Source organism: Pelmatolapia mariae, linkage group LG12 (genome assembly GCF_036321145.2).
Source record: "Pelmatolapia mariae isolate MD_Pm_ZW linkage group LG12, Pm_UMD_F_2, whole genome shotgun sequence".
In the NCBI taxonomy this organism is placed as follows: Eukaryota; Metazoa; Chordata; class Actinopteri; order Cichliformes; family Cichlidae; genus Pelmatolapia; species Pelmatolapia mariae.
In genome coordinates this window covers 20542066-20614154 of record NC_086237.1, presented here as the reverse complement: position 1 = coordinate 20614154, position 72089 = coordinate 20542066, and the positions used below count along the sequence as shown (strand labels likewise).

General features: G+C 40.1%; 2 protein-coding genes across 4 annotated transcripts; one reads left to right on the top strand and one right to left on the bottom strand.

Moving 5' to 3' along the window:
* Positions 1-27502: 27502 nt before the first annotated feature.
* LOC134638422 (ras GTPase-activating protein 1-like) lies at positions 27503-59145 on the top strand. Of its 2 annotated transcripts, none has more exons than XM_063489030.1 (26): positions 27503-28744; positions 42935-43087; positions 45444-45579; positions 46479-46549; positions 48140-48257; positions 48553-48584; positions 48826-48878; positions 48987-49137; positions 49296-49374; positions 49813-49936; positions 50042-50198; positions 50342-50429; positions 51211-51291; positions 51655-51812; positions 53228-53304; positions 53419-53591; positions 53689-53848; positions 54035-54177; positions 54315-54430; positions 54525-54611; positions 54710-54777; positions 54873-54961; positions 55046-55123; positions 55453-55587; positions 55681-55760; positions 57485-59145. In XM_063489030.1, exons 1-26 carry the CDS (start codon positions 28209-28211, stop codon positions 57531-57533), a joined length of 3192 nt encoding a protein of 1063 aa, XP_063345100.1. In that variant the 5' UTR covers positions 27503-28208; the 3' UTR covers positions 57534-59145. The 2 variants fall into 2 exon arrangements, with proteins under 2 accessions (XP_063345100.1, XP_063345101.1); XM_063489031.1 differs by lacking the exon at positions 27503-28744 and adding an exon at positions 36285-36703 and having other exon boundaries at positions 57485-59143.
* On the bottom strand, positions 55767-62388 carry ccnh (cyclin H). 2 transcript variants are annotated; one of them, XM_063489032.1, is made up of 10 exons: positions 62224-62388; positions 62000-62151; positions 61776-61898; positions 61618-61691; positions 60331-60544; positions 60059-60222; positions 59622-59692; positions 59257-59362; positions 57042-57105; positions 55767-56957 (listed from the first exon to the last, which is right to left on the bottom strand). In XM_063489032.1, the coding sequence occupies exons 2-10, from the start codon at positions 62114-62116 to the stop codon at positions 56931-56933; spliced, it is 960 nt and encodes a 319-aa protein (XP_063345102.1). In that variant the 5' UTR covers positions 62117-62151; positions 62224-62388; the 3' UTR covers positions 55767-56930. The 2 variants fall into 2 exon arrangements, with proteins under 2 accessions (XP_063345102.1, XP_063345103.1); XM_063489033.1 differs by having other exon boundaries at positions 62000-62147.
* Positions 62389-72089: the final 9701 nt, after the last annotated feature.

The window sequence follows — 72089 nt, the reverse complement described above, 5'->3', positions numbered from 1 at the left end:
TAAATAAAATGAGCAAGTGGATTTCATTTTTTGTCCCTCAATTTTCTTTTCTCCTGAAAGTTATTATGTCGTGTTTTAGTTTATTTAGCAGAAACAAGAACCTACTAATTTAAACCTATTTGATGTTCCCAAACACCTTATTTCTCTCACTGATACTTCACAGAACATAATCTATGTTGTTTACCTTGTCAGATCGCCGAAGAATGTTATTATGGCTGTAAAGCAGTATGCGGCATCTGCATGAATATGTATAATAGTCTGTTTGCTTATTGACTTTAACAAACCCCTCTCATATTTGCCAGGGCTGGGTTGGTTGGGGTCCATGTGATCTACACAGAGAGGAAAAACTAACAGCGAAAGATATCTTTCGCTCGAATGAAGCCTCTCTGGAGATTTCTGCTGCGATGGAACTGCGTAAATGTAATGCGGGAATAAGGTCTGACAATGTGAGACTAGTGGAAACAGAGAGCGAGATGGATGGCGGGGAAAAAAGGCGGGTTCTGTTGATCACTTGTTGTTGTTTTCGCTGCTATGACTCTCTTTTCTCCCGCTGACAGAGAGAAAATATTTGAACCTTTCTTCTTTTTCTTTTTTTTTTCTTCCTCAGCCAGAAACTGCGTCTGTTGCTCTCCAGTGGTCTCCTTCTCTTTTTACTCTCACTGGAAACATTCAACCCAAGGCATTTTCACACAGCGAGAGGCATCTGCCACCACCAACCTACATATTCGCACGCACATTTGCTCACATACAAACCTCTGAAACAGATGAACAAACATAGTTCGAGTGCATCCACAAAAAACGCCAGCAAAAATATGTAAACATTATTTGCATAATCACACACATGCCTCCGTGAATCCAAACACACTTTGGGACTGAAGTCTGGGATATTCGTACTTAGCGTGCAATTAAACTCAATTTTTCGAGACTCCTTTTGTATGCTCCATATATTTATGCTACTTACAATTGCATTAAATAACTAGACTAAATGGAGCTGCTATACATCCAGCAGGTCTCTACCTGAAATGGTGCCACATATGCAGACTATAGCAATGCCTGTATTATAGCTCCAAAGCAGCAATAGATAAAATACCTGAAAGTACAGACAGATTGACCAAAGAAGGCAGAGAAATTCTAATGAACGTAGAGAGCAGAACTGAGCAAAGAATCAGCACAGGTATAGGAACCATACAGTATATTTAGGATTGTTTCCCACAGGGAACAAATACCAGCCTGAAGTCTGAGAGTCAGCACTTTTTTTTCAGTTTTTTTGCAGCTCTGTTTACCATATTTGCAAGATTTCTCAGGTAGCTCTGCAGTGGTCTCCCAGGATAGAGATGCAAAGGTGTGGAGTTAAGAGAAGAAGTACAGCTGCGCACTACTGTAGTGCTCCTGGGTAGCCTTACAGCTCCCCCACATGGAGAAAAACGAACCACTGAGCTGTGACATATAATAAATAACAGGAGATGTAAAATACTTGTCAGTGCCAAGGTTAGGGTATGCTGCGTGATGAGGAACTTGCTTGACTGTCATCGACATATAATCTAAACAACTTTTTTTTTCTGTGCCTCTGTCCAACAATTGCCACTCGTTCATATTAACGCTGATTGACTCTAGGCACATTAAACTTTTAGGTAACTCGTGAATCACTGAGCTGCACAGAGTCCATACAAACACAATTCGATAGCACCACATAGCTCTTGCGAGTGCATTCGTTCAGAGGGCAGGATGCAACTATAATTGTTGCCTTTGAACGCAGGAACAGAGCACAAACAGAGACACAATACAACTGACTAAGCCAAGACTGTGCTGTGCAGGGGGAAATCTGAATGAAAGAGGTTTGTGTCTCCCAGAGGCACGGAGCGAGGACTGGGGCAGAGGAAGGCACGGGGCGCACAGAATGGTTTATTTTTCCGCAGACCAGTCTCCTCCAGGATGTTCTTTGGACACCACCACAGATGTTTTGGATGTAACGAAAAGGCACAATTGGGGCTGGCCTGAGTTCAGTTTCGGTCTGTGAATGGCGCCTTTCAAAGGTTCTGCTGAACCACATGGTGCCCAGGACCTCGGCCACAAAGCCTCATTAGAGTTACTCGATATTGCAACCATAAAGAGGCTCAAATAAGTCTGTTATTTATTTATTTATTAAGTTTGTTTACTTTTCTCTTGATCCTGAAGAGGCATAAATATTTGTAGTACAAATTAGATGATGGTTTGAACGTGCCTCTGCATGACATCTAATCCCTCCAGTACTCTGAGTGTGAAATACCTCGGCAGACAGAAATGTTTCTGCACATCCTTCAGAGCTGCTGTCAGTGATGAGGCGTTTAAAGTTTAAAGCTGGTGAAGTGCTAACTTTATTTTTACAGCAGTTACTCGGAGTTATACAACTTTAATTACCTTTTACTTTTCTACTGGATACAGACCGCTCAGAGTTTTGTAGGCTCTTCCTCTCGTTAGATATCACAGCTTTTACCCGTGCAGGCTTTATAATGTGAGTGACATTCCCGCTTTCTCTTTGCAATTATGAATGCACAATCGGAACCTGATGTAATCGTTACCTGCTGAATTTAGATTTAGCACGTGCACGTGGAGGTCAACACAAATAAAAAGCTTTCCCTTGGCGCCGCGGCCCCTTTGCACCGACAGAAGAGGCCACGATATCCAATTAATAAAGGAGGTTAAAGTTGACTTTCCACTGGCTGGTCCAATCTCAGCAGGTGCCCTGGTTAATTTGGTGAACAAAGTCATGGCGGGGGTGGGTGGCCACTTAGGACAAAGCGAGTCGGAGGAGAATGGATGGATGAGAGGAAGCAGGATAAAGACTGAGGGAAAGATTGCGGCCCCCTGACAGCTCAGCACGCATTGCAAATGAGGAAGCTGACTGAACAAAAAAAAACATCTGCTGAATGTGTAATGGGAGCGATCAGACCGGTTCAGGAGAAAACTGCGTGCTACATCAAACACCAAAACAAAACTTTTGCGACAACCAGAACTAGATAAGTCCACTTTTTTTTTTTTACTGCCTCAGTGGAATGACTCTTTGTGTATCAAGTCTGCATGTAAATGTCACATTTCATAGACTGGCCTGGTGTTTGTTACACAGCAAAATACTGTTAGGAGCTTTTTGGGTTTTTTTTTTTTTTACATCTCTGCTTAGTCCAGAGTCGTAGTACATGATCAGAAAAGCTTTTCTGATGTGACATGTAGCTGTTTCTTTTTCAGAGACCTCCCCTCCTCAGTTCCCACGTGGATATGCAATCAGAAGCATCGTTCACTTGACTCTTCCCGGGAAGCCAGTGACTCTTCTCTCTGCAAAAGGAATCCTGTGAGCTCAAAAACAAAAAGATGGACAGCTGTTGCCACAATACACACACCCCCTGTGACAAGCCGCCACGGACGAAGCTTATGAGTATATCTGCTTTTTCCCTAAATTCACATACAAGCACTGTTGGCAGCTTTTCCTCAGCAGGCTGAGAAGCATTCCTGTCTGCCGTCTTTGTTTTTCTCCTCCCCCTCCATCTCTCACCCCTGCACCTCCCCGTCTCCGTCACATCTTCCACGCTTTGGTTTATGAATCCAAACTGACGGCAGGCAGACTTCTTTTCAAACTTTGAGAACAGTGACTCTGAATAGAACATGTAGCCCTTCGGCTCCTGGGGGCTCCAACACTCCTGAGCTTTCTTGAGTGGTGCATTTCAGAAGTGGAAAAAAAAAACACATATTCAAAATAAAGAAAGTGACAAAGCAAAATATATATATATATATGAATTTCTTTTCTCCAAAGAATTCAAGAAAAGGTAATCCTAGAAAGCGCAGGTAATAAAGGGATTCGTGAAACTTGGGGGTAGTATTTGTTTAATGAAAAAAAAAAAGAAATCTCAGAGAACTTTGGCCACACATTACTAGGATTTCACAGCTGTTTCATCATTTCCAATGGAGATCTAGCTTATCATTACAAGCTCTTGAAGAAGGCACTCTCAGCAGTATTATCTTGATGCAATGTCATCAAATCATAGAGTGCCCTTATTCTGAATAAATGTTTTCATCTAGCCTTGAAAAGCTTCCCCTATGGCTACAGCATAATATTTCATTACTTTGGTGTAATTTTCACTGGAATAAATTGAACAAAGTAATTTGATGCAGCCATGGTCTTTTAAAGTTTGAGATTGAATTTCACCTACCTTCAAAGTCTGCTAACACAATTAAGCTTAGTTCTTTGACTTTAAATGTGATTCTGTTCCAGAGTCTCTTTGTTCTGAACGTCTTTTCTTAGAAGTTAATTGCATTTTTGGGGGGTGTTGTTCAGCAGTATAAAATGGCCATTTATGATGCCTCACTTATATCTCTTAAACCAGGCTACCCTGTTGTTGAGTACAACACTTAAGGTAAAATTTCTATGTACCGTTTTTTGTTTTGTTTTGTTTTTGATCTGTAGAATTTGGGTTTTATAAATCTATGTATGTGTTTGTGTGTGAGAGAGTTTGGGAAATACTTGGTGATGAATGAAGAAAGTGTGAAAGAGAATAGGAAGAGGTGAATGAGGAAACGCTAAGTATTAGAAAGGCCAACTATGAAGTGGATGAATAGTGGAATGGTAGCTGATCCAGATGACACACCTGAGGAAGTATGGAGAGGATGTAGGAGAAAGGGCAGTAGACTTATTAACCAGATTGTTTAACACAATCATGGAGAGTGAGTTGATTCTGAGGAATGGAGAAATGTTCTAATCCTGCATTTCAAGAACATGGGTGATGTTGGTGTAAAGTTGATGAGCCATGTCATGAAGCCACGAAGTTGCTGAAGCTAGGTTAAGAAGAGAGGTGATGATCAGCAAGCAGCAGTATGGCTTCATGCTAAGAAAGAGCACTACAGATGTAATCTTTGCTTTGAGAGTGTTGATGGTGCATTGAAAGAGTCACACTGCGGCTCTAAAGAAAGCATATGACACGGTGCCAAGAGAAAAAATTTACTGCACACCTGGTGAGGTGTGCAGTAGGAGTGACAGATAAATTCAAGGTGTGGGTGGGATTACGTCTGCCCTGAGTCTGTTCTTGTTTGTGATGATGATGGACAGGTTGGGAGATCAGGTCAGGCAGGAGTCTCTGTGGACGATGATGTTTGCAGATGACACTGTGATCTGTAGTGATAGTTGGAAGCAGGTGGAAGAGAGCCTGGAGAGCTGGAGATTTGCTCTAGAGAGAACAGGAATGAAAGTCAGTAGAAGCAAGACAGAATACATGTGGACAGGTGTAACAGTAAGGATGCAAGGAGCAGAGGTAGCCAAGTGGGATGCAGTTAAATATCTGGATTCAGCCATCCAAAGCAATGGACAGTGCACAAGAAGTTGAAGAAGAGAATGCATGCAGGGTGGAGTGGATGGAGAGGAGTGTCATGAGTGATTTGTGACAGAAGGATAGCAGCAAGAGTGAAAGGGAAGGTAGTGAGAATTGCTATCATGTATGGAGTTTGGAGACTGTAGCACTGAAAAAAGACAGGAGGTGGAGATGAAGATGTTAAGATAGTAAGAATAAGAAAAAAACAGGAACTTTTCTGTCATTTCCTTGTTTATCTAGTACTGAACTACTTTGGTATAATATGAGTGGCATTGTCTTTAACAATAGAAAAAGCTGTAAAACATTTCAAAATACACCCGATGAATCCAAGGTCCACTACTGACAATGTGTCCCAAATTTAAAATGATAATCTAGATCAGATCTCTAATCCCTAAACCTAACCAAAGAAGGAAAATGGCAGATTAGCCTGGGTAAAAGACCAAAAGTTGAAGCACACAATGATGTGTGCTGCTGGCAAAGGTTCTGGGCTGCCTTTCCTCATAACAGCCTCATAACAATCCCTCAAGAGTCTCTCCATCTAAAGCAATGTATTACCAGGGACTGTAACATCTAGTCCTTTTTACTGAGTCAGTGGCATTGTGGGCGGAGTTTTTAACAATAGAAAAAGCTGTAAAACATTTGAAAATACAGTTAAAAGTTCAAAATCTATGTACTGCTTCACATTTTCCAAAGCCTTCTAGCAGGCCAGATTGGAGTCTTTGCCGGGTCGATTCTGGCCTCTGGACATTATGTTTGACATCCCTGGTTTAGTTATACAGAGGAGTGATAGTGGATATATTGGACAAAGGATGCCAGGCAGGAAGAAAAGAAGAAGACCTGAGGTGGTTCATGGATGTATGGATAGGGTGAGATGGAAGCAAATAGTCTGCAATGCTGACCCTTAAAGGGAGCAGAGTGAAGACAAAGAAGAAGTTCTCGCTAAATTTCAAATGAAACCCACTTTTAATGGTTGAAAACTTCAGTGGTTCATTAACTTGCTTTCCTTTAAGATCCCAGGAAGGTCTGTTAAAGCTAAGTGAATGACCTGCCTTACAGAACAAAAAAATGGTCCAATTAAACTCTGCCCTCCATCACTGTATTTAACCTCAGTAATGACTTACTTATGCAGAAGAGGTTTGATTCTTATTCCATTTTTTTCATGGGCACATTAATGGGAGACCACAGGTTCGCTCTCCACAAAAGGTTTGGTCTTAACCTGAGGTCATCACATTAAGGCAATTGCAGTCTGCAAACATTAAGAGTTAAATATTTGTTAAACACATTATAATCACTGTCATTGTCAAGTGGCCAACTATAGCCCAGCAGGTAGAGTGGGTGGTTTGATCTCCACTTCCTTCAGTCAACGTGTTGAAATGTCATTGCCCTTAATACATTATTTGTGGGTGTCTGTGATAGAAAAAAGTGCAGCATCACAGCGAGTAGGTGAATGAATTTGAGCCCCTTCTTAATGTATGCATAACATAATTGTGCATCCTTTTAAGTCATGCTCTGAAGCATAATCACGGATAAAGGTCCATGCACAGCTTGTGACAGCAAGTGGCTCTTTAGCTTAGGGTGATGAAGAGGATGAACACAGGAACAAAAAAAAAAGAAAACAATGGGTAGTCAGTTACATGTTGTAGCTAAGTGTCCAGCCAATTGGCGCTTGCAAGCCCAGCGTCCCTGTAGCCTCCTCTGCAGCCATCTGTGAGTAATGCTCTGAGAATAAGCAACGGGGAGCTGGGGAACTCTGGAAATGCTGAATCAAATCAGCACGACCAGCTGTAAAAGAAGAAAAGTAAGATGTAGAGCCCTGGGAGTAAAAGAAATAGAAAAGTAAGTAAAAGAGAAGACTTGCCTTTTTTTACACAGTGAGAAAGTAATGCTTAAATATCAATATTGCAAGTAGAAACATGACACTAGTCACAATTGTTGTAATTTTATAGCAAATATTTTCACAATTCAGATTTCTCCCTCCCCCCTCCACAATACAATGTAAATGCCAGTGGATTTGCAAATCTAGAGACTTGCAAAAGAAGGTTTTAATATTTGTTTAACTTTTTTTTCCCCCGCTTTCCATCACAAGGCTAAGCAGATTTATAAAACATGCATGAGCGTAGCTGGGACGGGATTATCACGAGAGAAATGCAATAAACTTTGTGAAATGGCACTACACATTGCTTTCAGCCTCCAAAACCCTCGTCTCCTGGATAAGGGATTTCAAAACAAAATGTGCATTCTTGCATTCGTTTGCATGTAATTGGGGGACTGCGGAAGGGAATGACCCATCGAGGACGAAGGGAAGGAGGGGTCGGTCAGGGAGTTTGGGAGGGTTGGAATGGGCTGCTCTATCATCTCCACCCAGACGCCGCTGGGATTTAGAGTGAGAGACAGTGCTGAGCTGTGGAGAGACAAATCACTTCTCTTGACCTTTGAGAGAACAGCTACATACAGTAATAATCAACTGAACTGGGGGGGGGGGGGGGGGGGGGGGGGGGGTGCACTGGCTATAATATTGAGCTTTTGCCACAGAGAAGTGCTCCTCCAACATACTGCTGGAGGAGATAAGACCGGAAGGGATGGAGGCCTAAGCACTCCTCGATTCCTTACATGGGCTTATGATCTCCTCATCTTAAAACTCTGGTGATGATGTGAGAACTTGTTTATCTCTCAGTTTTAAAACAAACCACGATGCAACAGTGCACCACAAGCGCTCAAGTCAGTTTAAAGATTTCTCAGCCGGATCAAAGTCTTTCCATCAGCGCTCCAGACTGCATTCTTCCTCCAGGGTAGCACTTCACTGAGGTCTTGAACACTGAGATTTCCACTTTATGTGCCTTCATTAAATACTAACTAGTGCCATTTTTTGCCTCCCTGTGATTCACAAGCTCTTCTCTGCACTTTGTGCCATACAAGACTTGTGCCTTCAGTGATATGCAAGCAACGTTGCAGCTTTATGGCCCCCTAACTTGCTCACCTGCCACGGTATAGAGGTTAGTATGATGGACTAGTTACTTGTGGTGCCTGTCACTGTAGTGTGCATTGCACTCTGATCTACATCGTTCTGGGCTTTAAGTACTACTTCATGCCCTGAGCAATTATGGGCTGCTTCACTATAGTCAGCCAGAGAGAAAGCTGAAGATGTATTGGTGGGAATAGCACCGTTTCTCCTAGTGAATTATTCATCTGTTACATTACTGTAGAAGTGATTTAGATCTTTCTTTGGATTGCCTGATTCACTTTCTCCTGTAATTTCTAACAGCCTACTCTCTGTGCTTTTAACATGAGAGAGAGCTAGGCCAAACTTTAAGCACAACATCCATCCATCCACCAATCCAGCAATCTGCCAAACCATCCACCGTCATCCATCTATTAAATTCAATTCAGTTCAGTTCAATTGTATTTATATAGCACCAAACCACAACAGCAGTCATCTTGTAAGGTAGAGATCCTACAATAATACAGAGAAAACCCCAACGATCGAACAACCTCCTTTGAGCAAGCACTTGGAGATAGTGGGAAGGAAAAAATCCTTTTTAACAGGAAGAAACCTCCAGCAGAACCAGGTTTGGGGAGGGGCGGTCATCTGCCATGACCAGCTGAGTCAATGTGACAAAGACAGGACATCCATCCATCCATCCATCCATCTATAATGCTTATTCACATCCCCTTTCATGTTTCCCCGCCCCTCTGAGTTACCTACTGACTCTAGCGCTATTAGGATCCTTATAGTTCAGCCATGTCTAACTGCAGTCCAGTGTACACAACAGGAGCAGGCCCAGGGGATTCTCCCACACCTCATCACTTAGACAAATTAATAACTGCCATAAAGACTCAAGTGACTTATGAGGCTGTGAAAAAGCATCATCTTCCACGAACAGTGCGCTGTATCCCGTAATAAATTTTAGGGGGAAGCACGCATACGTGCCACTTTATTATTACAAATAATAAATGAACATTAGGCAACTGGTAATACAACCAATTTGTCTTTCTGAGGCTTGCTAATGACGCAAAGCACTGTGGGTGAACTTATGAGAGAGAACTCTGGATATTCTGGCACTTTCCATTAAAAATTGAAATGCAATCAGTGTTGTAATCTTCAGCTGCAACTCTCGCTGAAGTCAATGGCGCTGAAACAACAGCGAGCCAGTTCAATCTAATATCAATCAATCATAAAAGATTGTATTCGCCGGATGAAACTGCTGAGACCGAGAGCTGTACGCACAGCCACTGCATTCTGCAAGCCAGACGAACGTGACTAAATGTCCACCTTTGCGTTATATTTTCACAGCAAATGTGAGCAGACAGGTCTGAACTCTGCTTGACTTTCCATAAATGCGTTTACTTGATTTTTAAACAGGGGACACCCTTGTCTGTATGCTCCATCCTCTGCCTCCCCTCGTTAAATACCCGGTTGCATCAGGTCACAGGATCATGGGCACTGGGCTGATCTGAGCTGTCTGTGGTGTAGAATAACAGAGAATCCCATCCTGAGTGCCAGTCAGACAGCACAGCATATACCCAGCTCTAATTAAGTTAATGAATAAGATGAATCATTGTTCCAGTTTCCCAGAAAGCCACTTCAGCGAGAGCCACAGTAAAGTTGTGCTTCATATTGACACGCAGAACAGAAGGGGGAGGATTTTAGGTTGGGTGTACCCCGTAGTGTTTGTGTGTGTGTCTAAAAAACAAAGGGAAAGCACATGGAAGACTGTGGGTAGGATGGTGTGAGTGAAAAATAAGCGTACACACAAACTGCATCTTCCTCCCTTCCTATGATTCAGTGGCTCAGTAAAGCCCAGATGTCGTAAACAGGATTTATGTGGTTTAATTAAGTTTTTGTACAATTACCTTTATTTACAGCTGCAAGAAGCAGGCACCGGGGAATTCATGGGATTGTGAGCCAAACAGAGAGGTCGTAACTTCTGTCCTTTACTTCTTATTGTTGCCAAGATAGACGAATGACACGTCTGGGCACGCCGGCGACAAGTTTTCTTTGGTGGAGCTTAATATTTAAATGTATTCCAGATCAGAGATTCCTGTGTTGAAATAATGACTATTGTTGATTCGCCTGTCTGCTTTATAGCTTCGGATGATTGACAGCCAGGGTGGTATGTTTGATATTTGAACAATATCCTACTATTCTCAAACATTTCTTGTCTAAATGTATGTAAATATAGCCTGCCAGAAATGTATTCTAAAAAATGTACATTCCCTCTGGTTATCATCTGCTCCCAATGCACATATTTCATTCCCACCAAAGTGTTCCCCAATTTCAGAGGCAAGATGAGGCTGATGTGTCTCATAATGGTGATGTATTTTCTTGCTTCTATCTATATAGATGGCAATTTAAGGACACCTGTTTCATACTTGATGTTACATTGCCATCTATTGGCCAGAAGATAAAAGAAAGAAAAGAAAAATAAGTGTCTCAGCTGGTTGCAGATATAGGAAATAAATCAAAACACGTGATTCTGTGTACCGCGTCTGTTTGTTTTGACAACAACAGAAGCCCTCTCGGAAAACTGTTCCCATCTCTGTGTCAAACCGTCAGAGCACATGGCAGTGTCTGTGTGCTGGCTCGCTGCCATGTGGCACACAGAAATGTCTGTGACTGCTGGCATTGTTGTCCTTTCAGGAGTCTCGTCAACACAGGCATTGTGCAGTGACAGTCACGCAACTTTATCACTTGCAGATGTTTCGCTTAAAAATGCATCACGTCAAGAAGAATGCAGCAAGAAAAGAAGAGCTTTTAGTGCATTATCTGTGATACCAATTACCTTTTCAATGCTGTTTTCACCAGATGAATGGTACAATGTGTGCTCTTTTTCTCAGCCCTGTCAAAACAAGGAGCCTGTAATCTCACCACAAGAGGGGGCTTCATCCACACCTTTTATCTCACTGGGATTAGGCCTTGCCTGGCAGCGTGGAGAGCCACTGCCTTTCTGCCCACTTTCTTGAAATCGGTTCATGTCAAAATGTCAAATTGTTTGCTTAAAATGTGACTTAAATAACTGATTATTGATGGTTTTGAAAAGTGCCTCATTGTGTTCAAAATTGTTCATCTTCTTATAGCTGTACACTTCTGTGACATCTCTGTAGAACATCTCAACATTGATCTTTTAATATGTACTGATGGTGAACAGCAAAATCAATACCACAGGATGAACCCAAGCTTTCTAAGAACTGCTGTTTGCTTTTTTTTTTGCTTTTTTTTTTGGTGCGCAGGTGTGTGTGGGGGGGGGGGTGTTTTGTTTGGTTTGTACGCGATGGCCTTTCGTCAACCCTGTTGAATGGGATGGGACATGAAACTAAGCTCAGACATGCAACATGCCTCAGAGGCATCCAGCCTGAATTCAAAGCTTTACTTCTCATTATGATCTTCATAAAGAGGCTTTTCGATGTCATTGGCTGGAGGATGTCTATAGCGAAGAAGCAAGAGAAAGAAAAATAAAAAAGCAAGAGAGAACAGAAAGTATCAAGGCTGGATTTGCCTCTGATTAGATAAGTATGCCAGTGCAATACAGTGAAATCTATCTATCTATCTATCTATCTATCTATCTATCTATCTATCTATCTATCTATCTATCTGTCTATCTATCTATCTATCTATCTATCTATCTATCTATCTATCTATCTATCTATCTATCTATCTATCTATCTATCTATCTATCTATCTATCTCAAACTGGCCTGGATTATGAATTCAAATGCTTCATTGTTATTGAAAGAGTGAATCAATGAATAGCAAAAGCACCTTCATTCATCTCAGGCACATTATTACCATGCTTTGGAAGACAGTAAAGGAAGGGAGCAGTAAAAATAGTTCCTGTCTAGCCAGTAATGATAAAACCATACCTCATCATGCAAACGCTAGCCTTCATGTATTCTGAATAAAACCAAGAGCTCATCAGGAACTTTTGACCTGTTCAGTCATGCACAGCACACACAACAAAAGTCCTCAGGAAGTGTTTCTTTGAATTGCCTCGAACACTTTCTTTATCTTCCAAATCCCAAGGCATTTCAGAAAGACAGGTATACTTTCAGTACTCAGCCTTGAATCAAAGGTGCTAGGACAAATTCTATTTTGTGATTACAGTTGCTAAGAAAGTAGCACTTGTGCAGCTGGAGGGCAGAGAGTGTCAGTGTGGGTTTCTGTGTGCCTTTGTGAGGAGTGGTATAAAACATTAGCTAATAAAAGCAGGGGATAGAGTAACCTTTAATTAACTGCAGAACAAGTTTTGCCTCTAAGCAAAAAGAGGAAGCAGAAAAAAAAGATAGAGAAGATTTTAGAAGATTGCCTCTGGTGAAAATACAAGCTCTTTGCTGCAGGCTTGCTCAAGCTGACATCAGTTTATACATTAGTATCGACATCATTACAGCGAGGAGCAGAAGGGCCATAGGTTCTGGGCTCAGTTAATAAAAACAGCTACATATATATTTGCAAGCAGTAAAAGCAAGGAAAAAGCTTCCTTTGAATAAACAAATAAAAATTAAGAAAAGATCCTTCCAATCATATATTTTCATAACCGTTTAACCAGTTCAGGGTTGCAGTGAGGGCTTGAGCCTATCTTAGCTGTCATAGGGCATGAGGTGGGCTATACCATGGACTGTGCATTCCAGCGCTACAGAAAGCCACTCACCCTCACATTTACACCGAAATTAACACACATGTGTTTCTGCTGGAATGAATGGGTTAAGCACACAAGATAACGTGCTTTCTCTTTTAATGGCTTGTTCTAGATTTCCACACCTGCAGTGCCCTTATTTTTTTTAGCGTGGTGTCTAATCCCCTCATTTCTGCGCCACTTAATCCAAAACAAAGCCTCAGCAGCCCATGGGAGCTGCTATGTTGGGACCCAAGTTCATCACATTGTAAGTAACACACTTTTTATGACATCCATTCAGGGAGAGGATTATGCACACAGAGATAGCAGACACTCACCTCTTGCCTCCAGGCACTCGGCTGATTTATAACACAATCTATTCCATAATCTAAATTTGTTTTGCATTCAGACTGGAAAATATTTTTCTTTTCAGAGAGATTATTTGCTTTTTTCCAAGCAACTGAATCATATAAAGAGCTTTCCAATGGGAATAATCCCACATGTAGCCATGTTTCTTTATATCTATATAGATATATAGAAACATGGATACATGTGGCGTATATATATATATATATATATATATATATATATATATATATATATATATATATATATATATATATATATATATATATATATATATAGGCCACCACAGGTGAAGTGATCAAACAAAATGCTGATGCCAGTGTGGAGGACCACTAACAGCTGTGCAAACTATCTCTTTGGCAGATCCTTTGATCTGACAGTGCTAACTTCTATTGTGTTGGTGCTGCTGATATTAGTAAATATAAGGCACCAATGTAAGATATTACCTATATTTCAAGTGTGAAATTATTTTTGGGCATACCAACCATTATCCTCGTTGCTATGCGTTTTTAAAGGGATATCAATGATATACTAGCATATTTTTAGTCCCTTACTTTTGACTTATCTACTGTTATCCTGACTAATTTGAACAGAAGGCACAGCACTGTTATGTTGATTGGAAAAATAAGTCATGCAAAGTAAATAATGAAATTCTCACCCAGTGGAGTTCGAACAGGGAAGGCAAGGTTAGTGATATCTAAAAATTAAAATGTACAGTAAAGTGATTTCTCTCGTTTCATCTCAGAAAGCACTTCTCCATTAAGCTTTACATGCATATTTGTATCAGTTCTTTACATCACTGCCATCTTGTGGCCGCAGTTGCCTATTGTCTCTGGAAGCAAAATTAACACAGCACTTCAGCCACTGTTGGCTGGAGCTTGTCGAGCTGAGAGGCCATCAGCTTGCAGCTGTTTGTTTGTGCATGTGCATTGTGGAGAAGTATGGGCTTTGATGGAAGACTGATGGGAGATTAGCGTGCTGCACAAGCTATCACTGGATTTGCTTTCACTGCTCTGAGATCAGTTACCATCTGTGCTTTGTGTAGAAACAGATGTTGCATTAGCAAGTATACCAGTATACCAGATGAATTTTCTCTTAGTACCCACCTCATCAAACATGATGTAAGAAGTTTTTGATAACTCATTTACTTGTTATTAATGAAAGCTATGATGATGGAGAGCGGAACTTCTGCCATGTCCAGTTTAATAAAACACGCAAGTTGAACAGGTGCAGGTTCCACTGACACTTTCAGATCTCTAGGAACTTACTTACTCGACCAAATGTAGAATTTAGCTTTTTTGCTAAAACTCCTACTTAATATTTCATTAATATTTAATCCCTCTCTAGGTACATACAGTTCTTTTATAGAAGATCATTTCTGCTGCAGAAATGTTTCTGTCATTCAGAATTTGGCAGAAACAACATGAAAGCATGGCTCCATCCTGCATTGTACCAACAGTTCCAGCTGCTGCTGGTATAATGGTGTGAGGGATATTTTTTGGTAGACTTTGGAACCCTTAATACCAAATGAGCATCATTTAAATGCCACAACCTACCTGTTGGTCAGTATTCCCATCCCTTTATGACCAGTGTGTACCCATCTTCTGATGACCTCTGATTTCCACAGTCACCAGATCCCTAAGAGAGCACCTTTGGGATCTAGTGGAACAGATTCACATCATGGATGTGCAACCAAAAAATCTGCAGCAACTGTATGATGAACTATATGATGCTATCATGTCAACATGGACCATAGTTTTGGATGAATGTTCCCAGTATGTTGTTGAATTCATGCCATGAAGAATCAAGGCCTTTCTGAAAGACATTTTACAGGTGAAAGTCACATGTAATTCAAGCCCATGGGCTCACAGCCCTGCATTGAATAAATGGAAGAGAATGAATAAATGGATGGATATTAGTATGGCAGGTGGAGGTTCAGTTAGTGATGCACTTTTACTTAAGTAAAAAGTGAAACAGACGAGTCCACATCTCCTCCACACTCTGACCTTGTGATCCAACTGCCGTAGGCAGACTCTGGAGTCATTGCTGAACGCAACATTCCTCAGGTTCCAGTGCACATGTTGCTGATAACATCGTAAATGGGCCTGAGGCTGAAGAGCAGTCATGGCAGGCCACCTGGCAGCCCTATGAGACCCAAGAGTGCCTGTGTGCAGTCTGCTCTGGGTGGTCTGGGTAGAGAACCATCGGCCAGAGGAGAAACTAACTTCATGTGGTGTGGTTTTCTTGCAACACCACTTCTTGGCCTGTCTCTGACATCCGTGATTATGGAACTTGCCTTTCAATTTGGTACTAGGGCTAACTCCAAATAATGCTGCAACTTGGTGTTGCAGACTTCTGCTGTTTATTAAACCGAAACAAAACAAGAATGTTCACTCCCTGCCATGCTGCAGCAGGATACGTTCAAACTTATTTATTTAGTTTATTCACTTGAATTATAATTAAATCTCATGGAGTCACATGAGCTGGGCGATCGTGGCTCAAGAGTTGGCAGTTGGTCTTGTAATCGGAAGGTTGCCGGTTCGAGCCCCGGCTCAGATAGTCTCGGTTGTTGTGTCCTTGGGCAAGACACTTCACCCGTTGCCCATTACTGGTGGTCCTCAGAGGGCCTGGTGGCGCCAGTGTCCAGCAGCCTCGCTTCTGTCAGGGCAACTGTGGCTACAATGTAGCTTGCCATCACCAGTGGGTGACTGATTGAATGTAGTGTAAAGTGCTATACAAATACAGGCCATTTACCAAGTCCATATTTTTATTAAATCCACTAATCTTCTAAGTTGCTGAGCAACCGTTTCAGATAATTGTGACATAAACATAAACAAAGCAGCCCTGGCTGTCCTTACTTGCACATTGTCACGATTTGGCTATTCATCTGTAAAGACCAGGAGCTCATATTGAACATATAATGTGAAAGGGTCTTGCAGGCTGATTGGTGAGCCACCAGACAGTTCATTATATACTTAACCTTGCATCCGTTCCATTCTGTATATGGCAACGGGGCTCAACTTAAAGCCAAGGGGAGGCGGATCAAGCAGAATTACAAAGAATACACCACAGAGTTGAACAGTAGGGGGTTACACATATGATTGGAAAGTGGAGTCTAGTGATTTTCTGAACATGCCACAGATCAATAAGCACATGGTGTGTTTCCAGGTTCTTAGCCCCAAGAGGCTGCCCATGTTGATTTGATCAAACTGCGGTTCATTTAGCTCTCTAACTGCCTCACTCTCTCTTTCTCTTCCTGACATACATGTGCCAACAAAAACATGACACCTCACTTTGATATGTACTCTCTTCAGTTCGGTGGGGAGTCAGTACTCTAGAGAAGCTTCCATTATATTCCATTGCACTAAGTCTCAATGAAGTGTGTGAGTGAGATAGCAAAAATAGCTCTTAGGTGGCTAAAAGTGGTATTAGATTAAATGTTTAATTACATTGCTAACCCAACTTCTATCTGTGCCTGATGTCACTCTGTCCTTAATTCATTACATTAAATCCCTGCCTTGTTTTCCCAAAATATAAAATCTTTAACAAATCAAACATGTATCATCAAGAATGAGAATTCTATACCAAATCATTTGGGTTAGGGTGAACACTGACTGTATCCAGTGCTGTTGGCCAAAAAGTCTGAATTAAGTTGGATGAAGTGGCAGAGTGTTTCTATGGTGGGAGAATCATGATTGGAATTTCCATGAATATGAAGGTAAAGATGTAATGAGGAGATGCTAGGCAGGTGTGGTGTTAAGGAGAGACATTCCAAAGGGCTAATGGAAGCGTATTTTATGAAAAGAATAGAAACGGCTGTGGTGAGCATGTACTTCAAGAAGAAGGAGGAACATGCGGTGACAAATAAGGGTGGAGGAAGGTGCACACAGGTGGACTCTATGCAAAAAGTGCCATTTGAAATAAATAGGAGACTGCATGGTTGTGTCAGGGGACAATCTAACTGGATAGCATCAATTAGCAGTGTGCAGCATGATTTTAGAAATCAAGATGAGGAAGTGAGTGAAAGCAGAGGCAAGGATTAAGTGGTGGATGAATGGTGCATCGAGTTCAGGGAAGCGTTGAGACAAGCTCTGGGTGGTAGGGAACAGTTACCAGGTTACTGGGAAAGTACTGCTGAAGATAAAGAAAGTAAATAGTGCAGAGGATTAGCAAGGAGGAAGTGAGGGCAGCTAGTAAGAAGCTGAAGAGTGGAAAGACCGCTGGTTCAAGTGACATGCCTATGGAAGACAGTGGGCTTTTTAACCAATACACCGATATCCAAATGCAAAGGGTGATGTATAGAGCTGTAGTTAGATAAAGGAAATAGTTGTTGGAGCTGGGTTAAAAAGAGAGGTGACAATCAGCAAGCAGCAGTATGGCTTAATGGGGAGAAAGAGCACTTTACTTTGAGAGTGTTAAAAGAGAAGCATAGAAAAGATCAGAATGAGTTGCACTGTGGTTTTGTGGATCTAGAGAGAGCATATGATAGGGTGTCAAGAGAGGAACTGTGGTATTGTATGAGGAAGTCAGGAGCAGCAGAAAAGTATGTGAGAATGGTGCAGGACATGTATGAGCACAGCCATCCAAAGCAATGGACAGTGCACAGAGAGATGAAGAGCAGAGTAGAGTGGCTTGAGACAATAATCACAGCTCATTTTTGAATTAAGAACACAAATGAAAGAGAAGATCTGCAAGTTGGTAGTGAGACCTGCTATGATAAATGGTTTGGAGACAGTGGCAATGACAAAAACATATAAGGCCAAACTAGAGGTGGAGGTGGAAGAGCTTAAGATGCTAAGATTTCATTGACATCAAGAGATCAGAAGGTATAGGATTAGAAAGGCGTATATCAGAGGGACATCTCAGGTTGAGCAATTTGGAGACAAACTTAGAGATGGTTTTGGCATGTGCAGAGGATGGTGGGTGAATATATTGTAAAAGGGATGCTGAATTTGGAGTTGCCAAGCAGGAGGAAAAGAGGAAGACCTCAGAGGAGGTTCATGGATGCAGTGAAGGAGGACTTACAGAGGGTTGGTGTGAAACGTTACCAATATAGTGAGATGGAGGCAAATGGTCCGCTGTGACAACCCTTAACAAGATTGATGCAAAACAAGATCCTTAAGCTTGACGTTTGAGTGGTACAAAGTGATCTTTGTTCCATTTGATGAATTTCTCTGCTACATTTAACAAGCAGATCACCTGTTATCTGCCTATAAAGACAACACTGTGATAGTGAAGTGAGGCCTTTGCATCTTTACCGCTGCCCTGATTTCTCATTTGCGTCACAACAATATTGATCAGTTTGATCTGTTATGGGGTTTAAGGAAGGATTCCACAGGAGCTCCCTAATGGGGTGTTGCTCCAATACCACCTCAGCTGTGAATAATGCTAATAAAACCTTGGAGAGATGATCAATGCTGAGGATTCTAACAGCGTGAGAATGTTGCGCTCATTTGATAAATGAGCCTCAGCTTGTTTTCATGTTGGATATAGTTTCTGGCACCGTGTAGTCAATTGAAATAAAACAAGAGTTTCATGACAGAGTACAAAACAATGTTAATGGTATACATTCCAGTAATTATATTCACTCTATGCATACCATATGTCTAGAAATAATTTACATGGCATGTGTTCAAAAGGGCACCAAAATAAAAATTAAAAAAAATAGAAAAGCACGCACACAGTTGTCCTGTCCCCTCCATGGAAGCGCAAGGCACACTGCTGTGGCAGTCAGCACTGAACATGTCTTTGGGGATGCTCCATTATTTACACCATGCCTTCCTGTGGCCCCGATGAGACATGACAGGAGCCACAGGAAGCTTATGAATTATACAGAAGGGCCTAAAAGCACGAGGGGAGAGTACAGGGTGATGGGAAGGCCTGAGGACACAGCAGAGTATACTGGGGCTGCAGACTGCAATGCACATGTCACTGCAGCCTGAGGGGCTGGAGGGATCTGAAGCAGGCAGAGAGGAAGGGACATACTTTGACACAGGAAGATGCGAGAGTAGAGAGGGAGAAAAATACGCTGAAGAAGAAGAGGAAGTGTAAAGATACAAGAGAAAAATAAAGATGACATTTGAAAACGGCAGACATGACTGATAGAAACGCTACAAAAGCTTTAACGGGACACAGAGGAGAGAAATAGCTAAAAGAGCAGCAGCAGTCTTAATTTAGGCAGAGAGACATTAATCCCTTTTGGGTGCATATAAAATAGAGGAATGACAATGATGTCATGCGTGCATGTGTGCATTGGACAGTGGGGCGTGTGATGTCTCAGCTGTTGCTCAAATAGGCTGCGCAGTGAGTAGCTTCTGGTGTCAGCCTGCATGTCCTAATGGAGAGGATAACCTCATTTAGTCTGTGACTCATCACCTTATGCAGCAAAACAACACACAGTGATAAAAGATTCTGGTAATACCCTTCCTGTTTTAGTAAAGTGATAAGATTTAACCTATAGTACCAATAGGCATTTTAAAGAGTAATTTCTGGTACATATTTAGTATTAGTACAGCTTCTTTCTCCACATGCCATATGTGTGTAATATTACTGAGGACAACCATCTGCAGCAGGATTAACCCCTGATGCAGATTAGTGCAAGTCCGTAAGCATATGGTCTAGATTACAATGGCTATTTGCTAGATAGAACCACTCTTTTATTGCTCTCTCTCTTATACACACACACACACACACACTAATGTGTTTTATGAGTCTGATATTTGTAAGTAACTTTTTACAGGAAGTGCCTCTAATGACAACCCCTTTCATTGGTCCTCAGGGAGCTGCTGTCCATCTCTCACAGCATCCCCAGACGGGAAAGGGAACCGCCCAGACCGCTGGTGCCAGGGTGATATCATCTGATAATCAACCTCAAACATGGGCTCTGAGCCACACAGTGCATTTTCATATAGTGAAAGGTCTTCATCCTTCACTCTTGCTTTTATATCGAGGGTTTTTTTCTGCAAATATTGATCCCGGAGATTGAGTGAAATTGGTGTGTCATATAAAAAGGAAAGTTGTTAGCGCTATATATATCTGAATGGGTGCCAAGTAAATTAGGCTTATTAACTAGAATCCCTGTTTCTTTAACCGTGAACCAGAATTTTATTTATTTTGTTTTATTATTTTTTTAATAGAGGCAGCCCATTAGTTGTAGCCTGTATTATGAATATCAGCTGTCATTCTACATGTGCTTGAGCGCTCTCAAGCACATGTAGAATGACATGAGGAGCACTGGCATCACAGCAAACATCAACATGAGAGACAAGCTGGACTTGTACTTAATCATTTCAATTATCATAATAATTATTTAAAGTGTTGTAATGAGCACTTTAAAATTGGCTTTTTGTGAATGATTGTTACTATCTATGTAGGTGTGAAAAGGTAAAACATTTGGAAAGAAAAACCCACAAAAGTAAACATCAGAACTTTTAGAAGCCATTGATGGTACATGGTACTATAAATGAAAAAAAAAAAAACTGTCTCATTTGTCAAAGTTTGCTTCATAAATCAAAAAGTGGCTGAGTTGTACAGAGCCGCCTACTTTCCACAGCCATTCATCGCTAAAAGTGTGACTGAGGGGGCCATGTGCTCTGTCCCCCACCCCCAGTTCTCACTTCCACTCAGCCCATATGTGCATTCGAGTGGCAGCTGCAAACTCCTACCTCCCTTCTCACTTGCCCTCTGATAAAAAGAAAAAAAAGAAAGTGGAAAAACAGCTCTGCGTGCAAGTAGGAGAGCTTCTCTGGTCAGCATGTGTCTGACAGCTACTGTGAGCATCAGGAAGACACACAAAGCTAAAGAAAAGGCCTTTTCCTATCCAGAAACAACAAACCTATTATTTACAAGGCCTGTGCCATCACTGTAAGAAGCTCTTTGTCTTCTTTTGGGATTCTTTGCACTTATTTTCTCATCAAGTAGGGGCATTAATTACATGCATGTGTGCACACACCACACATCACAGTGGCCTTCCCATCTGCTTTGTCCTCCTCCTCCGGGGACAGGAGGCGTAATGCAGCAGGCATATATGGCCGCTTATTTAGGCAATGGGAGAGGAAGTTTCCTCCAGCGCCACTTAAAATAAAATATTACAAGACATGTGGGCCATTCAGGGAAACAAACATATATTGCACACAGAGACATGAATATGCAGAAGGCCTCACGATCCTGCCTCTTTCACACAGTCTATTTTAGACACGATAAGACTCTGAGAAATGTCACCTCACTCTTGCTCACGCATACACCATATCTGTTCAGTGTGGCAAAGTGCTGTCACCTTCTTCAGCTAATTTGTCTGGGTTAAAAGTGGTAATAAAGTCACATGGATACCTACTATAGTTAAAAGACCACATATAGTGTAACTGAAAACACTAGAAATGTCTTAAAATCCAGGCCAATTTTAAATCTTTACAGATCCAGTAATGAAAACTTCAATCTGGTCATACAGTGATTTTAAAAACCATGAAACTTAATGCTTGTGGATCAATTAAACAACAAATATTCTCAAACATAACTTAGAACATCTGCAGATTCTTTTGCACGTTTGCCTGAGGAATTCCAAGCACATTTATTACACACAATGACATTTTAACATGAGCTAAAATGTGCAGTGAACACTTGAAATACAACCTACCACAACCTACCCATATTCCCAGAAAATGTAGTCACTGAAGTTTTTTTTTTTTTTTTAAGATGACCACTTAAAGTTTCATGTCACCATCGCCACCCTGGAATTCACATTGTTAATTCACACGTGACATTAAACTTTAAGCATCTGGTTAACACGGTGGGGCGGAAGGTTTCATAAATCCCATGAAAGTAATGTTAGAAAGCCAGCCTCCAACTCCAGAGGAAAGTGACTCGCGTTATTCATCCATGTGTCACTCAGTCCCTTTTTAAAACTTTTATGTTAATCCAGTAAATAATTCACACAAGTCCTGATGTGCCTACAAGTATCCCCTGAATGAGAGGGCTCGAGCACCAAACCTGGGCCGTGCATGCAAGTGTTAATGTGCCTACTTTGCTTGAAGGAGTCAGTTGGGTGACACACATTAGATTTTATTTTAATCTTTTAGAAGGTGTTTGGCTTATATGAGAGGAGGTTGACTGAGAGAGAAACTCAGAAAGGGAAGTCTGGTACATCTAAAACCTGTCGCGTTCAGTGCTCAGTTACATTTCAAATCTAATGTATGACTATTTCAGACACTCTAACCACACAGGAAGAAAAGCAATGAATACCCAAACCATGGTTTCTGCAGCAGTTTGCCCACTCCGTCATAAATAGCAATGAGAATAAAAAAAATTTTGATAATCAAACCAAGACATTCAATAAATTTTTGTAATGCATAGCTCATTTGCAATTACTAATACAGAGCATTTGTTACTATTGCTACACTTTTTAACTAAATTAAAAGACATCCTGCTGCCTTCTGACATCTCAAGCTGCATGTCAGTAGATAAAAAACCCAAAGCAAAACAAAATCAAACAAAAAAACATAGATGTCTTCAAAGGCGCTGGAGGGTGGAGATCTTCCAGTGTGCTGTCTCTGAGGGCAATGGAGTGTTATTATAATATGATAATGAATATGGATGAGAGCTCTCAGCTGACACCAAGTCAGGCTCCCATGGTACTCATATCAGTGCCCATCCTCATATCTGACAATGCAGTTATGGTGAAACAGAGCAGAACAACTGGGCTGCCCTGCCACTCTCCCTCACGCACTTCTTCCTCACCCTTGGCAGTTTGTCAATGCTGGCCCCCACCTCATTCCCTCTCCTGCAGCCCACACCCAGAGATACAGAGATGAAGACAAAGACACAAATGGTTACACAGGAATGGATGCACACACACACACAAAAGTCACTGCGTGCAAATTCACACATGGGTGAAGTCCTGGAAATTAGATTTTGGACTATCTATCTCGCCTCTACATGTGTAAAAAAAAAAATTTTAAAAAAAAATCAGTCTTTCACACCCCATTACATACATGCACAGAGACACGGTTGAATTCAGACATGGCCGAGAGTGGTTGAACCGCCATTCAGCAGGTATGAGGCTGGTCCTCTTGTATCACGTCTACTAAGGGAGGACAATTAGCTATATCCTGTCTGCAATCTTATTATGCTCCATGTGGGAGGATCTGCAGGACACGTCATCTGCCACTGGGACACATGAGATGATCCCAGTCCTCCAGATTACATCACCATACAAGGTCAAATGATGACTAGCAAATAAAGGACTGAGCCATGAGGACGCTTAAAATACATAATTATATTTTAATATTTATAATTCTATGAAATTAAAAGCAGGGGCAGTGTTGATTTAATAAAAAGCAAAACAAAAAACAAAACAAAAAAACAGGCTGTTCTGACACTTGAACAGACCACTCACACTGAAGTGCCTTGATTAATGAGCATGTTTAAATGTCTGACTATCCTAGTGGGGAATGTTTGTTTTGCGTGCTTACAACTGAGTACACATGTCTTTCAACTCGAGTGCCTCTGATGATCATACGTCAAGTCAATGTCAGCTTCTGAATTTCACAGCTCGCTGACCTTCTGTATCACAGGACTTAAGGGATCTCTGCGCTTTAGAGGAGAACACAGGCATCAGCTCCCTGAGTGACCAACAGGGGTGCAGGGTGTGCTTCCTCCCTTGTTACACAATCCAGATAATACTGTGAATAGTTATGTGAAATACTAAGTAGGCTACATCCCATGGAAATTGCTTTTTTTAAAAATAAATAAATAAAGCGCATTCAATATTTTTTTGAAACAGTGTTTACAGATGAGAGAAAAACAAACAAAAGTTCAGTTGTTTTATCTACAAAACATGAGTATATGTTCTTTTGTGAGGAAAAAGTAAGCATCGCCCCTTCTGATAACAGCTTACTGACTATCATGATTGACCACTATGTAAAACCTACATTACTTGTAGACCACTTTTGAAATGGTGGAATGATTGCTTTTCAGCAACTGGGAGATCTTTATGAAGATTTTACCAGACTCATAGTCATCTACATTTTTTTCCACGAAGGCCTTGAATACCTCTTTTGATACTGGCTTGAAGCCACCAAGCAAAGAGATGGGAAGCAAAGTTAAGATAACAGGAGATGCTGGATGTCACAGTTAGGAGAAGATAGGTTCCAGTAACTATCTAATACAGGTCTAATCACTGGTTTCCAATCTGAAACTCACGGTCCTGATTTTGGATCGGAAGGTGTGATACTTTATTTCATATCTTTTTCATGCGACCCTTTTATTTTAAATAAATAAAATTACAAAAAATACTATTTTAATTGTCATCTAGCTTCAACTGCGTATCTGATCAACCTGAGAAATACTAGTACAAAAGCAAAGTGATCAGAGAGCGGTTGGCTCAAAAACTGAGAAAATAGGTTAGAAAGGCCAGGAAGCAGAGAGAGGAAAGACGAGACCTCCAGATATTCTTTTCACAGTGCCAGCTGCTCCGAAATGGATTTATGTGGAGGTAGAACAGTAATGGCAGCTGCCCTGTGGGCATGACTGTAGATGGTGGGTGGAGAACAACGGTGGCCTGCTGCTTAAGCTGCGCACGTATGCGCTCTTATCTTAAAGTTAGCCAGTGGCTGATTTACTGGAACTTATGAAAAAAAAACTTTTGCATTTGTTGGCTAAAAAGTCAATTTAATTCATAATCAGCTTCACTGCTTCTGCTGTAGGTGAGACAGGACTGTTTCATGTCTGATGAATTCAGAAAATTCACCTTCCCTTCTGTATGTTTAAAGGGTGTGTGCTGAGAGTATGTATAGAGTAAATATAAGTTTGTATCAGTCGTTTATCTGTATTCAAAATGTGATGCATTCAGAAAAAAAAAACATAAAAAGCCAAAACATATGTTTTTGTAGGTTGTGAGTAAGGCGTCACTTGGCCACCTGATTAAACTTCATGATTACCATTGTTTTCCATTGTCCTTAAGTGTATGCTTGTCTGCACCAACTTGTGCATAAGTCTAGTAAAGATCAATATACAAACAAATGTCACCTAAATGTATTAACAGTGGTGAATTCACATTTAGCTGACATTTGTCAAACCATATTCATCCATATTAATAAATAGACTGTAGACAAGATATATAAATAAATAAATAAATAAATATATATATATATATATATATATATATATATATATATATATATATATTTATACATATATATAGCTAGATAACTTGAAGAAATAGTTGCCTGCCGCTGTGCCGGCTACGCTTCTGACGTTTACCTACTAAGTGGAAAATGGACCCTTGGTACAAGTGAGCCAGTTTAAAGGCAGGTAAATAAGTGACAAGTTTACCGCCTGCCAGATTAAAATATGAAATGTTGTGATCTAGTTATTGTGTAATCATGCAATATAAAGGCCCTGCTTGCTGAGAACAGGCTTTTTCAGAAATGAGTAGTGCTAGTGCTGAAGCATGCAAAATAAACCTCGCTGCTTTCAGTGTGAAAATGTCTGTGTAAATGGTTAACAGCATAGACAAAAGAAAGTGAAATGACTTACTTTGAAAACATGACACAAAACTCATCCACAGGCTCAACAGTGAGTTTTTCTTCCAAGAGCTTTTTGTGTTAGAGTGTGGTGCTCCACCAGCCACTCTTCACTGTTAGCATTTTCCTTTATAGTTTAGCTGGTTATTTTTTTTCATACAAATATTTACATAAAAGTGGCATATAATCTTGCTTTGATATTTTTAGTGCACACATTTTGTGTGTATCTATCTATCTATCTATATAGACTACATAGACAGATAGTATTTATTGAGTTTTATTGACACTGTTAATCGTTGTCCATTCAGTTAAAGGAATAAAACAAAACATTTGTCCTCGTGGTGTTGTTCTGTAATAGTGCTGCAGTTTAGCACAACATGCAGATTATTCTCTTCATCTAGAGGAAAGAGGGTGATACAGGAAACGAATTCAGCTTTGCAACAATTGGGCTAAAATTGTATTTATGCATCTAGAAATAAAAAGAAAGAAAGACTTGGGTCCGTGCGTTGCACAAATCTGAACCTGGCTGCTATTTTAACGCTGTTAGCAATGACGTCTGCAGCACTAAAAAGGACCATGCCAGAATTAAAAATTCAAGCCTATTTCACTAGGAGCCAGCAATGAGATGGAACATCTGTGCGTGCTTTTTTGAGCGTTTTCCCTTCACATTGGTATTTTAGTAGTATTATCATGGTATTTATGACTTTGCAATTAAGCATTTTCCTGTTTTGTATAAACGTAACTGACAGGTTGCAAATTGGTTTAAGCGGTTTTCTTGCTGCCCTGTAGTGCTATTGCCAATATGTTAAGGTAAACGCCTCGAAGATCTTAAACAACTGAATAGCATTGTAGCATATCTACCCAGTATATGTTTCTATCTAACAGGATGCAGTGGTGAAATTAGTTAGAATTAGCAGCCACAGCCTTTAACCCCCCCCCCCCCCCCCCTTTTTTTTTTTTACTAAAAGCCTTTGCTTTAATATAAACTAGAGGACGTGGAACTATACATGCTGTCATTTACCTAGACTTTCATTACCTGTCTGAAGGAAAAACAGGAACACACACACATACACACAAATCACAATGTGAAGTTGGGGCTTGAAAGGGAAACGCTCAGGTGTAACTGATAACATCACGTGAGATTTTGAATCACTGTGTTCTTGTATGGAAGCAAGAATAAGAGGTACAATTAAAAAAGAAAAACAAATCTTTTTGCAGTTGTAGATTAAATGGGGAACTGTAAATAAATCCTGCCATTAAGTGTTTTTTTTTTTCTAATTACTCTTTTCTGTTTATTGTACAGAGCCGCTTATCTGATAACTAGTGAAACTTGTTCAGTGTTGCTGACGTGTTAAAAACAGCAGATCAAAGGTGTAAACATTTCCTGCCACAGTATAGTAGTTCAGCAAGAGATTATTTGCAGAAAAATATCTAGAGGACTTATTTTACTCTGCTACTCTGCTTGTCTTGATTTCTGAGACCCTCTGGTAAGAAAAAAACAAACAAACCATAATGAGATTCTATGTTTCATTTACGTAACAAGGACAATATCGCATTTTATTCAAATTAATAAGATTTAACGCGATTGAAGATGCCATGGATTAAATTTGGGGGGGAAAAAAGTTCCGCTCTGTGTTCACTTAGCTGTGTCTGATCTTTAACTGGAGAGGAGTGGGAGAGGGAGGGGAGACAAGAGCAGCGCAGCAGCGGGCAAGCCACCAGCCCCGAAACCCAGAAATAAAGCTTGTACGCAGATAATAAATGTTGGTAAACGACATGGCAGTACGCGGAGAACAACATGCGGCTCCGGGGATATAGGAGATAAGGCTGAAGTCGTCTGGGAACGCTACTGGAGACGGTTTAAAACTGAAGAAAACAACACTGGGAAAAAAGAAGGGGATTACACACAACAGTGACAATAAAACAACACTCATCGACAAGTGGTCTGCTTTGGTGCCGAGGGTGAAGTCCGAACATCCCCCCAGACTCAAAAATACCAACAGGAAATATAGGTGAAGTGATATTCTGTTGGAAGTATTGTAACGGTTAATCTCAAGTAGTGTTTCTGCGTGAACTCTAAACTCAGGAAACAATGAAGACATAGCGAGCAAGAACTCATCAAGTGTCTCGAAGCTGCTAGCTGTCCCGCTAGCGTTAGCTCGGTGATTTTTGCAGGGAGCGAATGCGAGGCGAAGCTAACGCCCGCTAGTGCAGCCAAGTAAGCTAAGTTAGCTGTTGGCTAACATTAGCCGGCTAGCTGAACGCGTTTTTGAGAAACTTTTGGTGTTGTTTCCCAGGAGCCCAAACACCGAGGGATTATTGTAAAAACAGAGGGGAAGGGCAGGTTCCCTTCTGGACTTTTTCCCCTCTACGTATTTTTCTACTATGATGGCAGCGGAGGTCAGCAGTGAGGATACGGGCTCGGTCGCGACAGGGACAGGGGTGGCAGGCGGAGGAGGCCCGGAGACGACGGCCCCTTTCCCATACTATCCCAAGCCGAGCAGAGTCCGAACCACTGATTTGGTGCAAGGGCCGGCACCAGCCACCCGACAGCATTCAAACACATCTCCGGACTCCCTTTCAGAGATGAATATGATCTATTCCTCCATGCTTAGTGGGGATATGACCGGAGCAGGGAGTGGCGTAGCAGGAGGTGGACATTCAGTTTTTCAAGGAACAAGCTCAGGGACAGTGGGCGGCATGTGCTGCTCTCCAACTATGGAGGGTCCAGCTAGTCGGATCTCACCCACATCAACAGGCCCGGATGGGCCCACTGTCTTCCCACCACTTCCACCACCACCTCCTCCGCCTCCTAGCTGTGGGGGGCTCGGTGGCACTATGGATGAAAGCGACATGCAAGATGGGATGGAAATCGACGAAGAAGAGGTGACGTTCCCACTCTCTGCACCTCCCACTAACCAGTAAGTAAACCACAAGTTAAGTGACGTCTATGACTTCTAGAAAATAGAAACACTTAAGCAATGTATTTATTTTATTGCGTTTTCATAGCCTTCCTGTTTTGCACTTGAGGTATATTTGGTAGATGTGGCTTTGAAATAATGCCAGTTCCCAAAGACACATTACCTAAAATACATCTGTTGTGCGTTTGCACACCTGTTATCCTAGAAAGCACTGAAATAACTGAGATCAAATTGAATTGGTAGGAGATTTAATATGAAATAGAAACCCTAGCAACACAGTAGTAATGCCTGTTCATTATTTTTTACAGAGAGCTGATTCACTTATAGTAAATGCCCTTATAAACATTCTCACAATGGACTACTACGTATCAATAATTGACTTGGACAGCTGTTGTCAGCATAGCCTCATTTCACAGGATCAACCAAGCAGAACAAGTATTATGTATATACACAGTAAACACAATAATCAACACTGAGTAATACAGTGTAATAGTAACAAAAATGCCGTCAATGATGTGGGACAACTGGTAGTGCGGGCGCTTTTGTTCACGTTTATGCTGTTGTTGGTCCTTCAGCTTTTCCCATTCTGCAGAGAAGTCATGGTATACAAAGAACTTCTTTGTGATGTAGTGAAACTGAGCGATTAAGAACATTCAAAATTGTCCTCTGCAGCAGTTGTCCAGGCTTATTTGAGCTTTGTTGTTGTTTTTAGATTTCTTTAAAGTGAACTCGACTGTAGGTTTTTCGTTTCCTGTTCCACGTAATCTTTCAGCTTAACATTCAGCCTCTATGTAGTGTGATTAACTTTGGGCACTGTTCCATTTTTAATTTTTTTTTGTAGTTTTTATGTTTTTGGAAGAAGATAGGAAATCATTAAGTTTGGATAAAGTCAGTATATGCATATCAGGACACTTTCTTTGAATAGTTCTTTCAGAATTGAAGATGCTTCTCGAATAGGAGGTAAAATGTCTTTAAGAAACTTAAAGAACTCCAGTTTTTTTTTATTCCAAGCTCCTTAGCCTCCCTTTCTTTTTCTGTTGTATCAAAAACCTAAATCAACAATTGTATGGAGACCAACTTGATTCCAGGTGCCGTTGGTGACAGTTGTGACAATTCGAACTGATGCTCGGGTGATGCACAAATACTTCCAAAGCAACTTTGTTTCTTTGATTAAACAAAGCATTTTTCTTGTTTTAGATTTAAGTTTTAGGCTGGCAAGAACCCTTGGCACTATTGGCCCAGATACATTAAAATCAATGCCTGTGCATTTGACAGAAATCCATACACCTTTCTGTTATCTACTATTTATAGTAAAGTGCATAGTTCTCTGTAATGCTACATGGGAAGTAGAAAATCTTGTTTCTGCTTTGCTGCACAACTGTCTGCTTACAACCAATTTACAATGCTCTGAGAGAATGGCCATCGTGTCTAAATATTTTGCCTGTGATTGAAGTGAACTAAAACTTAAAACAAAGCATTTGCAAACCTTTTTTCTTTTCTTGTCTGCAGCACAGTAAATTCCGCCTAAGCACTGTACTTTAGAAAGCATCTGACTAATTGTGGGTACTGTCATGACTTTATCAGGCATGCACAGAAACCCATGTTCAAACCTGCGTGCGCACTGCTGATGTTGTAATAACCTAAATATAGGCCTTCCATTTGTTATAGTCTCATTAGAAAACTGCTGAGCTTTGTCATTTCTGGCCCTCATACTGTGAGATATGGAAGTGACTAGGCTTGGAGTGTGGATTCAGCTCTTATTTTAGAAGCCATTCTATATCTCGCTGTCAGATTACAGCGGAAGGGGAAGGGCAGCGTTTTACACTGTTGCCTGTTTTGGTAATGAATAACTTTAAGTGGAATGAACATCACTTATATCTAGGCTCCTACCTATCCTGCTGCTTTGGAAGTTGTAGTTTTGCCCTGGAAATGCAGACTTCTTCACAGGTTTACACTCACTCCAGTTTATCAGCTTGAAAGATTTTCACTGAGGCATTGGAGCAATTACTGCGTGTTATAGGGGGGGTTGGCTTTCTTTGGTTTTACTTGCTTCATCATGCGTAACTTGAATTCAAATATTTATCTGCTACATTCGCTAAACCTCTCACCAGTGCATAACTTTGGACTAGAGTAGAATACCCAGAATCATTTTGACTCTCACCAACACAGTCTCCAGTGTCTTTCTTAATCGAGTTGTGCAAGACATGTTCACAACACAAGCTTTTCCGCTGTATTGGCTTTGTGGTTTGGTGAATTGTTTGTAGTGGTTGTGATTGCACCGGAAAGCTGGACCACAGTTTTGGGTATTATTAGTATATAAGAATTGTGTGGCAGTTTATTAGAATGAGGTTTATTATTTTTGATTTTATTTACAAATTCAAAGTGAATGGATTTTCTTTGTTTTTTAAGGTAAATGTATTCCATAAACATCTGATTTAAAATACTACAGTCATACACTTAATATACCACGTGTGTGTTTTTTACATGAGAACACTTGCGACTGGCAGTAAAAGCAAATTCAGAGAAATGACCTCCTGAGAGCACTTATCACTTTTTCTGTCACTGGATGCAGCTCAGAAACGGGCAAGTTATGAGGTGCTGACTTTGTCTTGTAAAGTTGGCACAGTAAAGGCTGGGATCTCTCTCTCCTTCTGATTGTGCCACTGATCCACTGTTGATAGAAGGGGCTGATGTGATGTCAGAGGTGCTGCGCAGTGCATCATGCCAAATCTATTAGGTGTGTAACTGCTCTGAAACAGATAGTATCTGAGATAGAAGCGTCCAAGGTCTCAAATTACAATTAGACGGGTCGCACCCTGTTTTGTCCTTGGGTCCAGTCATGATTGAGTAATCGTGCCTGCAGTCAAAAATAACTTTCAAAAAAAATTGTTATTATTCATCCTCCATTCTCAACCCCAACAAATATTGTACCTCAAAACAAATCAAAAAAGGAGGCAGACTACTTAAACTGTGGCTTAAAAGTAAAGCTGAGGGACATTGACAGCTTACTGCCTTAATCACAGTGATTCTGTATGTGTTGTTCATTTGATTATGTAGCCAGTAAACTGTTGCAAACTGTAACAGTATAAAAACAGTCATTGCTCAACATGAACCTTGGTTTTTAACATCCATCATGGTTCTGTTTATTCTTGCTAAGCAGAAGGTAAAATTCTGAATAATCTCAACAAGAAAAAGCAATAAGTATGAAATAACTTACTAAAACAGTTACTTAAAATCACCTAATTTCTTCAATTACTTAAATAACCCAATCAAGTCTGCAGTGTAATTTTAGATTTAAAAATAATGCTGAATTTCTCCTTTTTATTTCCTACAGTGTTGGCCCAGCTTGTCTATGACAGCTGATTATTTTCCCTGCCTGTAATAAATTAATTTCCTCTGTGACAGTAAAACACATTAGCAGAGCTTTCACATTCCCCTGCCAGTGCTGACAAGGGCTAAAGCCAGCTAACCTGGATACATTAGGGCTACAAATAAGACTTATGGGCTATAGTCAAAAATATTATCTAAACGGGGTATTGTCTAGTTTCCTGTGTGTATTTGTGTGCATGTATGTAGGTAAAAAGTGGAAGAGGGCTGCATTTTTTTTAAGATAGCCATATTATAGACGTATTTGAAAATTGTATTGCAAAATGATGGACATAGTGTAAAGATGTATTAAACTCAGTGATTTTGATATTATTTCAAAACGGCCTATTTGCCAGCCTGGAGTGCTTGAGCTGCTGTTTCATAAACCAAGAAACTGCCTCATTGAATGAAGAAAAGATTAAACAGTTTCTATTTATGTACAAACCCACTGACTTATACATTCTTATATTAATAATGAATAATTTGCGATGGCCACAACAGTCTTAAAAGGGGCACCTTCGGTTGGAGTCAGGTTCAGTCAGTCCTTCAGCTTCATTAACATAGTGCTGCCTTTTTTACTTTCATTTTAGGGATTATTTTGCTTTTGATTTTTAGGATTTTTGCACACAGTTTCTGTCCAGACCCTGGGTCAGATTTAGCTATCAGGCCCTATTTTGACCCTGTGTGGTTAAAAGCACTGTATGAATGTTTGAAAGGATGTTTGATAAGAAGCTGATGATTAACAAAGATGCAGGAGTGAAGATGTCAGGTGGCCCCAGTAGTGTGTGTTCCTGCTACCTTTAGAAATCACTGGCTGTGAGCCTGAGCTTAAACAAACAGCACATTGGGAAATGAGTCGTTGATTTTGAGTTTCCACGAAGATTAGAGGGGATTTTAAGTCATAAAGGGTTTCCCACAGGAGGTTGTGGTAGGCGGAAGGAAGGGAAAAAAAATTGGAAACAAAACTTGGATTTGAAAATCTGTGGTTGTGTGAATGAGTTTACCAGATTTACCAGTTGGCTGTGGAAACATGTCTGTAAGTTTACTGCTAATTTTGCAGCAACACTACCTAATTGGCCTTTGTGATGAAGGCTGTTACAGACAATGGAATTCTGATAAACCACAAGGACTGATTGCATAGTTTAATTAGATTATTCCCTGATGGAAGCTGTTCCTAGTGGTCAATATATTACAGCACTTTTATTACAAAGCAGTATTTGATTAATAACACTGTGACAACCATTACACTCTTGAGCATGCCATTTCCTGTCCCTTATTTTTAAAATTATTGCAGCTCTCCTAGTGTGTTTGTGTGCGTGTGCGTGCACGCGTGTGCGCGTAAATAATATATAGAAGTATTAGGCTGTGATTGCTCGTTGCTCAACAAATATCCCCTCAGTCTCCTGAGCCATTACAACCAAGGATGATCATGCTTAGGGCTGGTTTGACTGATTTGCCGATTGATCCCGCTCCAACTTTTATTAGTATAATATCTGTCTTGTGCATTCATAAGATAGTCTATAGTTTCCATATATTTCCAGCTTGCTATACATTGTCGTGCTATACTCTTCCAGCGCCCACATTGCCCTGCCTTTTCTCACCCAGCATCCTGTTTTCAAGACTTCTGAACCATTCATTGTGGCCCTAACAGGATCCTCTGAAGCGTTTGAGTTGTGTTTGACAATGTGCAGGATTTCTGATTTGAATGACTTTTCTTTTTAACTAGGTTTGCTGATTGATGGATTGGGGAGTGAATGGAAAGTATTACAGTGCCAGGTTAGGCTTTGGTATTATAGTACTACTGTCATGACTTCCTGTGATATGAAAAAATTCTTTTTGCGGCAGTGATGCCGTTGCAGTGAATGCTGAAGGAATAGCCACATAACTGAAAACTGCTGTTGCATGTTTCCATTTTATTGTGAGATACAGTATCTTGTTGTTATTTTAACAGTTGGACGTGGACGTGGTTTTAGTTCTTTTCATAAACGGTGTTCCTAACTGTATGCTTGTAGTAATCAAATGCTCAGAGGAAGATTGTTGGCATATGAGGGAGTGAAGCTTGTTATTATTACTGATGTAATCCTGTTATTTCAAGGAAGCTGATTCACAGAAGGACAGCTGAGGTATTGGCTTGAGTGACTGGGGATTAAAGTGTTGGCTGGTTATCATTTAGACTGAGCAAAGCTGAGAATCCGAAGATTGACTTTCCCATATCTTCATCTGTACAATTTCAGGTGTGCTGTCACCCTCCTTCTTGAGTGAGGTTGCTAGCAGATGTTGTTTGTCATGTGACAAGCATAGTATTTTACTATAGTATCATTATATTTTTTTCCCCTTGCTAACTCCTGTTCTGCAGAGAAAGGCAAGATGGGGGGGAAGAATCAAACATTTGATAAGGGACTTGTTGACCATGGAACTTAATCTTGTTTATTAGAAGCTTATACATAATGAAATTAGAACTTGCTCCAAGTCACAACTGTTGTCTGTCATCGTCAGCTCTACAACTTCCTTTCTATTTGTTGTGGAAACATGAAAAAACAAATGTAAGTAAATGATTAAAGGATCACACTTTGCATGGGAGTTGTTTGAATGGCTACGCACTTGTGATGCACTTGTTTATTCCGTAGGGTAATAAGTGTTTACGCACATATTAGTAAATGAAGGCCGTTGACCGTGAACTCCTGAAAAGAAAATTCTATAATTTAAGATACTCCTTGAATTTCATGGCTGTACAAACATTGTTGTCCATCAGCAACACCATGCTAGCATGTTAGGTTTTAATTTGCTTCCACAAACATTTTTTTTTATGCAGGTCACAAAGCTTTGTTTATGCTCGCTGTTGTTAAATTTGTGGTTAAGCTTTGGTGCAATGTTTTATGGTTGCCATGTGCATATGGAAAATGGATGAGCTGGAGGTATGGGTCTGTGTGCACGTTCAGCTCTGCAGGTATAATGGCGCTTATTTTCAGTTAGCACAGGATGCACTGGTTCTGCTTCCCATTTGGCACAGAACTCAAAAGTATTACTGCAGCAGTTTGAAAAAAAAAAAAAGAGACTTTTTGCAGATAATTTCGGCAAAATTTGGTTTATGCTTGAATGCCTATATTTCAAAGATGCAAGTCAAGCGTGCCTCAAGCTTGAGTGTGAAATTTTATGGTGGTGTGGATTTTTTTTGTTTTTGGGGGGTTTTATTTGTTTGGTTTTTTTTTTAGTTTTTTGCACAATGAACAAAGTAACAAGCATAATCACGGCTTCAGCCCATAAAATGTGTTAGCCCAAATAAAAGTGAGATAGTCATGCATTAGGGGATTCAACGGTGTTGCCTTTTAGTAAATGGCCTCAATGTTGCTAGACTGGCAGCTGTTTTAAAGCTGTTTTTCACAATTAATCATCACTAAAGGTATTTGATCAGTCCAGTTTAACCTGAAGAGGATTTTTAAAGGCTTAAGACTTTCATGGAAATAATTAATTTACCATGTTAAGTGAAAAGTTGGAAAATTGCCTGCCACATAAAATAAGCCGTGGTAGTGGTGGGGAAATTAAGCTAAGGCAGTGTTACTTTATGCCATTTCTAAAGCTGGCTGCCCTCATTGCACTGTGGTGCAATGTTTAATTTAAGCCTTTAACAATTTAAGAAATTATTCAAGATTGAGCTGAAGGATTTAGGCAAAACTATTTTTTTATTAAACGGATACTACAATTTCAAAATTTCACTTTCTAAAGTCAGCCTTGGTTTCAGTACTTGCAAACTAATAGATTTTAAATGTGAAACTTGATGAGAAGTTATGATATGTTATCATAACATATCTTCATATCTATTACTTTAATTTCTAAAGCAAGGACACAGTCAGTTAATTAAGAAAGCACTAATAGTAAAACAAAAATATGCTGATTTGGTAGTTGCTTTACTTGGTTTCACAATGCTGTGTACCTTGTTAAGCCAGAGTTATTTAGGTGACAAGATTGCCCTATTTTTTTTTTCTTTTATGGATGTGTGTTTTTTAGTGTTTGTGGGCAGCATGCAAATGTGTGTTCATACAGTTGGCGGTATATGTGCAGATATGCCACTCCCTACCCCTGCTGTTCCCCTGCTTGGAACACCAATCGCCAGCATGCTCATGATACGTGTTTTTAAGGGAGAGGGAGAGAGAGACTAAGGGAGAGTAAGAGAATGAGAAAGTCAGAGGATGAAGTGGACCACATGAAGACCACAGCTTGACAGCAGCTGAAAGATCAAGTTGTGTTATTCTTCAGAATAGCTTCTAGAGAACCAAAGAAGCAGACAAAACCATCCAGCTGTCACCAAAATAGGTTGTCGGTTGCATGTATCCAAGTCCATCTGCATCTTTGTGTACTCCTGTTTATCTTTCTTCCATGGATATTGCTCATTAACCCTTGCTACAGGAGATGGACGTAGTAAGGCACCAAAAGGGTCACATCACCATGCTTGGTACGGATTTAAAGCTGCCGTTGGTCTGCTCTACACGTCAGAGCTTACAGTTTTTGCCTGGCCAGCAGCGCTGTCGGTGGAGTGGGTGCACCTTGTGAGAACACGGGACACAGGAGGGAGATGCAGCAGAGGGTAAACTCGGTGTAAGTGGGAGATCAAATCAGCCTATAAATCTCATTTTGCATTCACAGCTTCTTTTTTTTCCTTTTACTTCTTTACAGTTGCAGGAACCCCTTTTGAGCTTTTTTTTTAAATTTATACAGGTTTAAAAAAGGTTGTGAACTGGATTCCAACAAGATATATTAAGTATTAATTGTTGCAATTTTTCAGACATGGCTTAACGTATGTCTCCAAAAAATCTTAAAAATACATTTAGAAAATTGCATGATGCTTAACCTTGGTTAGGTCAGCTTAGGGCTGGCGTGCCACTGGTCTTTCAACACTGGCAGAGACCCTGGAGTTATGCATTTTTTACATCAGAAACACTCTGGTTGGGTACAGACAGCAGTGTTCCTGCAGCCTGTTTTCACACCAATTTGCTGTCTAAAAGTGGGAAGCTGCTGCCAGAAAGTCTTGTGCACTTAGCTTTGCTAACAACAGTGCAAGAACTCGAAGTGTAAGAGTCACTTACAATGTTGCACCTCCATAATTTGTCAGTTTTACAAGCAGTATGCTCACACTATAGAGTCTGCAGAGATAACATTTTTTCCCCAACCACCATTTCGGACTCCACGAACCTGTTTATTTCCAAAAAGTGTCAAGAACCGAATGATCATGTGTCTGTATGGTGTGTTGAATGAATAGATTACACATGGAAAAAAAAGAGTTGTTTAACTTTTGTGCACATGTGGTATGTTTTTGTATCTTTAACTAAATTGCAGCCTGTTGTTATCTAGCAATTGCACTTACTTCATGATAGCAGTTGTAATTGAATTCACCACACTAATATACTGCAGAAACAGTAATTTATTAACTGTTTTGCTTGGAGAAGCTTTACTGGTTTATTAAATACTCTATATGTAAGTATAAATGGTCAATGTTGTCATTGTCCAATTCTCAGACCTAAGGCACAGAAAGCTGCTAAAGGTTATTATGTGCAATTGTATGAATATGTGTGATATGCAAAGAAAGCTAATGGAGTGCATTAGCTCTATTTAAGAATACTGGAATCTTAAACGTGTGTGTAAAAGGTATGCCAACTACACAAAGTCTGTAGCTACAATGAGGTGCATTGCTAATGTACAGCCATGCACTATTTCTTTTCTTGATCCTGATGATGGCTGACAGTATGTCTGTGGAGATATTTGAGTCCAACTGTCAAGACGAAGGAAGATGAAGAATTGAGGCATAAGCTAGAGAGAAAGAGCTCCCAAAACTGCTTAATGAGAGACAGACAGGCACACAGAGAGACGATGTCTAACCCACTCAAGTCACAGTAATCTGTGCCTGTCCTGTTAGTCTTATTGCCCCTAGAGACTTGGCTCCAGCAGACAGGAATAAATATATATATCAACAAAAAAGCATTTTGTCTGATTTTCTCACGTGTGGTACCAACAAAACTGAACATTGAGTGCATGACCACAAATACTAGAATCTTTTCTTGCGATCATCATTGAAACTCAGATTTAAATTCACTGTATAGCATTTTTGACAAAAAAAGGTTACTGTGTAAATTCATCCATAGTCTGGTGAAGCTTGTTAAATCCTTAAATCTTATCCTGTCCGCTAATTTTAGACTGTATTTTCAAATAGTAGCATGTCATGACTGCACTGTTTTGGGTTTTTTGGGGTGGGGGTAGGGGTTTAAGAAACAATTCACTCTCTGGATGATGCACTTTGCCTTCATGATATAGACTGATTAAATTTGCTCAGATCAGTCCGTTGATGTGATTGTCAGTCATTTTCTATATCCATTTTAATGTCTATGAATGAGTCCCTCTGTGGGTAGGATACAATATGGTTATGCTGTTATGGTGATCCTGTTGTCTAATACCCTGATCATGAGTTGAGTGCACACGAATGACCCAAGCAATGCAAACACTATTTGTTATTTATCCTCAGCTTTATTTATATTATTATTTAAAATGCCTGTATGGAACGACTGTTCTCCTGTTAATTAGACATACAGGTTTTATATCCATGCATGCATGCTTATAATTTTTGTTCTGCAAGCTTGAATATTAAAGTATGATTAAGTGTTAATTTTGTTCTCTTTTTTTCTAAAGATATCTATTAATAAACAAGTATTTTATCCATTCAAGTACTTCTTTGAATTTGGATGAGTGCCCCCCTCTCTCTCTCTCTCTCTCTCTCTCTCTCTCTCTCTCTCTCTCTCTCTCTCTCTCTCTCTCTCTCTCTCAGAGTCTGTTGGCTGTCTTTGTGTAACGAATTCTCATTGTAGTTAGATTAAAAAAAAGTTTGCTTTGTGCTCTTTGTGGCTTTGTGGTGCAGGCTGTCGTTTCTAGAACAAAAGCTATAAACAGCACGTAACCCCTGTGTCTAGTGATAGAATATTTTTAAGGCTTTCGGTCATCAGCCCTGTATTGTGTCATCTTGCTCAACTCACTAGACTTAGGCATGCTAATGTGCAGCAGTGCACAGTGATATTGTTCTTAAGTGCATTACACGGTTAGCTAAACTATCCATGTAACCTACCCAAGTAAATCACTTGTTTACAAGCTTAGCTGGAAGGTTTATCTTGGCCTCTTGTATCGTGATGGAGTGATAAAACGGGTCTCTGGTGTGAAGATACCATTCAAAATGCAGGCATTGGCTTGGTGACACTGTGGGAACATGGGTATTTGTGACCTAGTGTGGACGCCACACTATGTTGTCATTACTGTAACGTGTGGGAGTTGCCGGGCTACTGTGCAATGTAATGAAAATAGTAATGTTTTTAACATTAGTCTTTAGCCACACACACACACACACACACAGCCATGGAGCTGTAGTTGAAAAAGTAAATTCCTTATCTTGTGCTGAGCTAAACCAAAACGTCATGGTGTTGCTTGATGTTCGTGTTTTGACATGAAAGAGCATTCCTGAAGCTGATAGTAGCACTGTCTCATATCACCATTGCCGTGGCTTATTTATCTCAACACTTCTCCTTTTGTTTAACTATTTGCATCCCATGTCATCATAGAGGATATATAGCTTACACACAAGCTGCAGGAAACTTCATCCAATAAAATTGTTTTACTAAATGTAGATGCAAAAGAGCTTAAAGTTTCACAAAAAATCACATACTTTGATTATATTTTATCATGATGTGACATATTATGTTACAGCTCTCTTTTACCACCATTTAGTGGCCACAATTGTCTCTCTGTTATATGGAGTGCAGCTAGCGAGCCTTCAATGGAGTCATTCGATTACATTTATTTTTTTTTGACACTTTTTATTTATTTAGGAACATTTTTATGCAACAAGATAAAATAAAAAAACAAAAACAAAAAACAGAAACATTATGAGGTCATGGGAAGATAACATATGCCCGTACATACATCTGCACATCCACACATACATACGTCAACAAGTCTGCATTACTAATTCTGTGCATTAAAGGGTGCTGCCACAAGCTGTAAAGTCCAGCCATTTTCTCCATCGTCTCCTTCCCAAGTCTCCCTGCAGTCCCAGAGTGAAAGTCATACATTCCCATTCGATTACATTTAGATCACACATTTTCTTTTTTGTATTTTGTTGTTGTTCATGGTGGGATGTAGAGCAGGGCAATATGGCCAAAAATATTTATCACTATATATTTGAAAATTTGCGATAACAATATAACTGACGATATAATAGATGCAAGCAAAATACTTTACAACTCCACAACTTCATTAGTGCAAAAAACCCCCATCAATTTATTTTCATTTAAACAAGCAGCTGTTTTTTTATGTGCATTAATGCTATATAAAAATTTAACCGTGCAAATGCAAATTCCTTGCTGGCAATTTAACCAAAAGGCATTTTCAGTGGAAACTGGCCGACATATCCTGAGCATAACCATGTATAATATCCACAAAAGTTAAAAAGAGGTGTTTTGCAACATGAAACTGCAGTGTGCCAAATAAATAAGTCAAATACGTATTTTTCGGACCATAAGGTGCGCAGAATTATAAGGCGCATTAAGCGAAACAATAAGGTAATGTTATGTTGAAACACGGTACGTATTACTCTGCGAGGCTCCTGACTACGGTAGCCGTAATGATCCGACAATCCATCAAGCATTGCAGCTTCGTAGCTTACCAAAGTCACACTAAAACATTTTTTTAACCGATTTTTGAGCGCCGTGTACCACATAAAATCAGTTCAAGGTCAGTAAGCACAACCAGTATTCATAAGGTGCACTGGATTATAAGGCACACTGTCGATTTTTGAGAAAATTAAGGTGCTCTTAAAAGCCTTTAAAGTCCAAAAAAATACGGTAATAACGACGGCCCGCTTGCATGTTCTGCCAAAAAAAAGTGTTTTGGTGTGTATCTGACGGACAAAAACCAAACCAGTTCCACATCACTGAAGTTGCACCATTTTTACAAACCAATTCTGGTTCATCTGTTTCATTCAACGATCCGCTTTTGCCCTTCTCATTCTCCGTCGCCACCATGCTTTTTTCGCCATGTACGTATGAAAACAAAGGCACTGCGCATGCGCGTTTTACCCATATTCTATCGCCATATTTCATTTTCTTATCATGGACTAACATTATACCGTTATACCGTGAACAGTATAGTTTGACCCAGCCCTAATGGGATGGACTTTTGAAATCGCTGCATCATTAACCATTAAAAAAGAATTAAAAAGTACAGCTGCTTGAAATGTCTCAATAAGTGCAATTTCAACAATTTATGGGTTGCTATTTTTAGATCGCAGAGGCTCGTTAAAGGCACAATGGCTTCACATGGAGTATTTTGAACAAAGGAAAAAAAAAACAAAAATGACAATAATTGGAGCAACTTGTTAAGACAAGAAAATACTTCTTGCTTTCCATGTTCACTCATTTTTACAAGTGCTGGCATCAAAAAGGCAGAAATGGCAGTTCATGTTAATGAAACATCAGAATCATTAATTTGTTCTCTGAGATGTCATACTTTGCCACTTCATCTAGTTGGCCACCCTTTGGTGGGCTGGTTCTGGCTCACAGAACCAGTTCTTTGTTTGCCACACCCGATTAAAAGAGTGTTGTGTGTGTGTGCGTGTTGGAGGAGTCGTAAACAACTTAAATAACCTCATTCCATAATAAGTGGAGCTTAACTAGCCAGTAGGATGTGGTGGAAAGTTCTTTTTGTCTTGATGTTATTGTTTTCACAGTCATCTGTCTTTGCCTCTCGGTGTTATTTTCCCATATTTCCTCAACCTCTTAAGGGCTCCTTGGCCCTACTCTCTCCAGCTGCTCTCGATTGCTATCTTCAATTCTCTTATCACCAAAAATCCCCCCCAAACCTCCCTCATGGACACACTCCATCTCCTCTTCAGCAACCTTTCTCCAGCTTCCTGCATGATAGCAGAGTTGATGGCATTTTTCTTTACAAATGGAGACCTGTACTTCCCTAAACCAGATGGGAGCCATTAAGGTCTCCTGTGAAAAGAGCTACTGCAGCACCTCATTCATCCTCTCACCTCTGCATGTTTTTCCAGTCACTGCCCTCTGTTCTGAGATGCACCACTGGCCTAAATTTGGAAAAACATGTTAATTTTTTACCCCAGCTGGCAGGGCCCTTTCGAATTCAGCCCCACCTGCTGAAATTTTAACCAATGTCGTTCTTAGGTCTTCTGTTTAATTCAGAAAGCAAGACTTAAATAGAGTTACTAAAAACTGAAAAAGCCAGACATTTGCTTTTATGAACCTAAACCTTGTCTTTTGAACTAATGGACATACAGTTCTAAAGTTTTAGTTTAATCTCTAGATTCAGTAGAGATTGTAAAGCCTTGATTAAACTTTGTTCATCTGTGAGTCTGTTAGGTTCTGCTCAGGTGGGAGTAACATATATTTCATCATCAGATAAGTTCGCAGGATGGTCAATGCGGACTGGCTTTTGTGACTGTGAAAACTTATCTGCAGAGAAATATCACTACAGTATGTCACTATGCATGAAGCCAAATGGACTTCAAAGAAGTATAGCAGGAATAAATACTCGGCCGTTGAGTTTGTGGCCGTCTGTGTCCAAAACTAGGTATAATCAAGCATTTAGGTTGTTTGCTGCGTGTGTAATGGGTTTATTGTTTTTATATGGCTTTTTTTTTTGAGTTGTAGTTAAATATAGCTTGACTTGTCAACATATTGTTTCATGGTTATAACTTGAGAAATTCTGTGTATAAACACTTTATGCTACATGTTTCTCCTTGTGGCAATTTCCTTACTGTTTGTTTTCTCTCAGGTGGTACCATGGCAAGCTAGACCGAACCATTGCAGAGGAGCGCCTGCGCCAGGCCCGAAATCCTGGCAGCTACCTCATCAGGGAGAGCGACCGCCGGCCCGGTTCCTTTGTCCTGTCTTTCCTCAGTATGACCAATGTGGTCAACCACTTCAGGTATGATTTTTATACACCATTCAAACAGAATATAACTCTCTGACTGCTCACAGAACTCTGGAAAGAGAAGTTAATTTGAACCTACTTAGCCTACAGGTATTTCTATAATTTACAGATAAATCAGAGTGGTTCAGGTCTGAGGTTTAAATAAAATAGAACTCTTATTGATGTCTTATTTGTGTTTACCCTAATAGCCATGTAGACTTTGAATGGCTGTCTAGCATGGTGTTGCTAACATCTGAGACCAGAGAGAAATGTGTGGTTGGAATAGTTAGAGTAGCATGGTGCAACATGAAGTGTTTCATTTTTTTTTTTCTATGGCATCTCACAATAAGCAGGATCCAGGTTGTAGGAAGTCGCCCTCGGGTAAGATAAAGTACTGAAGTTATTTATTACCTGTTAACCAAAAGGGCAGAAAGCTAGAGACTACAACAGAAGGGCAAGTTCAGAAATTAGCCCTTATTTCAACACTGTTAAGATTTAAGAAAGTAGATTCTGGGGTAGGTCAGCCTTTTTGTCCCACAGATTCAAAGACTATACAGAGCTTAAAAACAGTGTTTTGTCATGGCAGCTTGTACACTTAAATGTTTGCTGCGACAGATGACGCTGTGTGTGTTTGCGTGTAAGGTGGACAAGATGTTTTGTTTTTTTTTTATGCAATGTGTGTGGGCGGACTTGATGCAGAAGAAAAATGACACCACACTTGTTTAACAACAGTACCCTGGAGCATTTTACAACCTTACAGTCAATAAAAAAGACGAGAAGAAGATAAGACATTACAGTCTGTCCTTTCCTTCAGTGGTTATGCTATGTTAATATTAACTCTGCAGCTCACCAAGATTCAGGGCAAACATCATCTAATTAAGTGAAAACGACATGATCTCCTGTGGACGTATTGCCATGATGTCATCAGTGAGGGGAGAAAGGAGCTGCTCTGTATATGATTTATTCGTGTTATTTTAGTGAGTTAGTGTTTGTTAGAGATTTGTGGTTCCGTAACTGGTTGCAGTTCAGAATCCGCTTGTTAAGTGATGACGGGCCAACCCTGCTTCCAGGTCCAAGCTCCTGCTGTGTTCATTAAGGCTGTTGTCTTAACTTGTAATCTTAACTAAATTCTTTATATATTTTGTTATTTAATATAAACAATCCCCTCAAAATAATCTGTGATCATCGTAGGCCTCTCTGCCTTTTTATTAGCACTAATCATGTGCATCATGCCTTTAAGCTCAGCTTTAAAACCTTACATACAGCCTATGGACTTACGGTTTGTCAGACACCACATATTTGAATGCTTCAGATACGAATCTCTCTGAAGCTAACTAAGATTTCAAAAGGACATGAAGCTTAGGATCAAGAATTTTTCATGGTGAGTAATCCAAACCATGCAGGAGAATATGCATGACTAACCTTGAGCTGTGAATGGATCATCTCCAGTATTCTCTGGTTGTTTGGTCAATTTTCAGCATCGTTTCCTGCCTTTTGATTGCATTTGTCATGTCTTCCACCCTCACATGAACTTTTTTAGAAGGGAAAGTTGATATCAGGGTGTTTATTGTTATCCTAACCATAGATCTGTAGCTAGCCATCAAGTAGCACACCAGTATATGCCAGTTAACCAGATTCCAATAATCCTACAAACACTGCCGCTGTTTGGTTTCTGTTTTAATTTATGTCTGAAGTGAGAGCAGAGCTGCACATTTTAGTTTTTAGAAATCCATCAAGCTAGTTGACTTCCCGCTAACTTCTAACTCTGTTAAACTTTGTAATTCTTGTTTTGTTTTGTTTTTTTCCATTGGTGCCTGGATGCTAAACTTTAGTGTAACACCTGGAAGGGCACCCACACAGATCAATTTAATTGAGATGAAACAATTTGGGCTGTTTTTAACTCTCAGCGATGCCACAGTATTTGAGTTCAGGAACCGAAGAAAAGTTTGACCTGCCAATAATGTCAGCAGATAGCAGTAATCATACCCGTACACTGCAGTGATTTTCAGGTTTTTAACCCGTGTCACAATTTCCCATTCATATCTAGTAAATGGGTTTGGCACTGCTGTCGAAACAGACTTAATGGATTGTCTTCAAACGCACAGACTGTCAGCACTGATGTTTCATTGTGTCGATATGAGCTTACCTTTGCACATATGCATGTGATGAAGCAGTTTATATCGTCAGCTGTGTTTACACCAGAGCTGGATGGTGTATCATAGGAACAGTGATGGAAGTAATCGATACAGATAATTTAACTGTCAAATAAATGAGAGTTGAACTCTTTTTGATTGTCTTTACTGCCCAGGGGTTTACCTATACTTAAAGCTAACCGCGGCACCTTCTTTATTGTTATGTTTTCTATTAACAGGATAATCGCCATGTGTGGGGACTATTACATTGGTGGGCGGCGGTTCTCGTCCTTATCAGACCTGATTGGTTACTACAGCTATGTGTCTTGCCTTCTAAAAGGAGAGAAACTGCTATCACCAGTGGCCCCTCCAGAGGTGAGTGACTCCATGGCTGAAGGTATACAGTGTAATTAAGATAAATGTAAAGTCTTGTAGTGTTTCTCTGTAATTTTATTTGACCCCCGATTTGTTTTGTCACACCGTCCCCAATGTTTCTCAACTCAAAGCAGGCCAAGGTTGTGCTATATTAAAAATGAACTCCTCGTCAGTTTTAAAAACTTAACATAACGTGAGAAGTTTCTTGTGTGCTTTTTTTTTTTGTTGTGCTGATATAAATGAACTATGACTTTCAGATGGCATATCATTAATGATTTCCTTTTAAAAACTGAAATTGTGATGGTTGGATAGCTGTGTTTAATGTAGCGAATAAAATGTGTGACTGGCAGCTTGTTGAATTAACGGTCTCCTATGCTGTTTTGGAAATAAGTAGAAACGAACTTTCCCCAGGGCTCTATCAAAACTTCAGACCCTTTTTATATATACTTAACAGTGTGCAAAATGGGACAAGAGTAAAGTGTGCATAATGAAACCTAATCTCCTGAAATGTCCCTTAAGAGTTCTGATCTGATAAAACGTGTCAGGGTTGAAAGATGAGTGGAAATGTGCACCTTTTGAGATAACTCAAGTCAGCCTTCACTCCTTTATTATTTCTTTCTTCTTTTTTTTTTTACGCCACTTGTTCATTGCAAGAGGAAGTATTTTACGGTCTTCCTTTTCCTTTTTTTTCTTTTGCCTTCTGGCAGATTTCAGAACTGTTTAAGGCAAAGTCTGGGGTAATGTTAATTATGCTTTTTAGGGTAGTGGGATTTACCCCTGGGAGCTGTAGTAGAATACTTGATTTTCAAAAATAATTGGAGGATTTTACATGAATATAATTCTGAAAGGTCAGAGCTAAGAATGAGGCTTTTATTCTTTTTTTATTCCTGTTTCCACAGCCTGTAGAAGACAGGAGGAGAGTCAGGGCCATACTTCCATACACCAAAGTGCCAGATACTGATGAGATCAGGTAAGTGTCATGTGTGCACAAAATCTGCTTTTTTTGTCTTGTAGGGTAAATTCCTCGTGTCCCAACCATCACTTTCCTAAAAGTATTTTTTTGAATGTGAACCATAATCTTTTAGTTGCACACGAGCCACAGTGACATCCTAGACCTAAAAAATACCTATTCTTAGCACAAAGAACAGCCTAGTCTTCCTTTCATTTTTGTGGCATGACACAGCAGGCTGGAAAGCACATTATCTGACTTGTGACTGAAAAACGGTCTTGTCCCTGTCATTAAGCTGCAGTAGGCACACTTACTGACGATCCCAGCTATTCCCGATTTCCTAAATCTGATAAACAACTGTCTGAAGTGAACCTCAACGCTGAGCCTGCCAGTGAGCCACAGGCTTAACTGAGCACACAGGCATGCAACATTTACTTCAGATTAGGGGTAGACGACATGGTTCAAAATTCTATCATGACAATTCAAGAATATTTCCAGTATCAAATTTATAAAATAGTTAACAAAATGTTATTGATGCATGCGGGCAGCAGTTTAAAAAGTAAGTATATGGAGGGCATTTTTTTGCAACAAGTTACTGTTGCTGATCACACACTTCCTAATTTTAAGTGTGACATGAGGCGCCACCAGCCGCAGCATTCTAGTCTAACTGTAATGACACAGCAAAAGTCAGATTTAAGCACAAAAGTAGCCTACTAAACATTTTAGTTTAACATTACCTAAAGTGCCTTAACCTGGTAAGACCTGAACTCTTTTATGGCATGCTTTTTTAATTTCTCTTTGCTATTTGGGCTGACTGGGACCTGATGAACGTAAAAACAAAGAATTACCTGATTTTTTTATTTTTATTTATTTTTTTTAACCTGATTTTTGTTTCTGAGGAAAATGAGATCCACATAAGAGGACATTTGTTTTAAATTTCGATAGAACAGTGGCAGTGTTCTTATAAGTGGATATCAGGCCCTTGTAGAGCAAAATTTTGTATTTTGGTCTAGAACACCCAAAATGTGATGTCCACATATGTGGACGCCAGTTCCTAGGAGGTTAACTTTAACTCTTCAGGAGAGTTGTTGTTATTATGTGACAATATTGTCACATAATAAAACTGAAACTAATTTTCCACTTAGTATGTTGTATCAAAATCTTAGCTTTTCCACCTTCCACTGTTCTTTCTCTCATATGAAGCAGAACTAGCGAGTGCGCCGATGATGCTCGGTGGAGTCTAAATCGTCATTGGAGTCTGATACAAGGTTCTTGCTTCAGACATGCCCGGGCTTGTCTTGTTGGGTGTACTGTGAATACATGACGTTGCTATAGCAATGAAATTGAGATATGACATTTTTATATTGTGTAAAAAATTATGCTGGTATTATCATGAACGAAATGATATGGCACAGCGCTACTTCAGATTCTAGTAACGCTTTATTTCCACACTAAATTATTATTGTCTGTATATCTGTTCACTTTACTGATCCCAAGTTCACATTAAATCACAGTCGAGATGATAGTTCCCTTACAGAGCGACAATGTGATGCAGATAGTGTTGGATAAAGTCTTTCTTAGTTACCTCATTTTGACTTGATCTATTTTCAGCTTCCTTAAAGGGGACATGTTTATTGTTCACAATGAACTGGAAGATGGCTGGATGTGGGTGAGCAATGTTCGCACAGAGGAGCAGGGACTCATTGTGGAGGATTTGGTGGAGGAGGTGGTAAGTACGACCCGACATTGAGAAGCTCATATCACCTTATTTTTCAAAAGATCTTTATCAAACAATAAAAGTAAATTCTGTGGGGAAAAAAAACAAACAAAATTAATAGTAGCATCTGCACAGTAGTGTGCATTAAAAACAAGCACTGCACTTAGCACTGTGAGGTGACTGCAATATAGGACACTAAAGTAGGCAAAAGCATAGCACCCACAGTTGGGATGGGATATATGAATACACAAAATAATTGCATGACATTGTAAAAACTACAGACATTTCTGTTTCTGATCATTTTCAGGGCCGTGAGGAGGATCCACATGAGGGAAAAGTGTAAGCTCCATGGCACTGAACTGACTTACTTAGTGTCTGACATCTGTTCTCTTCCATAAAAATCTGTCCTGTCTGTTACAATAATTTATCACACATAATGCTATTACTGTATTTTATTATTGCAGAAAATGCATCCATACGCAGAGCCTAGTTTGCTTTGTCTTTTAGACATGTGATCTCTACTGAGCATTTGGTTGATTGCGTTAATTCGGTCTGTTTTCCTTCTGTTGCTCTCCTACAGCTGGTATCACGGAAAGATCACCAAGCAAGAGGCCTACAACCTTCTGATGACAGGTACACTTTCACTCAGCACTGCAGACATTACAGTTTCTGTTGTGAACATTATCTAAACATCTCTCTTTTTCCTTCACTCTGCTTCTTTTGCTCCCTTTAATTTCATAGTTGGTCAAGTGTGCGGTTTTCTAGTCCGGCCTTCAGACAACACACCTGGCGACTACTCCCTCTTTTTTCGCACCAATGAAAACATCCAAAGGTTTAAGATCTCCCCCACACCTAACAATCAATACGTGATGGGGGGGAGGTACTATAACAGGTATGTCTGCCAGTGTGGCTGCCTTCAGTGTGGCGATGCAACACAGTTATATAAAGAAAGTTGCAGTATAACTGTAGCATTTCTTTAATGCATTATCAGGACATATTGAGGATGCCGACGTAGTTACTGATGAGCTGAGTGTCTTTTCTCTCTGGCAGTGTTGATGACATCATCGACCATTACAAGAAAGAACAGATTGTTGAGGGTTACAACTTAAAAGAACCTGTTTCAGTGCAGGTAAGCACAGTTATATGCTAACGTCATATAGTGAACCTCACTGTATTTTTGACTTAGCAAAATGACATTCGACAGTGTGTTTTGTTTTGTTTTTTGTGTGTGTGTGTGTGTGTGTGTGTGTGTGTGTGTGTGTGTGTGTGTGTCTCTGAAGATATCAGGGCTTAGCATTTGTGCCACCTTGGAAAGGCAGTGTACAAAATTTTTTTCTGAGATGTCATTTTGTTCATATTTGAGGTGAAGTTTTAGAGCTTAAAAGTACTACATTTTAATATGATTGGACTCTCAGTGAACAGTAAATGTAAATTTTTAATAAAAATCATCCACACTTCTCTTAATCAATAGACATAACAGACAGAGAAAAGCGATGTAAGCTGGTCGTTTGAATGATCTCATTTTACCTCTGTCCTTATATGGTGTTTGTTTTTGTATTTACTGTAGCACCAGGAACAGGTTCTGACTGACGTAGTGGATGGGAGAGAAATTTATAACACTATCAGACGGAAAACAAAAGATGCTTTTTACAAAAACATTGTCAAAAAAGGCTACCTCCTGATCAATAAAGGTTTGTGTAACGTTGGCTCGTTTTGTCTGGGCTTTTATTATCTTCTTGTAATATCATGAGTAACTATTATCTCATTCAGAGTCTGAACTTTGATTTCTCCCACAGGCAAAGGCAAACGGTGGAAGAACCTTTACTTTATCCTGGAGGGTAATGACGCACAGCTCATCTATTTTGAAAACGAGAAAAGAGCCACGAAACCCAAAGGGCTGATCGACTTAAGCGTGTGCTCCGTCTACGGCGTGCACGACAGTCTGTTTGGCAGGTCGGGCTTTGAAATCTAATCAGTGGTTTCATTTTTTACACTTTAAAATCTGACTGCTTAATGATAGCAGTTGTGTAGACATTGTATAGATGGAAATGATTTTTAATCTTTAAAGTATGTTGTCTTCTGCTTTACTTTTTCAGGCCAAACTGTTTCCAGATTGTTGTCCAGCACTTTAGCGAGGAACAGTACATATTCTACTTTGCAGGAGAGGCTCCAGAGCAGGCACAGGTAAGTGGAGAGTCAGCACTTTACTGTCACAGAAAATGGTCAAACAAGGCAGAAATGCATACACATTCTTATAAATATTTTTATACACATACATTTATTTTTCTGAGAGCTGAAGGGTGCTTCTCTAAAAGAAAAAGGATTTCAACATCGTTATCTACTTTGGTAGAACTCAACCGACTGGTATTCTTTCCATTTGTCTTCTGCTAGATCAGAGTGCAAATTTATTCCATTATTTATTTTATCTTTCATGTATCATTGTCTAAAGTGGAAGTTAGAATGCTGGGAAGAGAAAAGTAGGAAGGAAGGAAAGAGCTCACGAACATACTGCATCGTTTATCAAACCCCTTGAATTAGAGGTGAAACACTGCACTTTAATCACGCCTCAGTTCTTTGATTTTAAATCTTTCTGCAATGTCATAAAAATGCTCAAAAATGAAAGAATTATTGCTGTAGCTTCAGTTTGACCTGATGGTGGCAGTGTTGTTTCACTGTAGAATTACACATTTACACTGTAGCACCGGTGGAACAGGTTTACTTTAGGACAGCAGTTTTCTCTTGTTTTATATTGTAATATATTCATTATAGTATATTTTGTCTTAGATAAGTTTGGGGCCACAAAACATTTTCAGTTTCCTGATGCAAGTGGCCACCAGTTAGAAATTTCACAATGAGACTTTCATTTTATTCCTTTTCGTGGAATAAATGAGTACACACAGTGTAAATACAGTATTTATTTATTTTTTAATGTTTTGGCCATTTTCTTCTTTCCTTTTTTCTGCAGGATTGGATGAAATGCCTTCAAACCTTCTGTAATAACCTAAGGAAAACCACTCAGCCCACCTCCAACAAGAGGCTTAGACAGGTTTGTATAGCAGCAGCCAGTGTGTGGTCATGATGGCAAAGCAACACAGCAGATGATTAAATCCAGTGAATAAAGAGGCAGCTCTCATTCAGGTGTATAAGCAAGAGAGGGCTGCAATTGTGACATCAACATTTTAAAGTTTAAAATGTATCAAAACGTAATAATATTGTGAAAGATTATACACTGATTATTAAAATTGCTTGTATATTAATTCTTCTGTGATGAGGCAGTTGTTATAATTTTCTGATTAAAGATTAATTCAGTAGTTTGACGAGGTTCTTCTCAAATGTCATGGCATATCAAGAAATCTAATTATTGCAACCCGTCAGTGCATATGTTTTAAAGTTTATTGCTGTCTTTCAGGTGAGCAGCCTGGTGCTGTACGTGGAGGAGGCGCACAAGTTGCCAGCGAAGTATTTCACCAACCCCTACTGTAACATCTACCTGAACAGTGTCCAGGTTGCTAAGACGCACCCACGGGAGGGGCAGAACCCCGTCTTCACTGAGGAATTCATCTTTGAGTAAGTTTGTTGTACTTGTTTATTTCTCTCCTTTGGATTTTGCTGTTATGTTTCTCCCTTCATGTTTTATCCTCCTAATGTTTCCAGCTATTTTTATTGCTTAGAATCACTTCATGGCGTACTAGCATCATGCTATATAGCCAGTGTAGTGCCAATGTTTACCACTGTTTGAGAGAGCACAGATAAGACTGAGGCTGATGTTGTTGAAAGTCTGCAAAGTGAATCTGCCCCAGGACCATGTAGGAGTGGCGTAGTTAACAGGAAAGTACGGTGATTCACATATTCTGCCTAAGAAAACCCATACCTTTATGGCCGTACACATTAACATTGTCACTGAATAAACAAGCTGCACTGATGGCATTGAACATCGGTTTTTTGTTGTTTTTTTACACTTTTGTAATTTGGATATTAGCTCATGCGACTGACATCCCTCTCACTCGCAGAGTACATGTCATGCTTCAGTTCATCTTATTGTTGCTTAAGCAGCTTCCAGCCTGATTTAGCAACTTTTCATGTCACTATAGCGACAAAGAGTCTTGGACTGTGGCCAGTGCCGCTGTTTGAGCAGGGTTCTTGCTCTCCTGCCAAAGATGCACATCTTTTTGTGTCTGCTCTGTTCAGTGAGTGGCAGAAAGGAGCTGAACCCTTGAGTCAGCGGTGTACATACATGCAGTGTTTTTCATCTGGTTTGTTAATGCAGGCAGAGGCCTTACACTCTGGAAAACACACACACACACCTTTTTGTTTGAATTATTTGACGTGTAAATGTAGCTGAAATTACAACTCAGCTTTTGTCCTTAAGTTGTATGTTTGGTGGACCCTTTAATAAAATACTTTTTCTTCTTCTCACTGGCTGCACATGCAGTGAACTAGAAAAGTGTAACATGCAAAAAATACACATCTAAGATCTGTGATGTTTATCTGAATAGATACTTGAAGACGTATATCTCTCATCTGTATGGCACTGTAGTTGCTATTATTGCTCTTTTGATTCTTCTGAGCTCTCAGTCTGCAGTAATATAAATGACTTGGCATTTATATAAATACAAGCGCATGCACAGGAGGAATACAGACTGAAACCAAGTGAATGATTTGTTCACGGACTACAATTTCTTTCTCATTTTTTTTTGTATTATATTCCATGTAAATGTAGTCATTGTTTTACAATTGGAGCTGAAATGCTGTGCATGTGATGTTAGTGAAGTTGAAGTGTATGCTACATAGCAATCCAAAACATTAATGTGGCAACATAACAACATACACAAACAGATTAAATCATATTCACATTTATATGTACATATGTTAACAGATGAATTTGAAAACAATGCACTTGAATACCGGTACTGTACATTTGAAATGAGCAGTGTGTGTGGTTCCTGGTTTAGAGAATGATATGTTTATCTCTGTTGTTTCAGTGACTTGTCCAGTGAAATTAACAGATTTGAAATCAGCTTGAGCAACAAAACGAAAAAGAGTAAAGAAAATGACATCTGTAAGTAACAGCTTCAAGTTTTAAAACAGATTCAAACTTGCATTTACTTTATTTACATTATCTACCCTTTTCTCTCCGTGTTCATCGATGCCTCAATGTCTCTTCCCTTCTCAGTGTTCATGCGCTGCCAGCTAAACCGGCTGCAAAAAGGCCAGATGATTGACGAGTGGTTCCCTCTCAGCTCCTACGTTCCTCTGAAGGGCATTGAGCCGGGCTCCTTACGCGTACGTGCCCGCTACTCCGTGGAGAAGATCATGCCCGAAGAGGAGTACAACGAATTCAAGGAGGTCTGAACCACTGAAAAGTGGCTTTGATTGCAACATCTATTAACTGTCTACTCGGTTGTTGACTTCATATTATGTCCTTGTTGTGCATCCTTTGCAGATAATCTTGCAGAAAGAGTTTTATGTTGTCTATGCTTTGGCACATGTGTGCGGTCAGGACCGCTCCTTACTGGCAAGTCTCCTCCTACGGATCTTCAGGCACGAGAAGACTGAAGCCCCACTACTCAGGACACTCAATGACAGAGAGATTAGCATGGAGGGTAGGAGTCACAGCTATTGTGATCCAAAGACAGGAAAGCTTAGGCGTCTAAATAGATTGGACTTAAAGAGTTATGAAAGAATCATTTCATTGAAAGCTATAAGTGACAGTCATGTTGCTTAGTAACCAGGAAGTTGTCGTGTCCACGCATTTTAAAAACCCTTCTCTGCTTATGCACTACTACCAGATGAGGCCACAACATTGTTCAGAGCAACTACACTGGCCAGCACACTGATGGAGCAGTACATGAAGGCCACAGCAACACCCTTCGTCCACCACGCGCTCAAAGACACCATCCTCAAAATCATGGAGAGCAAACAGTCCTGCGAGGTAAACACCTGCTAAAAATGTTGCATTTAGTGTTGATACTGTACAATAAGGTGAAATATTTATCTTGTTGAATTTATTTGTCTAGTTCCCCTCCAAATCTCGGCCTAAATCTACCTTTTTTAAATATTGTTTTTAAGTTGAACCCTTCAAAACTGGAAAAGAATGAAGATGTGAATATGAATCTGGGGCATCTCCTCAACATACTGTCTGAGCTGGTGGAGAAGATCTTCATGGCTGCTGAGATCCTTCCACCGTAAGCTCATTTACCCTCACACAGCAGAAAATCAAACCACAAGTCCAAGAAACCCCAAAAATCAATTCAGGCGTCTCTGTAATTACTTTTTCAGCACTTTGAGGTACATCTACGGCTGTCTGCAGAAGTCTGTGCAACAGAAGTGGCCCACCAACACCACCATGCGAACGAGAGTTGTAAGGTAGACAAACTGCCAAAAAACACTGATTTTCTTTGAGAATATCAATGTTTGTTTATTATGTTTCAATATCTTATTATGCTTATCGATTCCTTTTCTAGTGGCTTTGTCTTTCTAAGACTGATCTGCCCCGCCATCCTCAATCCCAGAATGTTCAACATCATTTCTGGTAAGCATCTGCTGAAAAGCGCACACACCATATCGTCTTTGCTCACTCTGTGACTTGCCACTGTGTGCATTTGACACTACTGTTCCCTTTTGCAGATCCTCCATCTTCAACAGCAGGCAGGACCCTCACACTGGTGGCGAAGTCTGTCCAGAATCTGGCTAACCTGGTTGAATTTGGTGCTAAGGTATGAATTCTTTCATTCAGCTTTTATAGGAAGGCACGTGTCGAGATTTGTCTGGATTTGACAGTTGTCTCTGCTCACGAACAGGAACCCTACATGGAGGGTGTAAACCCTTTCATCAAAAACAACAAACACAGGATGATCATGTTTCTGGACGAGTTGGGGGTGAGTCACATTTGTTGCTGAAAGCTCAAAAGATTAGTGGATTTAAATGCTTTTTAGTTTTATAAAGTAAAAGTAAAGTACTATTAAGATATCTTAGCAATTCAGTGTGTAGTTACATCTCTTTACATTGACAAAAGGTCTAAATTGAGTGGGCGGTATGTCATCACTGCTTTTTGACTGTTGGTCAAATTAAGAAAGAAGCTTAAATACTACATTGGCCTTAGGGAAATTATAAAAGGATACCTTTCATGTTTTCTTACATTTTGTAGAGCCAATAACCTTTTCATAAGCTTTGAAAAACTTTAAGAAACTCTTAACTGTGTTTCTAGAATGTGCCTGACCTCCCCGAAGCCACGGAGCACTTTAGGACGGACCTGTCTCGGGACCTGGCCGCGCTGCACGAGATCTGTGCCACACACTCAGACGAGCTCCGGACGCTGAGCAACGAGAGGGGCTCAGGACAGGTTAGAGACCGCTGCCACATTCTCGCACACAGACATCGATTAATGCCGTCCTGTTTCACGAGGCTCATTTATCTCCCTGTTTGATCTCCGCAGCATGTATTGAAAAAGATGCTGGCCATCACAGAGCTCCTCCAGCAGAAGCAGGCTCAGTATGCCATGTCCAACAGCAACAGGTAGTACTGCACTCTTCCTCTCCTCCCATCCTCCCCATCCTTGCGTCAAGTCTCCGAGTGCAGCCCGGTGGAGACATGGCATGCTCTACCCTCATCACCATGGCAACCCATCCACCATTCTCCATCATATCTTCCTCTGATAGTCCCGCCCATCCCACCCACCTGCCATCTTGTCTCGTTCACCACAAGAGAGCTATGCAACAACAGCAGCTGAGTACAACAGGCGACGGCGTACTTTAAAAAATAAATAAAAAAACAAACAAAGAACTTGGCCCAGTAACTGACAGCTGTATGCACAATGCAAATATTTGTTCCCCTCCTCCATTAACTGTGATTTGGGTACATTTTTTCCTTTCATCACTGAGGCCAAATGCTGAGAGGGGCTTTTTGTACCCAGTATGTGTTTTTAATAGCACAGGTTGCCAAAGTGCCCCCCACCCCTCCTACTCAATATGAGGAAACTGACAAGGAGATGCTAGTTTTCCTCAGACCCCTTTACTGGAAACTGGATTACAAGAGATGATGCTTTTTTTGTAATTAGTGACTTATTTGAAGGTGGTGACAATATCTGCAAAGTACTGAAACAAGCATCTCTGTATGTCTGTCGTTTGTTTTTGTTTTTCTTTTCTAGATTGGAACAAAGTCTTTCAAAAACAGAAAAGTATGGTTATTTTATATTAATAAATTCTCTTGCTGGAATCATGAGTATATACATGAGAAGAGCTGCATTTTTCCCAATAATTGTATCAGCTATTTTTTGATTATCTGGTTGAGGCTTTTTTTTTTTTTTTTTTTTTTGAAACTTCAAGACACATAATCAGAGAAACCAAGTAAAACAAAAGTGTTTACAGCAGTAAAAAGAAAAAAAATTGGGATAGTACAGACTGTATCAGACATGCATGCACTCATTAAACTGTTTTTGTAAAGTAGATTACGGAGTGGGTTTTTCTTTTGGTCTCCTGATTTGAAGGAGGAGAAATGTGTGCACATGGTGTCATGTGACAGAAATATGTAGAAAACTCTTTATTAAAAAAGCAGAAGAGAGAGCAAACAAACAGCTGACTGCAATTATGACATGAACACCTGCATTTATGTCACATCCCTTTACAGTAAAACACTGGAATTAATGTGTATATATAGTAACTTTAAACTCTGCTCAATTCCACAAGTCTAGATGAGGTCTTCATCAGTCCATTCCTGAAATAAAACAAAAGTGTAGATTTAGAAAGAATTGTATAAAAAAAAAAACATTAAACTGAGAACAATGTTGGCCTGCCTCACCTCTTCTACCAACCGTGGTTCTTTTGCTACATGGCCATCTTCTTCATATCCTCTCTTTCGTTTGCTGCGATGGGGAAAAAAAATTAAAAAAATTTTAGCATGTAGGTGTAAAACTAGTTTTGCAAACACTTCTGCAAATCGCAAGTGTTGTTTTGCGAGAAATAACCATCCCACATCTTTGCTGTTAACTGGAACTTGTCAACTCTATCGTCGACTCATTTCAGTAGTGTGAGACCTCTAGTGTGTAGTGCCCCTCCATAATCACTCTAAGTTGCATTTTGTGTTTCTCTTCATTATTTTAGTTTCTGTGACTTCATTTAGACTCTCTTCACACCATGTTTGCAAGACACAGACACACACAACTGGCGAGGCCATCTGTCTGGAACATTTTGATGCACAGCAAACAAAGTCCCTTTCACAAACGTGTTCGCTTTATCTTACAGGACAGAGTGCACCATCATGTCACTCGCTGCTGCCATCCAGGTAATGTGAGTTTTCATACGATTTTTCACCTGAGAATCAAAAGTGTGGCGGTCGGGCCGCACAGCCAGCCAAAGCGAGGCCTCATCATCCCGTGAGGTGTAGAACCGAAGACTGGAGCGAGTTTGTACTTTCCAAGCATGTGGCCTAGATTCCTGGCGGTATAAATGCAATACGGCTGTTCTCCATGGGAAACCCACTTGCTGCGTTTCTGAATGCTGTCCTTCCAAAGCCCTTCTCGAAATGCTTCAAACGATGACGCCGTGTTTAAAGATGGGCAAAAAGCCTCAAAGATTTCTGTGAAGATCTGAGAGACTTTACTGCAGATTTTTTTTTTTTTTTTTAAATCCTTGCTATTCCTGCCACTCCCTCAAAAATAAAAATTAAAAAAAAAAAAAAAAAAAAACCTGAGCAGTTACAGTTGGTGACTGACATAGAACCAGACAAATAGGGGGTTTGGTGGGGAGGCTACCTGATGGGCCAACTTCTGTCTCGTGATGACACAGGAGAAAGGAAATCCAAAGCATTGAAGTAGCGTTTGTTTTTTGTTTTTTTCTGCCATCATCAGGGAATTCAAACATAGCACCTCTTGCCAAGACAACACGAGCCTTAACGCCCTTTCTACTCACTGTCCTCTCACCCACGTCGCCTGATTTTTACGATAAGCTCTTCCTTTAAACCATTGACGACTTCCAGTCTGTGTGTGAACTTCGACGCAGCAACGGGAGTCGCTTGTTACTTCTTTTTTTGGCTGTTTTTTTAAATATGCTGCTTTGTTTATTGATGTTATATACTTAGGCTTGTATAGAGGAACTGTGTTTGTGTATGATTACAGCTGAAAGGTAGTCATAGGTTTGTAGGAGATACCTGTAACCCATCCTGTGCATGTGTAATCCTGGCGGATCCCATTATTGTGTGTGGGCCTACATATATGCTGCTCTAAAAACTTTCACCGGAACTCCCCTTTATGCCTTTTTGGACGTTTAAAAAAAAAAAAAAAAAAAAAAACTTTCACGCGTTGCAGTCTCTCTCTCTCGCTTTTCCCTCCACCAACAGGTGGCGTTTCAGTACATAGATCCACCCGGAGAAGTCATGCCACGCACAGATTTACCAACTTCAACGTCATAACGGTTGGCCCCGTGTGCCTCGTCGTGATTCGAGCAGCTGCAAAAGTCTGAATCTGTGCCTGTCATAGCGCAAAAGTTTACCACACTGTTTACTGTAGTTGCACTTAAGATACCACGGACCTCACCGAGTGTTAGCAGACATCTGGCAACAGATAAGTGACACAATGTCTCCTAACATCGCCCAGAAAAAAAGAAAAAACCTCAGCTATACCAATATCAGCTGTGCTACATGGTATAGATGATGTAGGCAGAAATGTGGCGTGCTGTTGTACTTTCTGTATTTCATACAGCTGATGATGATGATGATGTGTTCCTTTTTATTTTTCTACCTGATTACTGAACCTTGAACCTTTTGCATCTTAGATACGACAACCTGGCTAAAATAAAACAATATATACCTGGACTTAGTCGCTTGTTTGTGTGTGCCAGAGTGCTACGTGACAGTTTTACAGTGACAGTAAAGGTGTTATTTTTCTTTCTACATACATACGTACACACTTATCAGCTTTATATATTCTGATTTTAATATCACAATGTTTAACTGTTGGAAAGTATCACAAAACAAAAACAAAAAAAAACAACCAAGGGAGTTAATGTCGTCTCCTTACTTGCTTGAACTGGCAAATTCGGCATGAATCCTCTCCAGCCTCTGTTTGGAAATATTCACCACCTCTAGTTTAGGAGGCTCATATTTCTTCAGGAGGGTTTTCATTCCTGAAAAAACAGAAAGCAGCAAGTTTGAAAGCGCATTCTTCGCCAAGGCCAATGCCCTGTTTTGTAGCTCTAAGGCACGTGAGTTGGATTGGCATTTAAAATGTATTCAGTTCTTCCTTTACTTGTGCAATTCAGCATAATAGTTTCTGTATCTTGCAGTCAATCGGACAGAACCGCAAGAAAAAACTTGCTCTGGAGAAGCTAAAACAGCTCAATATCACCATCTTGTGGTGTCAACTTGAAGGTGCGGTTTACTCACGTCTCATGGAGTCGTACATCTTTGAGAGCGTCTCCTTCTCCTCTTTCAGTCCTAAGCACTGGGTCAGATAACTGGGCATGAGAAATAATACATAGAAGGGATCAGTCTTGATTAACATACAGAGAGACAAACTTCTTCAGAGAAATTACATTTTTTTAAGGTTTTTTTTGTTCCTGATTCAAATTTTGCTTTTGTAATGTATTTGCTGTACATATAAATTAACTAAGCCAGCCAGTAATCACTCTAAGATTTCATCATAAAGTCCAAATTCTAAACATTATCTAACATTTAATTTTTTTTTCTTTTTTCCCTTTTTTTTTTTTAAACCACGAGGAAGATTAGATTCATAATTAACAGACATAATATTTCAAATCCGTGTTTGAAATTCAAACTGACCACTGTCACCTGGTTATTGATTTAAGAACTTTGTGTACTACCTCTCCATGTTAAGACCGGCTCTCGAGGCGCTGTTCAGAATAGCTGTCAGAGCGATCTGGGAGGGAGAAAAAAGTAGTCCTGCATCTGTCATAGCTGCCTGTGTCAGAAAGTCATCAGCAGTCTTCCTCAGTGACTCTGGGCTTTCCAGTGTAGGGTACCGGGTCTGGAAAAAGCGACAAGTTCAAATGAAAACTTAAGTAAGCAAGATTAGGGCAGTAGTAGTTTCCGTCTTCGTGTTTATAGTGTGAAGCAGTCACAGGAGCACACCCACCTTGAGGTCGATGAGCAGACCTTCCATGGGTCTGTAGGGGTTGTGGACCACCAAATGAAAGTTGAGCTGCTGGATTAGCAGTAGCTCATACTCCAGGATCTGCTCCAAAACCCTTTCTTGGCCTGCTGGGGTCTCCTGTACAAGATTGCCCACAAACTGGGTGCTGGACACATTGAATTCATCTACTTTGCAGGCCAGGTATGTACACGTCAGCCTAAAACAAGTAACAGGTTGCTTAGAACAAGGCTGAAAAGAAATTCTACAATTTACTCATTATTCAACACGACATGAAGGTTAAGTGGTTTAAGTGTTAGTTAAATAAATCATTTTTATACACAGCAAATCATTCAGTGACCCTCCCCCTATGCCCTATGGATGCTGCACTTTCATCTTGGAAGGAAACATTCCCGTTAGGAGGAAAGTGTCATAGCAGGAAGTAGGAGATCACCGAGAACAACTCTGGTTAAGATCGAAGAAAAAAAACAAAAACAATTGAATTTATTATGAGGTCAGGTATGATGTCAAAGAAAAAGAACCAGAGTGTTCAGAGAATCTGTCTGCACTTAGTCTAGACGACTTGATTATGTGACTGTAGGTGACGATCACATGGGTCACCCCTGTTAACACTGAGCACAGATTACAAAACACCTGAGATGCTTTGCCGCCACATACTCTTATGCGTTTCTCATCCTGACATCTGCCCACATCATCTCTCTCCACTGAAGATCAACTTTGACTCTTGAATTGAGGCTTTCAACACACCTGACGTCACATTAATTCACGATAAGAGACCACCAAACTGAGTTACACTACAACCGTCGCATCACTTTGATCATTTTAATAAAACAGTTCAAAGTTTGTCTGTGAGTTTAACAAACTGAATTTCTAAAACACACCAATGTATGCTTCTGTGTACAATCTACACTGTAAGGATGTCACCTCGTAGCAACAAACCCCTCTGAAACCCTACAACATAACCTATGCAGTAACCTGATGTCCACCTCTCTGCAAAGCTACACATCCTATTGAGTCAGCATGCAACTTTTGTAATTGGCCTGCTCAGCACTGTCAAGTCTTTTTTACTACTGTCGACTACTTTTTTCACCTCAGTGTTTGAATTTATTAAAGAAAGAAAAAAAACAAAGCCTCAATATAAGGACTCACAAATGTCAACAAATTCTTAGAGGGAAACTGCCAAACCTATCAGAAACTTTCCTCAACAGACACTTCCTTTAATGTGTCACCTCAATGCTATTCGTTTTCCTTTCACCGACCAGCAGTACTTACATGATAATTCTGGGGTGGTACTCCATGACGGAGTTGCTCAGGTAGAATCTCCTGAAGTACATGAGGGCTGTACCCTGCAAAACGAGAGAAAGGCACGTGGTTCACAGATGTCCTCGAGGTCACATGGCTCTGTTCAAAGAAACCACATACATACATACCACCACAGACTTTGGCATTGTGGGCTTAAAAGCATTGCAGAATTCCAGCAGCCTCCTCTCATAGTGCCGAAATAGGACGTCTTCCTCATGACGCTGCAAAAACATGGACTCACTCACCCCGGGCTTGTTCAAAGAGGAGGGAGTGAAGGTAACTGTCAAACAGACGTTCGTGGACTACATCTTTGGTTCAAATATGCCTAATGACATTTTTAATCGCAGCTTACCTTCCCACTTTCTAGGGCCTTGTTGCGGAATTTCTGATTAGCCTTGCACCTCATATGCTCGATTTCATCTTCACTTTTAAAAATCCAGTATTTCTTCTGGGAGCTGTTGTGAAACATGTCGCCTGCTGTGGAGAACACCGCAACAAAACTGCCTGATAAAAAAAGAGAGAGTCAACGTTAGCCTGCCGTCCAAACTTTGATAAATCTGAAATAAAATAACTTACAGTTGTTGAGCGTAATTAAAGGTCAATCCATCCGCGACACCGATGCTGTGCGAAAATAATTTTCTACAAATGAGCGCGTTTAATGCCTCAAGACAGTTCAAAACTAACGTCTTAACAAGCGGACTCCAGCAATAACAAATCCCACGCGCGTCGCCATTGGATTACGTCGACCTCGTCGGTTATTGATGACGCACGCAAACACACATACACATATACGCACACAATCTAAAATAAGTCATATTTAGGGACGTTTTTGGTAGTTTTAGACGGGAATGCCACTTGAAACGCGCTGAATGGCTGCAATTTATGTCTAATTGGGGTAGTTTCGGTCCCTAGAGGCAACAGCGTCCCCAATGGACGGGTGTGTCAGCTGATATAAGTCCCCAATTTTGACACAAGTAAACACACACACGCACTCACACACAAGCAAACATTGAAAACGCCCCCCCCCCCCAAAAAAAAACCAACAAAAAAGCAAAAAAACAAAACATAACAAAAACAATAACAGGAGGTTGGAAAGAAAACGAATGAAGCGCCATGAAGACGTTTCACCTCTCACCCAAGAGACTTATTCAGATGATATCCCACCTTTGCAGGGTCACGTGTGATAGGCCGGTTAGAAATAGCTGCCACTTTTGACAGTCTGTAGCATTGAAAGAGGTGTCTGACCTTATGTGTCCTCTACACTCGGGTTAGCACACGCTAAATAACCCAGAATAAATAAGCATGTAAACCTTGAATAAAGGCCCGCATTAACAGCAGCTCCCTCCCCCTTCGTCTTTAAATGAGCCAGGACAACATAACGTTCGCACTGCTAAAGCTGGTTTGTGACTATATGTTAGTTAAAATCAAGGATTTTGATTATTTTTTAGTGGGGGTGGGGGAAAATGCGCAACAGAAACGAAATCACACGGTATGTTTAGACAGAGCCACTCAACCCCCCACCCGTGTTTCCGCACGCCCTCATTTGCATAAACATGAGTAATTTATGAATAATAAATGCCCTTGCATTCAGCGGGAGCCGTTAATTTGCATATCACCACAGCTACAGTTTTATTTCCTTAGTGCGGCGTTATCGTGAAGCCCTTCGAGCCTGCATAAAACCAGGCTCAAAGAAATGACGCTTTAACAGGTATGTGCGCACTCGGGACTATTTTATATAATCTTAACCTTTTTCTCTACAGGCGCTTTCCGTGTGAACGCTCGCGTCTGAGCTCTGTCTGTGATAGGCTTGTGCACAAGGCTACGGCGGGCTTCTACACTAGCCATCGCTCGGTCTTGCCCTGTAAATTGCATAAACATGAAGTGCCGATGCATTATTGATGAGACCATTGCAACGTTTACTGTATGTGCGCATATGTGTGCGTGCGCGGGACTCACTGTGCATGCACGCTTGTGTTGTCAGCCTAACACCTCTCCCTCTGCTATTTCGCATAATTCTGCAGTGTGATGACTTATTTTTGTCTTTCTGTGTTGTGTTGGACTATCTTGAAGGTTTTTGTTTGTTGTCGTTTTGTTTTGTTTTTACATTTCTTGTGTTTAATTTGTCATTTATATATGTATGTGTAGGTTTTTTTTTCTGTTTTGAGACTTCATCACTTCATCCTGTGCCTTCACTATTTACAAAAGAAATGCTGGCTTGATGGTGAGGCAGCAAGTGAAATCTGCCTCCCCGTGAGTGTGTATGTTCATGTGATGGGTGATTTGAAGGGAGAGACACCACAGTTTTAGGTCAGGTGTGTGTGTGTGTGTCCCTGTGAGTAAAGGTTGCTCCTATGCAATCTGACAGGCAGTGTTTTATGGGAAATCAAACTTGGGTGATTTTGTTGCATTGCCAGATCAACTGAATGATCTTTGAGCCTCCCTGATCGAGTTAGACTCATCCTCCCAGAGTCGAGCCCACACTCCTGCCTGTTATATTTCAGCCGCATATGAAAACCTTTTCAGGCGTGCTGAAATGATTGCAATTCACGGACACAAAGTCAGCTAAAATTCAGCCGCCGATGCCGTGTGAACCATCACCTCGCCTGTACGCAGCTTTGTAAACTATTCATGGCGGTGATAATGCTGAGGAGGGAGGCGAGGAGAAGCTGGAGGAAGATAATCCCCACCCCGTGGCCCACCTTCCTCATCTCATCTATGAAGTTACTTTCTAGCACGAGAGGAAATAATCTGGATATAACCTTGACAATGATGCAGATGATTTACCAGAATGAGCCTGCCTAATCCATTTTTTTGCCCGCCCTTGCCCTGATATTCCTCGTGTTTGCTGCAGCTTTCAATCCATTTCAGCTTCACACGCCAACAATTAAATCCCGATTCCGACTCGTCGCATGTGCATATTAATTTTCTACTCTCCATCCTGCAGCATCCAACGACACCCCCACCCCACCCCATCCAAATTGGTACCCAGGTTGCTATGGCAACCATAAGTGGCAGTGCTGATGTCAGAAACTCCTCCAAGGACAGTCATGCAGGCATTGGGTCAGGTGATATGCAACGCTGCTGGGCATCCAGGAACAAAATGGCGGCCACTCCCCCCCACCACCACCTCAGTTTTCTTTTCTTTTTCTTCTTTTTTTCTTAACCACATGTGAGACTCTCTCTTTGAGCTTAAATAAAAGCGAGGAGTGCACCTGTGCTCCCCCCCCCTCTCTTTTTTTGTTTTGAAATGTGTGATATGGATGATGTGGGATATTCTCTGTGTGATTGGTGTGAGCGAAAGGCATCACAGAGCTGAGCTGTCTGAGCCCCTCAGAGATCGGCTGCCTGTCTGAAGAATTTAGAAATCTGTCTGGCTATTTAAGCGCATTCACATCTGTGTGTCCCTTTGTGTTTGAATGTGTCCGTACACTGGTTTTCTCAGGTTGGCATTAAGCAGTCAAAGGTTTTTCTCCCCCCTCCCCCTCCCCTTCAGACACTCAGCGCTCCCCCACTGCCTCTTTCTCTTCTCTGTCTCTAATTGAGCTTTGTGTCTACCTCCATCTCCATTCAAATCCAGCCTCATTTGCATACTGCCGCTGCGTGCTGGACAGCTCCCCAGCTGTACTGTACAGAACTAAATGAGGAACACAGACCCACTTTGCGTGACGTGAATACTAAGCAGGTGCGATAGTCATTTTCCTGTTTCCTGAAAATACAGCTACCTGAGAGATCAGGGGTAAATAGGAAGGAGTGCGGTTGTATCAAATCAGTTGCATTCAGAGACAGACGGGCATTACCAGACTGGGAAGGGGATGCTGATATAAAGGCAGAATTAATTTTTTTCTTAAACGAAACAAGGCACTGTAAAAAACATCATATACTCTAATTTGACTTAAAAGTTGCCAGACGTGTTGTGATGTAGGCTACGAAGGAATCTGTTGACAGTTTAACATTTATAACACAAGCGTTTTGGTGCTCCAGTTTCAAGCTGACATCATTTATATTTGTATTTAAATTTAAATCCTGGAAATTCTGCAGGAAAACAGGGTTCACCCACTTTTGTTTTCTTTCTTTTTTTTTTCTTTTGCCAGTTACGTGACAATTTGGCCTCCTTTTGGCAGGTTTAATTTGAACCCTGCTGCCCTTTGGCTTTACTCTCACATCATTCCCGTTGAGGCCCGATTTTAAGGTCCCTTGCATTTTAGCAGAGGCAGTTGCTCAGCATTGAGGAATTTTTAGGGACATTTTGCTTGAGTGCACAGAGACACGTAATTATGCTGTATTTTTGATGCACTCCAGTCACATTTAACAGAATGTTAAGCACGCTCTTAATGGGAAGCTTAAAACCCCCCCAAGGCCAATTTTCATTTCGAGCATACTGGTAGAGATTTGTGACATTTCAACTCATTTCAGTATTCAATCAAAGACATAGCTCTAGGGAGAGCACAACTAGCATGCTCTTTACGGTAAATCCAACTGTCCTTGGCTTTCCTATGCAGCCGCTTCCTCCATAGTCACACCTTTGAGAATTGGAGCAAATTAAATGACCCATTTTAGCTTTACCTTGAAGACAAATGCAAAGTGTGTGAAAATGTTTTAGTTTTTTCTTTTCTTTGTTTCTTCAGTGAGTTTGGATATAAGGGCTTTATTTAGAAAACAAAATCATGTGTGCTCATTTTTAAATGTCTGGCAGTGTTTAAATCAGCAGGGAATGAAAAACACATTGTGCTCCATCATTCTGAGCACCTTAGGCTTTGAGGGGAATGTAGAGGAGGACAGACAGAGTGATGTTAAGGTGCAGTCATTCTGGTGAAAATCCAATCCCTTACTGTACAATGCTCCAACAAGTCCACCAAATGACCCTTTATATCAATGTACAATGTCCTCACCTCTCCAAATAGCCGGGCCATTTGAGTGAAATGCTGTACAGGTAGAATATTGTGTGACCAATCTCTGGGCACTGTTCCTACTCTATTTGAACATACATATATATATATATATATATAAAATATTAGGGTATAGTTTGGATTGTTATTATTACTAGATTTTTGTTTGTTTTCTTTTATTTTTAAAAAAAATCTATTATCTCTCTTCCATAACTTCTTCAGTTTTTAGAGTAAAATAATTGCAAAGAAACTAAATGAATCCCCAGTGTCTCAAGTAATAGATCAGTACGTTCTGGTTATTACTTGTTGTTAAATTTAAGAAAAATAAAGTATTTTTCGTTCATTCTAAATTTTCTACTTTAAAAAATCAACACTTTTCCTCGATAGCCACATTTTTAATGGGTTCGTACCATCACAAAAGCGTTGTGCCCGTGTCTGTGTGTGTGTGTGTGTGTGTGTGTATACGCGTACATGAGGGCTGTACATCAGTGTGAATTAGCTTTCAGAGGGGGTTATGCATCTTAATCTAATTAAGAACGAAGTGCCTGAATATAGATGAAGAATTATGAGCTTCAAATTGGGGGAGGGGGAGCTACGTTTGATCAAGTCAAGTTGCCCAGCAACCAAAACCATTTATTTCAGACAAAATAGAAGAAGAAGAAGCCCTCTAAGATTTTATAATCGGGTTGTCTGCATTAAAATGCAAAGGACGTTGGCAGACTGCACCTGAAGGATGGCAAAAATTAGTCAGGGTAAATTCTCAACTTACAGGTGAATTGCTGACCTTCTGCAGTAAGGGCCTGTCAAAATAAACCCTTAAACCCTGCAAATCAGCCCAAATAAGCTTTCAGATGCAGCTTGTAAAATGGAAGTGAATAAAACCGAAGCGTATTTGCATACACTGTGTTTTTCTTCCCTCTGTTTGAGCATGCTCAAGCGTGTTTAAACACAGTTGTTATTAATTAAACTCAGTGCTGAATTTTACACTCAGATTTACTTGTTTAAACGAGTCACTTTAAAATTAAACTCAGTTTAATTACAGACTGATAAAAAAAAACAAAAAAGCATGTTGTGTAAAAACTACACCTATTTTGGCACAATCATCATGAAAAAAAAAACAATATTTAAAATAGTTTTTTGATGTATTATTTTTGTGAAATAATCATAATCTTTTTTATTTCTTAAAAAATCCATGTATTTAACAAACATTAACTTATAGAAGTACTCTTTTTGGCTCCTCTAATCGAGACACGAAAGCTGGGCATTGAAGTGCTCCTGCTGTAATCTCTGGCACCCTCCCCTCTTTTGTTTTCCTAATTGCCACCACCCTTTTTTTGTTAGAGGGCATTCTTATAAGTGCATCAATCTGAGCTGGAGAGGACTGAAGGCTTCCTGTGGACTTCCTGTGGACTTCGACAAAAAGCCCTGTCAGGTAGATCAGCCATTAGTCACCAGTCTACATTGTCTCTGACAAATCTGACGTTTAAAGTACACGCATAATTCCAAAGCACTCTCTGTGCAGAACAAATTGCAAACGTTTTATTCCGGAAACATCATAAATGTTGGCTGGAACAGAAAACATATTGATGGAAAAATAATTATTTAGATCTTTACCCAGTTAAATTTGATTACAACAAACAAATAGTAATTGACATTATAGCATTTTTTTTTAAGTTAAAGGTAATTACTGCCATTTTTTAAAATTTAGTTCTGCTATGATTTAAAGAAGATTTTTTGGTATTTCATCTTGTGACATAAAGTCACCTTCATTTTTGATCCGGGCATGCAACAAGAGCAACAACAACAACAACAATAATAATGCTAATAATAATAATAATGATATTAATAATAAAGAATAAATAAATTGGAAAAAATATTTATAGATCCTCATTCTTGTCTTTTTAACTGTGTATCTGAACAGGATTGTACCTGTACATATTCCTACGACTTCAGTGTAATGTACAGTAAACAGTGCCACACTGCCCTGATTAAATAATGCCCTCTTGTGGTCTTTGTATGAGGACTACTGAGGGGAAGTAAAATTAGAAATTAATATAATCAGCACTAGAAATAATACACTTTTATGCGTTTGTTCATTTGCTTTTATTTCCACACACACCCAGTACTTGCATCACATTTCCACTTACGTTGTTACATCCACGTCCCATTTTAATTGTGTTTCTTGCGAGTGTCATTTAAAAGAAACCCCCAAACACACAAGCGCTCACACACATAAACTCGCTCACTCTTTTTTTTTTTTCCCTAATGATTTGAGTTACTCTTTCTTTTCACTAGATGGGGTAAGAGCATCATTTAATAGACCATTAAGCCTAGCAAACGTTGCCCCACTGCACCTTTGCAAACAACGATATCATGATAAAACTCTTCTTTAATGATTTTTTATAGAAATCCAAAGTCTAAAATGGTGTCACCTTTGCAAGTTTTGCTTAAAGTACTGAACTTTCTTCCCTTTGGGCCATAAGCAGCACTTACCAAAGTACCTCAGATGCAAAGAAATATCTGAATATCACAAAATGTACAAAATATTGGAATACTGGTTCATACTAAAATATCAGTTCTGCTTTGCTTCTCCAAAGCATTTTGCAAACTGGATATAGAGATGATTTGCAAAGCTTCTGCTGCAGTCTGGGCAGAGCTACTCTGAATATTTGCAGTGTTTGTTTTTAACAGAATAACTCTCAGAAAAACACATCTTCCTGCTGTACAATATTTTTGAATCTATTTTAGATTTCATTTCATTCTTTTTCTCATATATTCAGTCTCTCAAAATTGTGTTTCTCTGTAACTCATAAAGTTTTCTCTCTGTCCTCCTTCTTTATCAGCACCCTCCCACCCTCGCTTCATACATTCATTTCAGAGTACCATTAGCTCATGCTTGTGTTAGGGCCGCTGTTGTTCATCCCAGCCCAGCTCCTCAGTGTGTTTGAATTGGCATACGAAAGAGAAGGGGCGAGCTTAACCGCCAGAACTGTGAGACTCTGTGGAGATGACAAGTAGCTCCTTGATTAACCCATAGGCTGGTTCAGCAGACCCACACTTTGCCTGTGTTCTTTATTCATTTCCCTTGTCCCTTTCTTTCAGAAAGAGACCCAATAGGGCCCAGCAGGTGAATGTAAAGAAACGTGAGAGGACTCCCCTCTGATCAGCCTTTCAGACCCAGACAATGGGCCAGCCCACCTCTTGTACTGCTGCATTAAAACCCTGATTAAAGCTCTTCCTGTTAGCGATTGATTGAGGATGCAAAACTAAAACCAACAAAAACCCGCACTGCTGAGGCCTGATAATGACTGGGCCCCACCTACAAAGCACAGGCTTCAAATGATTAGTGGGGTTTTGTTTTCTTAGTAGGTGTGAGAGTGTGTGTGCGTGTGAGTGAGTGTGTGTGTTAGAGAAAAAGAGAGAAGGGTTAGGGAGGAGAGGTTGTCTAACCATACCAGGAGGTCTTCAGGCTGATAGTTGTAATTAATCAACGGGCTTTCTAAGAAAAGACAACAAAACTTTCTTTCTTTCTTTCTGTAGTGTCTGTAGACGTGCACATTGGGAATGTGTATGCATATCTGTAAATGTGTATGTCAACACAGTAAAAGGAGATGATTAAAAAAAACCGTTTCTTTGGCTTGAAATCTATTAAATAGAAATATAGGATTGCATACACCTTTAATGTGTTTTCAATATATATATTATGAAGTGCAGTGGAGTTTTTTTTAAATGCTTAACATTACTTCAAGTGATTAATTTGTGTTAAATTGGGTTGTTTTCCTTTAATAAAAGAATAAAACTGTATCCCAAATATGCCTTTAGCCTGTGCAAACTTTCACACACTTATCATAATCAGGCTTTCGACTGAAGATTTTTAAACGCTCACGCTCGTCATTGTTATGTAAACAGCCTTTTTTGCATGTTAATCCTTTTACGAGAGAACATTAGCGAGGCGCATGACGACATGGGAAATGATTTGTGGAGAAGACGCTGGCTTTAACAATATGCGTGTGTGAGGAAAAAAAAGGGGGGGGGGTCTTCAAGAACCCATAAATATTGCATTTCTTTGTTTGATGGATGTTTGACACATTTTCATGCTTCCTTAACAAATTCCACTGTCATATTTTTCCTTTTGTCAGTCATCTTCCAAACAGCAGATCCTGACAATTATCCCAGAGAAACTCCTGATCAAAACCACCTTATTCTCTCTGCTGCTCAGCTCCGTCACACACTGATTCCGCATCACTCTTTTCCTTCCCTCACACAGTCTTTATTTGATTCCAGATATGTGTACTCCACCACTCATCTGCTCAAATGCAAAAAATTGCATTTATAAAGCGTCCGTGTCATGTATATTTCACAGATTTTGTAATGTCTATTTGTCGATGCATCTGAGTTATTACAGTGTTGCAGCGCAGTGATTGTCATAAAGGCTTCGTTCTTAGTACTGTAGCAAAGCAGCTCATTCACAGCTCCGACACTGAAGGGCATTTCATGAAATTAAGGCTTTTGTTAACGATGGACGTGGCGGCAAAATAATGGTAGCGATGGCTGGAAGAGGTGAATCTTTTTTTCTTTTTTTTTTTGCTGGTTATTTTAGCTTTTGAGCTTTGTCCCAACAACAGTTATAGATGTGTGAATTAAGCGAACGATACTGCTGAAGATGTCGAATTAATCAAATAGGAGCGATGCATAATTAATCAAATTGCAAGCTAATATTTATTCATTAATATTTTCAGTCTGTGCAGTTTTTTTTTCAAATAACTGCATGTTAATTTGCAATATTTCATTTAAAAATGCGTTCAAAGACTGGAAACTACCAGAAAAAAATCACACAGACATTCCTGGAGTCTCTGAGTAGCAGGAAGGCAAAAAATAGAGACAGACAGGTAGAGGGAGGCACTGAGGAGGCCCTCAGGCTGCTGTGAGGGTCCTGGACAGATTGGCTTTGGGGCTCCACAACGATCCTCACATCCCACACATTTATCAGTGCAGGGTTACTGTACCACATGGTGCCTGCACTTACACTGTATGCTCATGCAAACACACACACACGTTTAGACCCAGACGTACGCCTACGCCTGCTGTAAGCCTTATAGCCTTTTTAACTTCTTATGTACACCTCTTCCTCCCACTCTACTGTTATTAGCCTCACGCAATCACAATACCTGACTCCACCTCCTGGCATGTATATGAGTCAGAACAACGTGCAACTCAGTTATTTTCACGAGCCGTAGTTAGGCCATGCGTACAGTTTCGCCACTGCAAAATCAAAGGAATCGAACTGGAAAAAGACACTAGTACAAAATAAGGAATTAGCATCTCCTAGCATGGTGAAGAAGCACATGGTGTGCTATGTTTTTAAACACAGTTGTAGGAGTTTTGCTTTTATTCTTGCAAAACCTATTCCCAAGTCCTGAGACTTATGTGTAGACTATGCTTTTTTAGTTTTACATGAGACATATGTGGCCTCAGGCTTATGAAATGAAATTTAAACTTCTAACTGGGAGTCTGTATTTCTTTCACCTGGTGCACCACTTTGTGCTTCAGAAACTT

Bases quoted from the DNA above. Each gene is read 5' to 3' on its own strand.
- ccnh (XM_063489032.1), bottom strand. From the start codon at position 62,116: ATGTTTCACAACAGCTCCCAGAAGAAATACTGGATTTTTAAAAGTGAA. The intron at 61,692-61,775 runs GTATGTATGTAT...CTCGTTTTGCAG, and splicing joins CAATGCCAAAGTCTGTGGTG to GGTACAGCCCTCATGTACTT. The intron at 57,106-59,256 runs GTAAGGAGACGA...TCCCCATCGCAG, and splicing joins GAATTTGCCAGTTCAAGCAA to CAAACGAAAGAGAGGATATG.
- LOC134638422 (XM_063489030.1), top strand. From the start codon at position 28,209: ATGATGGCAGCGGAGGTCAGCAGTGAGGATACGGGCTCGGTCGCGACA. The intron at 54,431-54,524 runs GTAAGCTCATTT...TTACTTTTTCAG, and splicing joins GCTGCTGAGATCCTTCCACC to CACTTTGAGGTACATCTACG. The intron at 55,124-55,452 runs GTGAGTCACATT...CTGTGTTTCTAG, and splicing joins TGTTTCTGGACGAGTTGGGG to AATGTGCCTGACCTCCCCGA.